This window comes from Schistocerca cancellata, chromosome 3, assembly GCF_023864275.1.
Source record: "Schistocerca cancellata isolate TAMUIC-IGC-003103 chromosome 3, iqSchCanc2.1, whole genome shotgun sequence".
Lineage (NCBI taxonomy): Eukaryota > Metazoa > Arthropoda > Insecta > Orthoptera > Acrididae > Schistocerca > Schistocerca cancellata.
This window is the reverse complement of record NC_064628.1, coordinates 515,266,874-515,338,962: the sequence shown is the minus strand read 5'-3', so window position 1 is coordinate 515,338,962 and position 72,089 is coordinate 515,266,874. Positions and strand designations below refer to the sequence as shown.

Genomic DNA, 72,089 nt, shown 5'->3' with positions numbered 1-72,089 from the left:
TGACCTACGTTCGAGCAACTATGGGGGGATCTCGTACACACTATAAGAAGCAGAATAGCTCAGGATTCGGGATTCTATCTGGAGCAACTGGGTGGCGTATCAGAGAGCCAGAGCGAAACAGTAGAAAACTTTGTCGATGTAAGTAGAGTAATTAATCCAGATACATACAAGTTGATGGAGAATGATGACACAAAGAGAATTATCCTCTCGGAGGTGAGACGTAGGGCATTAGATGCTTTCCTAAAGGGCTGCCAAGTGACCACCGTCATATATCTGGCATTGTGATCATAAGAAGAAGATAAGGGCACATACAAAGGCTTACAAAAATGGCTCTGAGCACTATGCGACTTAACTTCTGAGGTCGTCGCCTAGAACTTAGAACTAATCAAACCTAACTAACCTAAGGACATCACACACATCCATGCCCGAGGCAGGATTCGAACCTGCGACCGTAGCGGTCGCTCGGTACCAGACTGTAGCGCCTAGAACCGCACGGCCACTCCGGCCGGCAAAGGCTTACAGATAACCATTTTTTCCTCGATTAGTTCATGAGAGGGCAATCGGAAATAAAGTCGGTAATACTGTTATGACACACCCCGCACCATACGGTCCGCAGCACGTTGTCTAGTAGCTAGCGTTGCTGCCTTTGGATCACGGGGTCCCACGTTCAGTTCCCTGCTAGGTCGAGGATTTTCTCCGGGGGACTGAATGTTTGTGCTGCCCTCATCATTTCATCGCCATCATTAGAGAAAGTGGCAGGACTGGACAGTGAAAAAATGGGAAATTTTTAGGGGGGCTGATAACCACCAATTGAGCGTTCCACAAACCAAATAATATCATCTGCACCATACGCTGTACATCAGCTTGCAGCATACGTCTTTATATGTAGATGTATACTGTTTGCAGAGGTTGCAGTTGTCTTGGAGCAGGATACAGTCAGTAAACACACCCTGTATTAATGTCCACTAGTACATGCCCGTGTCCGTTGATCTGGTAATGTATGCACAATGTCGATCACACATTTCACTACTAGTAGCAATCGGGAAGCAAGTTGGCATATGTGCACTGAGGTTTACGGTGAAAACAACTGCCAAGAAGGAAGAATATAAACTGCTAGTGGAAAAAAAGTTATCCATTTGCAAATGTGCCCTTGGTTTCATGACGTTTCGTCAACACGAGTTGCTGGCATCGTCAAAACTTCACCCTCCATTGCTTTTGGTGGGCTAGAGTAGATTTCGCGACAGCAGAATGTATGTACCTGGAGCGCCAAACGTCCAAGAGACTTCCTGTGCACAGAAAAATCGGTAAACCAACGTCGGCCGAGAATTTTTTAAAAGTTATATACTTCGCTTTCTTCTGTTGTTAACCGATTACTGCTTACTTAAATATTAATATAAATACCTTGAACTTGTATGTACAAGAGTTAGGTGGGAAAGATCTTGATTTTCCGTAATTCGGAGCCTTCGGGGCCATGATGCACTGGTGCATCTCGGGGGCAGTAATGAACGAATTATTCTCGTCGATGACCACGAAAATGATGTATCATTTATTGAACTCCAAAGTTATCCAATCTTTATTAAGCATTACAAAAAAAAATTGCAATTTTGCAGAAAACAGCTGCGTTTATGAAACATAGACTCTCATCTCTCATTCAGAACCAAGATCCGAAAAGGAAAGTAGAAGAGGTGTACTATCAGTAAATAAAGTTATAGACCTACCTTCCTTGATGTGGAAGCCATAACTGTCACGGATTTCTCCAGCGAAGGTGTGACAGTAAACTCTGAGCAATATGTAGGAACTTCAGTACGCGAGAGCGTCTGAGACGATTTCTTCCATCTAAGCACCAGCCTACAGTTTTTCTCGTGCACAAAACGTGAAGCCCATTCATTTCGCCGAACACGAAAGAGAAAAATGTAAAATTTTGACAGGAGGTTTTGTCTAAGGCACAATATTGCCTAAACGTAGCACTAAATGCACTGCACCTCCTCAGACTACTTGACGTGAGTTTATAGGCGTACAGTTTTCAAAAGGAAGACACAGTAAGCGATGAAGGAACATGAATAACGGTTTTTACCGTGTGGGAATGGATAGCCTAGTTCAACAGTAGGAAAAATCTTTAAATAACGTTATCACAATATTTGGTGTGAAATAAAGTAAAACATAGTGCTTTACTTTCTGAGTGTGTCCAGCAGCAATGATTTTCATGAGATTTTTCTACGCTAGGTAGATGTATTTCCAAAGCACTCAATTGCAGGTCTTGTTAGTCCATCCATAGACCCTTCGTCATCCGTGTTGATTATAACACCCTCGGCCGGCCTGTGTGGCCGAGCGGTTCTAGGCGCTACAGTCTGGAACCGCGCGACCACTACGGTCGCAGGTTCGAATCCTGTCTCGGGCATGGATGTGTGTGATGTCCTTAGGTTAGTTAGGTTTCAGTAGTTCTAAGTTATAGGGGACTGATGACCTCAAATATTAACTCCCACAGTGCTCAGAGCCATTTGATTTTTATAACACCCTCACTGCTACAAAACGTGTTGTATGTGATGGTCAGATGAATCAGTGCCGTGAGCTGTCCAACGTGTTGACCGTCCTGCAGTTTTCACCAAAATCAGAATCTTTATCAAGGTCCATAATCAGCGTATATGGACGTCTTCGGTGCCTTCGGGGCATTTAACTGGCTCAGCCCTCTTGCTTGATTGCCTGTCCGTGTCGGATTGGTAGCGCGTCGATGTTATGCCTCTATTGAATTCCGCCGGTTTATGTTTCCACGCCGGCCGGAGTAGCCGAGCGGTTCTAGGTGCTACAGTCTGGAACCGCGCGGCCGCTACGGTCGCAGGTTCGAATCCTGCCTCGGGCATGGATGTGTGTCATGTCCTTAGGTTAGTTAGGTTTAAGTAGTTCTAAGTTTTAGGGGACTGATGACCTTAGCAGCTAAATCCCATAGTGCTCAGAGCCATTTTGTTTCCACCGCCGAAGTGAAATAACAGCAAAACCGCTAGCTTCACGACTATACAAGTAAATATAAATTTTCATAAAGAACATTGTGTTGCGGAGTTAACTGCATTACAGACCATTTGAGAGAGAGTTATCATCGAAATATTTCTCAAGCAGAATGTGAATTCAGTTGATGTTCTTTACCGAAATGAATCTTGCAATTCTGTAATTTTGACTTTTTAATCGCTGTATTTGAAACCTGATACTAACTATGTTACCGCTACTGTTTTCTAGTTGTTAGTGGCGCTATATTTGTTCTGGACTGGATTCACCGTGATCGTCTTGGATTTTCCGTGGGTAAAAACTCTGGAAAGATGTCGACTCAGTCATGCGTACATACGCTCTACGACTGTAGGACACACAAAAAACAACGCACCACGAAGGAATTAGCCTAATGGGAAAGAAATCGGTCGGTGGGATGTGCATGTGTCCTCTTCTATGCGGCTGGCATTTTAAATCGTCCAAATCCCGAGCTGGCTATAGAAGCCGGCCCATGATGCTCCAAACGTTCTCAATTGGGAAGAGAGACGGCAATCTTGCTGGCCAAGGTATGGCTTAGCAAGAAGGATGACAAGCGGTACAGACTCTCACTGTGTGCAGGCGGGAATTATATTGCTGGAAGCAAGCCCAGGATGGCTTGCAAAGAGTTTCGGCGAAAAGGGGCGCAGAATATCGTCAACGTACCACTGTGCGGCTAGCGTGCCGCGGATTACAACCAGAGGAATGCTGCCATGAAAAGAACTGGCACCTCAGACCTCTTTGGCCAGGAATCTCATTGACAGTATAGAATTGACTTCAGTGATGGATTCCTCTTCGAACTGAGCCCCAATGGCCAAGAGAGAAGAGTCTGGAGACGCCTCATACAAGGGTGGGATACAAACCTGACTGTCACCCGCCGTACTGCCAGACAAGCAGGACTGATGGTCTCGGATGCCACTTCTTTTCACATCAAGACCGCTTAGGTTATCAACTGCAACAACCTTACAGCACAAAGGTACGTCGACGATATTCTACAAAAATGGTTCAAATGGCTCTGAACACTATGGGACTTAACATCTGAGGTCATCAGTCCCTAGACTTTGAACTACTTAAACCTAATTAACCTAACGACATCACACACATACATGCCCGAGGCAGGATTCGAACCTGCGACCATAGCAGCAGCGCGGTTCCGGACTGAAGCGCCTAGAACCGCTCGGCCATAGCGGCCGGCCCGATATTCTGCAACCCTTTCTGTTTCCATTCATGACAAACCATCCTGGGCTTATATTACAACAATATAATGCACGCTCTCACATAGCGAGAGTTTCTATTGGCTGTCTTCACGCTTGCTAAGCCCTACCTTGGCCAGAAAGGTCTCTGGATCTCTCTCTAACTGAGAACGTTTGGAGCATTATGGACAGGACCCCCAACCAGCTCAGGATTCTGACGACGTCACGCGCCAGTTGAACAGAATTTGGCACGATATCCCTCAGAAGGATATTCGACCACTCTATCAATCACTGTCAAGTCGAATAACTGCTCACATAAGAGCCAGAGGTGGATCAACGCGCTATTGACTTGCTCAATAATTCTTTAGTGGTCCGTCATTTTTATTTGTTTGTCTTATAATGTATCTGAGAGCTCCTTTGAGTAAAGAAGCAACGAATTTTTTCACAGGCTGCGATGGTGTAAGTTGCTTTATCGTGCAAGATGGTAACTTTATTTTTTATTCATACTAAAAGCAGGGAAATCGCATATCATCCAAGTCACTCTCAGTAGCCATAGAGAGAGTTTTCAGGTCCTTAAACTGGGAACAAAGGAGAAATAAACTAATGAAATGAAACTGTATGACCATATGTTTGATACCGTTCCGGTCCGTTTTTGGAACTCGATACAGCAGCGATACGTATGACATAAAATCGACAGATCGTTAGAATGCTTCCAGCAGTATGTAGCAACAGAGGTCTATGCACAGGTCAAGCCATTCCCATAAATTACGGGCCAGTGGTTTGCGGTAGTAGAGCCGACACCCGATAGTGTCCCAGATGTTTTGCATTGGGTCCAAATCAGGAAGATTTGGTGGCCCAGACATCAACAAGAGGTCAGTAGTATGCTCCTCAAATGTTCGTAACTCGATTCTGGCGTTTTAACAAAGGCATTTACCTTGTTGGAAGACACCATCGCCATCTAGGAACCATGAAGGCACGCACGGGATCCCCAGTAACGTTGACGTAGTCGACAGCTGTCATGGTGCCTTCGGTTACCACCACAGCTCCCATGGAAGCCCAGGTGAATGTCCCCCATAGCATGGCACTGCCGTCGCCTGAACATCAATGTAGGAAACCAGATTTCAGTTCTATAGCTTCTTTTAAATCTTATAATAGCAGTACGATAGTTATTGTACCATTAATGCTCTGCTGCCACCATGAAGCGTAAGCACTATTTTAAGTTAAGTGAAATTTTAAAAATCTTATATTTAATTTACAAACTTATATCCACTATTAATATCGTTATAACTTCCGCCCACCCCACTCCACCAACTATTTCCGTTGCCCCCTTTTCTCCTCCCTCTTTTCATACTGACTGTAGAAATCATTTCTAAGAATGTAATACTGCACTTATCTATACCGAACATTATGATTCACATGGCTCTTTTTCTTTGTAATAGTAAAAAAAAATTTCACATGGAATGTTCTTTACATCAGCAATAATTTTGTCTTAGTTGTAATATCTCTCCTTCCACTTTCTTCCTTACTCGTCCCCCCTACCTCCCCACCCGCATGATTCCTTCCACCCCATCCTCCTCCCTCCCCCCCACCCGCCCTCTCATTTACGATAAACTTTTCCGTTTCTCACCACCTGCTCTTCCATTATGTAAATCTACACATGTATATTATACCGTGTATGAGAACATGTACGTTTATTCTTAGATATAGCCATTAATGCAAAATGTATACTTTAATGCACTGTAAATAATATCACGGTGATACATCGTCAATGGACTGTATTCTGTAGTAACTGTCACAACACAGTTAAGCCATAATTACTTTTTTGACAAACAATGCCACCTGTCTTTCTTAAAAGACAACGCAATTATCTCGATGGTTAGCATTACCCTTTGAGAGTTCCCATATGCGTGTGTAAATATATTTAAATGAATGTAAATGGAGGTTGAATCGACGAACAACAGTAAATATAACTCGTACGTATAGACTGAGATTGCTTATCGCAAGTAGTGTCATTTATCTTGCTGTTAAGTATGCACATACGTTTGCCCGCCCGGTTGGCCGTGCTGTCTAACGCACGCCTTTCCGGGCGGGAAGGAGCGCCGGTCCCCGGCATGAATCCGGCCGGCGGATTTGTGTCGAGGTCCGGTGAGCCGGCCAGTCTGTGGATGGTTTTTAGGCGGTTTTCCATCTGCCTCGGCAAATGCGGGCTGGTTCCCCTTGTTCCGCCTCCTGCGGTCGCAGGTTCGAATCCTGCCTCGGGCATAGATGTGTGTGAGGTTCCTAGGTTAGTTAGGTTTAAGTAGTTCTAAGTTCTAGGGGACTGATGACCACTGAAGTTAAGTCCTATAGTGCTCAGAGACATTTGAACCATTTGTTCCGCCTCAGCTAGACTATGTCGGCGATTGCTGTGCAAACTAGTACGCGTACACCACCATTACTCTACCACGCAAACTTAGGGGTAACACTCGTTTGGTGTGAGGCGTTCCCTAGGGGTTCCACCGGGAGCCGAACCGCACAATAACCCTGGGTTCGAAGTGGGGCGGCGGAGGAGTGAAGTGGACTGCGGTAGTCGTCGTGGGGTTGCGGACCACTGCGGCTGCGGCGGGGACGGAGCCTCTCCGTCGTTTCTAGGTCCCCGGTTAACATAACATAACATAACGTGCACATATGTTTCAACAGTGAAATTAATTTTTGAACAAATATAAGATGACAGTTAAGTAGTTTTCCTCATATTTCCTTTTTAATACACTCCTGGAAATGGAAAAAAGAACACATTGACACCGGTGTGTCAGACCCACCATACTTGCTCCGGACATTGCGAGAGGGCTGTACAAGCAATGATCACACGCACGGCACAGCGGACACACCAGGAACCGCGGTGTTGGCCGTCGAATGGCGCTAGCTGCGCAGCATTTGTGCACCGCCGCCGTCAGTGTCAGCCAGTTTGCCGTGGCATACGGAGCTCCATCGCAGTCTTTAACACTGGTAGCATGCCGCGACAGCGTGGACGTGAACCGTATGTGCAGTTGACGGACTTTGAGCGAGGGCGTATAGTGGGCATGCGGGAGGCCGGGTGGACGTACCGCCGAATTGCTCAACACGTGGGGCGTGAGGTCTCCACAGTACATCGGTGTTGTCGCCAGTGGTCGGCGGAAGGTGCACGTGCCCGTCGACCTGGGACCGGACCGCAGCGACGCACGGATGCACGCCAAGACCGTAGGATCCTACGCAGTGCCGTAGGGGACCGCACCGCCACTTCCCAGCAAATTAGGGACACTGTTGCTCCTGGGGTATCGGCGAGGACCATTCGCAACCGTCTCCATGAAGCTGGGCTACGGTCCCGCACACCGTTAGGCCGTCTTCCGCTCACGCCCCAACATCGTGCAGCCCGCCTCCAGTGGTGTCGCGACAGGCGTGAATGGAGGGACGAATGGAGACGTGTCGTCTTCAGCGATGAGAGTCGCTTCTGCCTTGGTGCCAATGATGGTCGTATGCGTGTTTGGCGCCGTGCAGGTGAGCGCCACAATCAGGACTGCATACGACCGAGGCACACAGGGCCAACACCCGGCATCATGGTGTGGGGAGCGATCTCCTACACTGGCCGTACACCACTGGTGATCGTCGAGGGGACACTGAATAGTGCACGGTACATCCAAACCGTCATCGAACCCATCGTTCTACCATTCCTAGACCGGCAAGGGAACTTGCTGTTCCAACAGGACAATGCACGTCCGCATGTATCCCGTGCCACCCAACGTGCTCTAGAAGGTGTAAGTCAACTACCCTGGCCAGCAAGATCTCCGGATCTGTCCCCCATTGAGCATGTTTGGGACTGGATGAAGCGTCGTCTTACGCGGTCTGCACGTCCAGCACGAACGCTGGTCCAACTGAGGCGCCAGGTGGAAATGGCATGGCAAGCTATTCCACAGGACTACATCCAGCATCTCTACGATCGTCTCCATGGGAGAATAGCAGCCTGCATTGCTGCGAAAGGTGGATATACACTGTACTAGTGCCGACATTGTGCATGCTCTGTTGCCTGTGTCTATGTGCCTGTGGTTCTGTCAGTGTGATCATGTGATGTATCTGACCCCAGGAATGTGTCAATAAAGTTTCCCGTTCCTGGGACAATGAATTCACGGTGTTCTTATTTCAATTTCCAGGAGTGTATTTATGTAGTTTATTATATATGCCTGTAAGATCGCAATATGTAAATTGTAGACGTATCGATATCCTAGCGCCTTAACTTAAGAACACACGCACTACCATGAATTAATTTGCGCTTGGTTGTTGCTCGCAACACATGTTCAGTACATGCAGTGTTTTTAATATGAAAGCTTTTATATGTGGTAGGATTTTTCCATAGATTTTCACTCTTTTTATAGATTCAATGTAACTGTTTGTGCACTTGTTACACTATATTTATATTTTCCATTTAGACTTTGAAAATTATGTATAACTGACACATGTAAGGCGCTTCCAATCAGCAAACAGTGTGGCTGCGAGAATTTGAAGTTTTGAGTGCAACATGGCCGCTACGTCTCGTATTGTGTTTTTGCAGATAATTAATAAATGCAGGAGCCTCGATCCTCCCGAACACACATTCAGTCAGTTTAAAACAGTGCTATCTCTTCTGGCTTATACACAGTGTACAACACTTTTTTTTCCGGGCGGGGTAGTCGCGCGGTCTCAGGTGTATTGTCACGGTCCGCGAGGCTGCCCCCGTCGGAGATTCGAGTCCTCCATCGGGCATGAGTGTGTGTGTCTTCCTTAGCGTAAGTTAGTTTAAGTTAGATTAAGTAGTGTGTAAGCTTAGCGACCGATGACTTCAGCAGTTTGGTCCCATATGACCTTACCACAAATTTCCAAAAAAATTTTAGAATAGTTTTCCAAAGGAATTATTTATTAATGTAATAGCCTTGTGCAACACTGTTCATTCATTTCTCGCTCATACTCACTGCACATACTACACACAATAGAAACATTATTTAATAATGTGAGACTATACACGCTATCAGCACACATCAGGATCATTGCGACAATGTTTGGTTTCCACTCTGTGTACTGCAACTTCCCATTTGCTAGCCTCAAAAACTGAGTCAGCAACCTTCCACAATGAGTGGTATGTTGATGTCAGATAGAAGATAATGTGTTAATCTCATACACTGCATAACTTTGTCAACAAAGAAAAACAAGGAAAGGAAAGAAAAATGAAGAAAAAATTGTGTGAGAGTGTTACGTGAAATGCTAAGTAATACTTCATTGTGGAGACTGTATTTTATAACACGAGGTTTGTAACTGCCTTATTAAATAAGTTTGTTTAAGTAATCTCTTTGACCTCCTTGAGCAATTTATTTTACAGTTTCATTCTTCGGTAGAATATGCTATTTTAAGTTTTATTTTATTATTTTTTGATAAATGCAAGTTCACTCTAGATCCTCTTCCTTCGTAGTGGAGAGAGCTGCTTGGGCATTAATTATGAGATTTCCTTTTGATGTGCATAACTGATTGGCAAATGTATTCAGATAGTTTGGCTAAAATCCCCATTGTTTTAACGAACCTTTGCACGAACTTTGCATACTGATGACAGTTCTCAATACTGTTGACATTACGTCTGAAATTATTTTTGTGTTTTCACACCAGTTCAACTGAGAATCTGTATTCATTCCTGGAAATTTCCTGTGCCACTGTAGTCTTTATGGACGATGTTGTTGAGTCGATATGGGAACCTGTAGTGGTTCTCTGCTGAGGAGCGATATGTGGAACAGTGTGCACTGGACAGCGGGCTTCCAAGCACTCGTGCCTGCTCTAGTATTGTACTCTGTTGTCAGATCTGCCACAGATCGCCACCGATCCTATTTTACGAAGCGTACAAGTCTCCGACCTCCAAGTTCGGTGATGAGGCGTGGACGTGCGACACCTTGTCGCCTGCTGCTGCTTTCACTGTCCTGTCAGTCACTCTTCATAGATGCTCACAACCGTAGTACGTGAAGAGCCTAACCGATCTCCTGTTTGCGAGATGCTCGTTTGCAGGCACTGGATCATAACAATCTATTGTTTGTTATGGAATTTATTAGCGGCCCGTATCGTCGCTAGAATGATCTTCCATTCGTCCATTGCGTCCACATATACACGTTCCTTGTAGCGTCACGTACCAACGGCCTTGTCGCTGTGGTAACGCCGATTTCCATCAGATCACCGAAGTTAAATGCCGATTTGCTGACCACATATGCGCATCCGGTGACGCCTGTCAGCTGAGGACGACACGGTGGTCGATCTCCACCGTTAGGACTTCAGACTCCTTTTCGGGCTGAGTTGCAGCGTCATGTACCCGCAAACCCTCGAGGCAGCATCCAGTTTTGCGTTGGACAGTGGCCAGAATGCTGTAGCTCTTTAGCGAACACTTTAGTTTAACTTTTTTGAAACACTCTGGTTTATTTGACCACCCTTTCCTGTTTCCCGCTAGTGCAGATAATCTAGAACGGCAAATGCGAAATGATATCAAAGTACGTTTGAAAGAATCACTGAAAATCATTCATAATGTGGCTAAAATAATATATAATCCCGGTCGGGGCACACATTTTCAACATGTCCCCAATGAAGTACATCAACGTCTGTTTGCAGCTAGGGTGTCCATTTAATTATCACTTCATTTCTAGCAAAGCTGCATGGTCATCCACGGTAACTGTTCTTTCGGGAACAGATACTACCGTCATATATAGTTAAAATATGGCTTCCCGGCCATTGACCTTCTTGTGCGAAAGCACACGCTTTGCCCGAACTCGTACGGGCTTGCTAGATTAATCTGCCACAAGTAATGAGTATGATGGGCAAACATCTATTAGGTGCACTACGAATATAGGGGTGTGGACATGTAGGGAATGCGGATCTCACGGGGAGCGTGCAAGGGATAAGTCCCTGCAGACGCACTATCGTCTGTGCCCGCGGTGGCTCAGATGTGCGCCGGCACGGTAGCTCAGCGTGTTCGGTCAGAGCTTTAAACTGCCCTCTGTAATAAAAAAAACTGAGTTAGTATATCAACGATGAACTTCAATAAGTGTCATAGGACGGCCGCCCCGAACAAATACGTAGAACGATCAATATCGCGCAAAATGAGATTAAAAAAAAAAAAAAGATGGATAGAGCGTCTGCCATGTAAGCAGGAGATCCAGGGTTCGAGTCCCGGTCGGGACACACTTTTTCAACATGTCCCCAATGAAGTACATCAACGCCTGTTTGCAGCTAGGATGTCCATTTAATTATCATTTCATTTCTAGCAAAGCTCCAGGGTCATCCACGGTAACTGTTCTTTCGGGAACAGATACTACCGTCATATATATATAATCAACAAGTTGTTAAGAAAATTTTTCAAATAAAAAATGAAATTATACAACCGCTTCAAGACTTTTTGTGTTTAGCGCAGCTGAAGGCAAACGTAAGAGTAAGCATCGCTGGAGTGCTTTTCGTAAACCAAATAGCGTCTTCAAACCTAACTTTCCACTGTGTATGAAACAGGGACTTTGCAATAATATATATTACCTTTTAATTTACCGTTCGAAAGCTGAAAGTCACTCAATCATTAATGGAGAGTCGCATTTTGGGAATCACTAGGAGAGACAGGATACGAACGAATGAATCACGGAGCATACTAGAGTGGAAGATGTAATTACGGCTCTAGTGAAAATTAAATGTGTCTAGGTGAATGAGCTGTCGATAGACCATAGACTAAACATCGTTCGGATTAATTTGCTACCGGCGTACCGAAAGAGCACGTATACACTGTCCAGTCACATTAATGTGGCCACCTCCCGTGTCCGACGTCAACGTGCAATAGCCACCCACATACAGTGGGTGGCTGAACTAGCGCATATAAAGCGATCGGGGGATCGTGGAAATCATACTGAACGAATTGCTTCGTCGGCACATGTCGGTCATAGTTCTGATATTGGAAAAGCACCTAACGGTGGTGGTTAGTTTATGCATGCATGATTATAGGACGACAGGATTGGACAAAGAGGCGGCGGAATTGCAGTGTTCCTCAAAAACACCGTACATCATCAGGCGGATCTACCGCCCCTGGAATCAGTAGAAGTCACTGCGGTTACAATCTTCACGGCAATATGAAACATAACTGTGGTGGCGTCGTATCTTAGCCCCAACAGACAGCTGATGGCCATAAATCTTCATGCTGTCTTCGAACAATTCAATAAGGACTTGCTGGGAGGCGACCTCAACTCCAAACATGGGGCTTGGAATTCAAGGAGAGCCAACGGAAACGGACAGCTGCTCTACGTTCTAGAGAGCGACCTCCAAGTCACCATCTATGGGCCATGGAAGCCGACACGCATCCCTGCGTTCGCCCCCCCCCCCCCCCCCCCCCAGGAAACTGACGTTCTCGGTATAGCGACTGTTAAAAATATCGCTGCAAATCTACAGCTCAAGACTATACAGGACCTGTCATCTGGTCATGTACCAGTTCTCGGACTTCTCGAGGGTGGCGCCCTCCCAATACAACCTCCAAGCTCCAGATCTGTTAATTGGGACCTCTTTCCGACATACCTTAACAATAACGTCCGACCGACCCAAACAGTGTCTACAGTTCTGGAAATTTACATAGCTGTGGTAACCTTGACAGCTAAAGTCCAACGGGCAACAAGACGTGCAGCAACTGAAATCTTTCGTCACGAGCATCAATTTGAAACATTCCCTACTCATCTCAACGAAATTAAGCATCGCCGTAATAATCACAGAAAACGGTGACAACGATACAGACATCCAGAGGATAGACAGCTGATGCATCGTCTGTCCCAGGAGCTACGCCACCAAGCTGAGGAGTGGCGGCGAGAGATCTGAGAAACAAAGATGAAAAATGTTCCTCCAGACTAGGGAAGAGTGGCAATTCATCAGGCCACTACGCCAACAGAGACCCCCAAAGAGAGCAATACGCGGCCCAGATGGCCTCTTATACGACTCGCTTGTCCAGGCTGAATACTATGCCGACGTATACGAACAGCACATGACAGCTCCGCCCTCACAGGATGCAGAGGACGCAAGGGAAGAGGACCGTATCGAGCAACGAATCGTTGACTTTAACCAACTCCCCACATAACAGAGGCCTGTTCTTAGCACTCCCGCTGAAGATAAAAAACTCATCAGGAAGACGAACATCTTGGCGCCTGCAAGGACTGTGACCAACGCCGATCTCAAGCATCTTCCGAGGAAGGGCATCGTTCTCTTAACTCGGCCGGCCGAAGTGGCCGTGCGGTTAAAGGCGCTGCAGTCTGGAACCGCAAGACCGCTACGGTCGCAGGTTCGAATCCTGCCTCGGGCATGGATGTTTGTGATGTCCTTAGGTTAGTTAGGTTTAACTAGTTCTAAGTTCTAGGGGACTAATGACCTCAGCAGTTGAGTCCCATAGTGCTCAGAGCCATTTGAACCATCTTAACTCGACTTATCAACAGCTGCTTACTCAACGGCTACTTCCCTGCAGACTGGAAGGCGGTGAAGACGATCCCTATTCCAAAAAGAGGAAAAAACTCAACGTTGCCAGACGGCTACCGCCCGATTAGTCTGTTACCCACACTCGGCAAAATATTGGAACGGGTGTCACTACAGCGTCTCAAAGACATCTGAAAGCAAATAACATCATCCGCCACGAACAGTTTGGCTTCCAGCCACGGTTATCGGCGGATGGATCTGCTTCGGATCACAGCATCCAACTCAACCTGAATAGACGAAACTCCACAGTTGGAGATTTCCTAGACATCGGAGAGGCATACTGTCGGGTGTGGCGTGACAAGCTTATATTCAAATTAGTCGATCAGACCCGTCTTTCCGACTGTTACATCAGGCTGATTGATAGCTTTTTGCAGGACAGGTGACTGTTTGTAAAAGCAGATCGGAAGACGTCATCACTGAAATCTGTCTCAGCTGGCACCCTACAGGAAGCGATGATTTCGCTACACCTGTTTAATTTGTATATTAACGACGATCCCACTATTCAACACGTCGCCGCCAGTCTGTGCGCCGATGACACGACCTGCCTAATCTCTGGAAGGAACATCGAACAACTTGTCAAGAGGATGCAGCGACTACCTGACGTCACCGAACAGCAGGCGAAGAGCAATAAAATCACAATAAACCTTATGAAAACTACAGAAATACTGTTTACGAAGAAACGGCCGGAAGTGAGGATGTGACTTGCCATCAATGGACAGACGAAATACCAGGGAGTCGTACTAGATAAAGGGATGACTTTTATACCACATGAACAAGATAGAAAATTGAATACTATGAAGATGATCCGGGCACTCACGCTTTCTTTTCACGAGCTGGCATTTACACCCATCAACGACATCAAAACTTTATAGAGCAACGGTACAGCTCCCCGTTCTGCACGGCTCGACGTCTTGGAGAACAACATGAGACTCTAATATACACAGTTTGCAAGCACTACAAAACAGGTGTTTGAAGTTGAACCTAGGCGCCACAAGGTAGGCCAGGACAAGAGAAATACACAAACTGACTAGAGAAAATACGTCTCTGAGAAGATAAAATACCAAGCAATTCGTCTTTTTCAAAAAGTAGACGACTATCGGGGAAATGTCCGCCAACTTGCGAATGTAGGCCAGGCCCTAGCACGACATTGGCACAAAGGCAAGGTGCCTCGAGGCATTACTGCATCCCCACTGAACCATCAAACATGATACAAAGTTCAGTTATTCGGTATCTTACATCTAAATAGTTACTGTCAATCACTCATACGACTACCTAACCAACACCCTCAAAGGACTCAAGGATCCACAGAGAACCCAAGTTCATTTACAAGCGTATACACAATAAAGTCAAATTATTTCCCATACCTTGAAAGTGTAACTATTTCCTACACCTTGTCACATCACAAGAAACAATCGCCAAAGGCGATTACTCTTTGTACACAAGATTCCAACCAACCAAACAAACAAAACAACAGAAAAAGCGGAAATCAGTATCAGTAATTCAAGTGTGGGATGTCGCAGAGTGTTTACGACGAGCACGGCCGAGGCAGCCAGCCTCGACCGCACTGGAGTCGGCCGGTCGCCGGCCGGTGGGGCCTGCCCCACAGCCGGCCTCGTCGGCATCTCCAACGATGACAACACACGCTACACAAATGGATTACGATGGGTGGGTTGTTTGGGGGGACGAGGCCAAACAGCGAGGTCATCGGTCTCATCGGATTAGGGAAGGAAGTCGGCCTTGTCCTTTCGAAGGAACCATCCCGGCATTTGCCTGAAGCGATTTAGGGAAATCACGGAAAACCTAAATCAGGATGGCTGGACGCGGAATTGAACCGTCGTCCTTCCAAATGCGAGTCCAGTGTGCTAACCGCTGCGCCACCTCGCCCGTGCTGGACTACGAGGGGACACCAGTTTCGGACGGTTCTGCAGATGAATTAATGGACGAAGACCCTGCAGCGCCAGCTTCAAGTTTACGATAAAAGCGTGACTTCTGCACTTCTAGTGACCAGCAGCAGTCAACGGCTCCGAAGATGGCGGTTTTAAAAAGCTACCTAAGAAGAGGCAGGTTTCAGTACAGAACGCTGTTGGCGTAGACAGAGATTCGTACGAAGAACTCGTTCAGCGCCATTGAAACGGAAGAGCCGGCAGCCGCCATGAATCCACTGCTCCTCAGGAACGGCCACAAGAATAACATCAGCAGATACAACATAAGGTGCTGCCTATAATTGTGCAGTCTCTTGAAAGTTATTTAAAGCTGTTCAGCGCTAGCTGCACCACGTCTTTCAAAGCGAAACAAGCAGGAGGGACAATATCAAACTGATGATGACGTCCAACTACTACAGTGTCACGGAATGTGAAATCGAAGTACATCAAGGCCATTACTCGACACTTATCGATGAAGGTGGTGAAGGTGGACAATGTTGCTATCAATGAAGAACTCGAGGAGAAGGGATTCGTTGCTACTGTGGTGGTCCACTATAAGATACCAAAAGCACAGTACAAAAGGCCGCTCAGAATTGTCGTTCTTGGTGACAGGCCAGAATACCTACGGATTTTCGGTCTCACTCGCTTCTATTCTCATGTTGTTAGTTTCGAGAAGCTCCGTGGTCCACCCCAGGTGCCAGGACCTTTTTTCACGTCGTATGATGCCACTTAAGTGTGCGAAGTGCGGACAAGAGCATTACAGTCATAGTCGCCATTGCCCCCTATAAAAAGAACAAGCCGCCACTTTTGCACTGTTCACATGGGCGCATCCAGGAAGTAATAGAGGCTGCGCGGTGCAGAAAGCCGCCAGCAGACGTATGAGGTGACTTGATCAGCGGGCGCGCCACTCCTCCGCATCGCCCAGGAGGCCGGACGCACCACCTCAAACCCTACATGCGACGAGACAGCCATCGGTCATTGAACGCCGAGTAGCAATCTGTACCTCCCCAGTCTGGCTCCGAGTTACGAGAACTGATAGTAATGAAGACAGAAATCGCCAAGACGATCACGGAAGTCAACAACGTCCTCAGTAATCTTCAGAATGCCATCATTGCTGTGGTGCAAGCAGCCCTCTGAGGTTTCCAGCACAGACCCAGCGAACCCATGCTTGCTTCAGATGACCAGGCAAAGACGACTAAAAGACATGACCATCACGACGTGGAACGCCGACGGGATTTATCCACACATCTTGGAATTTGGCCATAATACCGACCTCTGTACGGTCACCGAGAAGCACATAGAACCTGGGTTCTGTGCGAATGTTGCGAACTATATCTGTACAGAGAGGAACGACTGACTCCCGGTGGCGGGGCCGTGATGTATGTGCGAAACTCTCTGCGACACCATAGGCCTACAGTAAACTCTCGTTCTACCTATACTTGAGTATTGCTCATCAGTGTGGGATCCGTACCAGGTCTGGTTGACAGAGGAGATAGAGAAGATCCATAGAAGTGCGGCGCGTTTCGTCACAGGGCTATTTGGTAAGCGTGATATCGTTACGGAGATGTTTAGCAAACTCAAGTGGCAGACTCTGCAAGAAAAGCGCTCTGCATCGCGTTGTAGCTTGCTGTCCAGGATTCGAGAAGGTGCGTTTCTGGATGAGGTATCGAATATATTGCTTCCCTCTACTTATACCTCCCGAGGAGAGCACGAATGTAAATTTAGAGAGATTCGAGCGCGCACGGAGGCTTTCCGGCAGTCGTTCTTCCCGCGAACCATACGCGACTGGAACAGGAAAGGGAGGTAATGACAGCGGCACGTAAAGTGCCCTCCGCCACATACCGTTGGGTGGCTTTCGGAGTATATATGTAGATCTAGATGTAGTTGTAGAACATACCGTCCTTAAGATCTACGGAAGCCACTGCTGTTGCATTCGATACGACAGGGGGCAGTCAACTTCATCGCCACACATCGTCCACCACGGGGACATATGGCATTTAGTGACGCTCAGGCGCTTCTATAACTAACGATGGGCTTGAACGCTAAGCACACGAGTTGGAACTCGCGCATAATGAAAGTAAGTCAGTGTCGCTTTTTCCGTCGTTCATAGCCCTCATGCCTACGTGTGTGGACCAGTGGAACATACAATTTACCCTTAAAACCGAAGACTATCAGACATCCTTTACATCGCTATATATATAGGCATCAGGGACTTCATGTCAAACGACGTGGTTCACTCTCTTACATCGGAACATCTGCAACTGATTTTTTGTGTCGCTGAACAGCCATTGTCCGTCTCACAACAACTTAACGCCAGACGCGGTGACTGGCAGGGGCTTTCCAACATCCTCACTCACGGATTGAAGGACTTCCACCGCGATGAACGAGAGAATGTCGACGTCACTGCTTTCTTCGACTCCCCCAACAGAGGAAAGAGTCGTAATGCATCGAATATCCCTCCGGATATCCAAGCTATGATCAGAGACTTAATAAAGACGGGAGAGTGACGCATTTGCCTGATACTAAACGCCATGTCAATCTCCTTCGAAGGCAAATAAAGGCGACCCTTATGGAACTGCGGAATAGACGCTGAGAACATAAACTCGCTGACGTGCAGCCAGACTCGTCGGCGTGGGATGTGGTCCGTTACTTTACCTGCTCACTTTAAACACCTGCTGGTAAGGTGTACACACTCTGGGACATAGCAAATACACTTGCCGATGTATATGAAGACAACTTCTGGTCACACTACGACCCACAGTATCAGCAACACACGCAGATGGCTGAGGACCGGCCGGACCTCTACCTCGGTGTGGATGACGGTGACCATGAATGTGTTCCCTCAGTGACGTCACGCCATGTTCGTGCCGCTAGCACTAGTCTCTCCAGCAACAAAGCCTCCGATCATGACAACATTACAGGAAAGACTCTGAAAGAACTTCCGCAGGAGGCTGACGAAGTCATAGCGTTAGTTTTTAACCAGATTCTCTGGACGAAGCAATTTCCGCGAACGTCGAAGCATGCCGTCGTCACTACTGTGCCAAAACCCGGCAAGAACCGAGCTGACGCAAGAGTTACAGGCCGATCAGCCTTCTCCCGGTTCTGAGCAACGTATTCGAGCGTTTTCTACTACAAAGGCTTAGTCTGAAGATCTCTGATGGTAACTTGTTGCCGCCAGACCAGTTTGGCTTAGGCCAGGGGCACTCTACGACACACCAACTTCTTCGTGTCGTGGAAGAGGCGACCAAAGCGTTCAACAACCAGGAGTTTTGCGGTGCAGTCTTTTTAGACGTCGCTCGTTCGTTCAACAGCGTCTGGCATAAGAGGCTGTTGTTTAGGCTCTTTCAACTAGACTTCTCGCCCTCCTGTGTCATGCTGCTGTTCACGTGTCTTCAGGGTCGCACATTCGTTGTCCGCATCGGTGGCGCGACATTCACAGTGCATGATGTGCATGCTGGCGTTCCATAGGGATCACTGCTGAGTCCAATACTTTATTCCCTGTATACCTCCGACCTGCCGACCTGAGGATCATTGGAGCCATCTATGCGGACGATAAGGTGCTGCTAATAAGAAGTGGGTAGCCCGCTACACTACATCATCATCTCCAAAAATCCTGTGTGACGAAATGGCGCTTTGGGCTTAACGCTCCCAAAAGTCAGAGGCTGATATTATCCAAGAAACATTGACCATACATCCAAAAAGTGGAACTTTTCGGCGAACCTGTTCAATGAGCCACCTCGATCGAATACCTGTGCGTGATTTTCGACGCCTGACTCACCTGGCAGAGTCAATTACAGCAAGTTCGTTGGAAGGTGTCCCAGCGTCTAGGGGCACTATACCCTTCATTTAACGGAAGGCCTGTGCGCTCCATTCCTTGTGGTCTCACTATCTACAGGCTCTTTCTACGACCAATGATGGATTATATTTGTGTTGTCTGAGGTAATGCAGCGAAATACCACATTCACTGACAGAAAACGCTCTAGAATAAGGCATTATGGAGTATTTTTGATGTGTGTTGCAACTTTCCATCGCGCTCCTTCACGATACTGCCGAAGAACTGGAGTTCATTGACCGATTTAAGAGACTGCCTAATCTTTCTACAGACAGACATGTGGATTCGCCGCTTAGGTAGGCCCAACGATCCTCGAGATCAGTACAAACGCTCAGTTCCCTCAGTCAGTAGGGTGCAAGGCCCCATATATGGTGACTCTGGCCCAGCACCTCCTACACACAACCGATGGCACACAAAATAATCAGATGTCTTTACACGTTTAACTACTTCCCACAAATATAGCAGTAAATGCAGTCAAGATAAACACTGCACCCCAACACACACTCAAGAGAAGATGTGATGCTGCTGTGGAATTCAGCACATTCCTTGACGTAATGCGGAAACCGACGTCCAAAAGGACTTGATGATTAGCTTTCGGGCCAAGGGTGGAAGCATTTCCAAAACGGCTGAATTTGTAAGCTGCTCGTATGCCGCCTTGGTTAGCGTATACCATGCATGACAAAACAGTGCTATCCAAAACTAGCGTTGAGGCGACTGTGGTGCACCAAATGACTCTGAGCACTATGCGACTTAACTTCTGAGGTCATCAGTCGCCTAGAACTTAGAACTAATTAAACCTAACTAACCTAAGGACATCACACACATCCATGCCCGAGGCAGGATTCGAACCTGCCACCGTAGCGGTCACTCGGTTCCAGACTGTAGCGCCTAGAACCGCACGACCATTCCGGCCGGCCGTGGTGCACCATGGACCTTAGATGACAGGGGTGGAAGACAGGGGCACAGGCGAATAGACGTCCAAATGTAGAGGAACTGACCAGCCAGATGAGCCAAGGGGCTACCATTAATGTCTCCTCAACGTTGCTGCATATGGGTCTGTGGGCCCCCTCTACAGATACCTGGTTCATGCGCCCATGTGACTGCTCGTCATCTGCGACGAAGACTGGAACTGGCGCGCAGTTACCGCAACTGAGCGTGCACCGAGTGACGCAGGTAGCCTTTTTAGATGAGTTATGTTTTATGCTCCATCAGACAGATGGCCATTGGCGTGTAGGGCGTGAAATGTCTCAAAGCAAACACAGTGTAACATTCGTCGGAAAGGTCCAGTTCGAAGGAGGGAGCAGCACGACCTGCGGAATGTTTTCGTGGCATTTCCTGGGCGATCTTGTCATTCTGGAAAGGACAGTGGATCAACACAAGCGTGAATTTATCCTTGGAGACCATGTCCACCACTGTATGCAGTATGTTTTGCCTCGCCAATGACGTCTACCAGCAGACGAACGCAACGTGTCACACTACGTAGTGTACACTCGCGGTTAGAAGAGCACAAGGATGAGATTTCCGTATTCCCCTGTCCAACAAGAACCCGGATTTAAACCCAAGCAAGAATCCGTGCGACTATCTCGATCGGTCTACACGCGTCAGAAACCTAGCTGGCCACGGCACTAGCGTTGTCATGGTTCCACATCCCACCTTCCAGAACCTCATTGACTCATTGACTCTCTTCCTCCCCGTCTCGCAGCGGTCCGCGCTGCAAAACATGATTGTTCAGGCCTTTGATAGGTGATCATAACAATGTGACTGGACAGTGTAAATATGTAGTGAGAATGAAATGTAGTCATGTAAACGAACTGTAGAGGGAGCATAGACCAGACCTTTCTCAAACTAATTTACGACCGGTCTGTCGAAGCGGCAAATGTTATATTATTTTAAAAGTTACTTTTTTTTTATAACAAAAAAAAATTATACGTGGTGTCGCATGAAACATATAATGAGCAGGATTTGTTTGGCTGCTGAACCTACCTAAAGTAAAAAAAAAAAAAATACTGATACCTGAGACAATTAGAAATATCTGAGAAAAATTTTCTGAGGTCTCTCCGAAGAAACTGACGTTATATGTAAACAAAAATGTGGAAGTTGCTCAACTTTAGAAGAAAGAGTAAACGCTGCATTGTAACGTTGTTGACTGCAGTTTCTATAGAAAGGTGAATGAAACACCGGAAATTACTGAATATAAAAATTGTTTAAATGCTGAGTGAAACGTATTAAGAAGGCTAAAAGTAATTTCGTTGCCTTTATTCCTATGGAGCGCTGCTCTAGAATCATATTACCTCTTTTATTTTTTGAGAAAAGTCTGTCTCCTGTAGAAAAAATACGCTATGTGATCAAAAGTATCCGGACACCTGGCTGAAAATGACTTACAATTTCGTGGCGTCCTCCATCGGTAATACTGGAATTCAATATGGTGTTGGTCCACCCTTAGCATTGATGATAGCTCCCACTCTCGCGAGCATACGTTCAGTCAGGTGCTGGAAGGTTTCTTGGTGAATGGCAGCCCATCTTGACGGAGTGCTGCACTGAGGAGATGTATCGATGTCGGTCGGTGAGGCGTGGCACGAAGTCGACGTTCCAAAACATCCCAAAGGTGTTCTGTAGGATTCATGTCAGGATTCTGTGCAGGCCAGTCCATTACAGGGACGTTATTGTCGCGTAAACACTCCGCTACAAGCCGTGCATTATAAACGGGTGCTCGATCATGTTGAAAGATGCAACCGCCATCCCCGAGTTGTTCTTCAACAGTGGGAAGCAAGAACGTGCTTAAAACATCAGTGTAGGTCTGTGGTGTGATAGTGCCACGCAAAACAACAAGGGGTGCACGCCCCCACCATGGAAAACACGACCGCACCATAACACCACCGGTTCTGAGTTTTACTGTTGGCACTACACACGCTGGCAGATGACGGTCACTGGGCACTCGCCATACCCACACCCGGCCATCGAATCCCCACATTGTGTACCGTGATTCGTCACTCCACACAACGTTCTTCCAATGTTCAATTGTCCAATGATTACGCTCCTTACACCAAACGAGGCGTAGTTTGGCATTTGCTGGCGTGATGTGTGGCTTATGAGCAGCCGCTCGACCATGCAATCCAAGTGTTCTCACCTCCCACCTAACTCTTATAGTACTTGCAGTCGATCCTGATGCAGTCTGGAATTCCTGTGTGGTGGTCTTTATAGATGTCTGCCTTATTACACATTACGACCCTCTTCAACTGCCGGCGGTCTCTGTCAGTCAACAGACGAGGTCGGCCTTTACGCTTTTGTGCTGTACGTAACCCTTCACGTTTCCACTTGATTACCACATCGGAAACAGAGGATCTAGGGATGTTTAGGAGTGTGGAAATCTCGCGTACAGACATATGACACAAGTGACACCCAATCGCCTGACAACGTTCGAATTCCGTGAGTTCCGCGCAGCGCCCCATTCTGCTCTATCACGATGTCTAGTGACTACTGAGGTCGCAGATACGGAGTACCTGGCAGTAGGTGGCAGCACAATGGACCTAATATGAAAAACGTATGTTTTTGCGGATGTCCGGATACTTTTGATTACATAGTGTAGCTGCCACCACCTGTTATGAAAATTACTAGTATTTCTGTTTATTTGGGTTCTATCCTAAAGCGCGTTAACATGGTTGTCTAAACTGTAACTATTTTCTATAAACCTATAAAGGTCACTCCAAAGAGTATCATGTTACCAAATTCAGAAGCCAAAAAAAAATTTTTTTTTGCGATTTGGTATAATTTATCATTATTTCCTGTTAATTCTTCAGCTAAAAAGGAAGTTTCAGTTTTATAGCTCTTTTACCAAGTGCTTTCCATACATACAAGAATGTTCATATTCTCACGAAAATGTTTAGTATATTCTAATAATAGCCAGCGTTTTGTCGTTAAATATTTCTGAGAATAGCTTTGGACTATTCTGTGATAAGGTAATCATAATTTTTGGTGCTCACTTTATAATTCTACAACGTTGTACCTATTGGCTGGCTAGATGGGAAAACATAAGCATTGGTCAGAAATTAACTCTTGTGCTTCACCTCAAAGTATGTATTATGCTTCGATAAATCTCAAAATTAGTCCCATAGTGCTTAGAGACATTTAATAGCTGCAGGAAAATGAGTGATGGTACTCGCGATTTTAAAGTTCCCATAGGGAACTTCTTCTGATTTGGATCTTATGAGTAAACTTGTATTTAGGTTGTAACAACCCCGCAGAGAAAAATGTCAATGAAAATGAACCGTGTGTAACCTCCCCACATAGAAATATAATTTATAATTAAATGAATTTTTAATTATTGTGAGCTCTGAACAAAACTGATTTTAAATGTAACCTCTGAACAAAATTGATTTTAATTTATAGTCTCTGTGGAAAGAATGCATTCACACTTAATATTCCCACAAAATTCTTTTTCTCATTTAATTTCAAGTTCGAAATAGAAAAATTCCTAAACACCAAAATAATAAAAAAAGTTCTGTAACCTGATAAACTTTATGAGGACAGCAGCGCTGACCTTCGGCCCTGTATTCTGAATAAAAAAGCAAAAATTCTTACCTCAATAAAACTGCAATTATATCTGCTCTTAAATTAGTAATTTTTCGACACAGCTGCGTGCAATGCTGGCGTATATTTGTTTTGATTATTGGAAGGAATGATCATGCATTTGAAATATTCTTTAAATTGAAATGAATGCTTTTCTTTAAAAGAGTTGCTTTATATTACAAAAATTATTATTTGGGCATTTTTTTGGAACAAATTAAATTACAATTAACATACATTATTAAATATGTGCAAGGCTGCTTCTTTACCTTCTACAACAATACTCATCCTCCAGAGTCCTGACAAGAGTCGCGAGCAGAGCACACAGCCGACGCATGGCGACTCCCGCCGACTACTACGGACTAGCACGGACTAGCGACTACTGTCGACTGACAACTACAACTGTCGACTCGCGCGGTCAAGCGCAGACTAACAACAGCTAACGATAAACTACTCTCTGGTCAGAGATTCTGTCATGCCTCGCCCATCGCCGGCAATGTATACATCTTTCATAACCCTCCACTGGGGGGGGAGGGGCAAAAATTTGGCAGTGATGGTGAGTCAATTGGACTTGCCATGAGCAACAAATTTTTCTTAACTAAGTTTACAATCACAGAATATATACATATATCTAAGTGCAGAACATGAAATAAAATATAGTGCACATGCACTGAGTACAGAACATATCAGGCAATGACAAAATGTATACACAATGAATACAAAACATATTAACAAATGGCAAAAATGCATACGCACTGAAAAACTCTTTAGCATTTTTTACAACAAATAAACATATCAAGGAGTGAAATAAAGTGCACACGCACTGTAGTTCAGAACATATCAGCAAATCACAAAGATGCATACGTAATGAATACAAATCATATTAACAAAATGACGAAAGTGCACACGCACTGTAGTTCAGAACATATCAGCAAATCACAAAAATCTATATGAAATGAATAGAAATCATGTTAATAAAATGACGAAAGTGCACACGCACTGTAGTTCAGAACATATCAGCAAATCACAAAATGTATACGTAATGAATACAAATCATGTTAACAAAATGACGAAAGTGCACACGCACTGTAAAACTCTTTAGCATTTTTACATCAAATAAACATATCAAGGAGCGAAATAAAGTGCACACGCACTGTAGAAGTCTTTAGCATTTTTACATAACATATCATGGAATGAAATAAAGTGCACATGCACTGTATAAGTCTTTATCATGTTACAAGAATTTAAACGCATTGTATAAGTTTTTACCATTTTACAAGAACTAGGAAAGGAATGGGAAGGATTGCGTCATGGTTGTAGCACTTTAGGTTGCACGCAGCTGCACTGAAAGTCCATATCTTTCTACAAAAGCACAACACCAAGTGAGACAATCTGAAGTTCTTTTCCCTGAAGTATTAATCAGTGTAGCCAAGACACTGAACTGTCGTAGTAATATTCATGTTATCATTTTGGTAGTACATTAGGTACACCAATAAGTGGGACTATTATAACATCTCCATCGCTCAAGATGGTGGACAGCATGTCGTGTCAACACCACGTTCTTGTAAGGTACACCAACGTAGAATTATTGCAAAAACCAAATATAGTGCTCCATGATCATGAGGATACACAGGACAAACGGATATTGCAGTAATTCCTGGTAATTAGGTCAGAAGGTGAAAGACATTAAGTCACATACTAGTCTTCATTGAGAATTACACTAGTCTAACAACTGATTTGAGTAATTGGTGGCAGTCATCGCACAGTTACTGAATATTTCTGTACCATGTATGTAGTATTACAGAATAATGTTCATAAATCGTTTGTTTACAGAGAACATTGGCACTCATTGCCCAGCTACAAACTATCAGAAGTCAACATTCAAAACAGGAGCTAATAAATGGCATAGTATTACAAAATAATGTTCATAAATCATTTGTTTACAGAGAACATTGGCACTCATTGCCCAGCTACAAACCATTAGAAGTCATCATTCAAAACAGGAGCTAATAAATGGCATAGTATTACAGAATAATGTTCATAAATCGTTTGTTTACAGAGAACATTGGCACTCATTGCCCGGCTACAAACCATCAGAATTCATCATTCATAATGAGTTAATTATTGGCATAGCATTTATACATAATTAATCTAATTATAGTAATCATTGGCATCATAGGTCATCTTATTACAATAATCAGTGGCATTCATTGGCCAGTTATAAAGCATTTTTTTTGTGCATTATTCAGAAGTGATCATTCAAAATGAGTTAATTATTGGCATAGCATAATTAATCTAATTATAGTAATCATTGGCATCATAGGTCATCTTATTACAGTAATCAGTGGCATTCATTGGCCAGTTTCGAAATGAGTTAATTATTGGCATAGCATTTGTACATAATTAATCTAATTATAGTAATCATTGGCATCATAGGTCATCTTATTACAGTAATCAGTGGCATTCATTGGCCAGTTACAAAGCTTTTTGTTTTTGCTAGCAATGCATTGCGTTGAGATCGATAATTAATAACAAAATTTGCTTTTGAGTTATTGCTGCAAATGAAGATGTGTAACGTCATTCGTCATGAGTCAGCAGTAGCAAGGTTATGAAACAAGTAGAGTATATGTGATCACATTCATAAATGAGATAGGTTTAATGAACAACTGCTTATAGCACATTAATTTCATGAATAATTTCTCCTGCAAAATATACAAAAAATGGATTATTAAACTGAAAGAAGAAACGCATATTATGCTGAAAAGTAGTGAACTTCGAATTGACAGGTAGTGAAATGTGTATAAAAAATATATGTGTTCTCTAGCTGTCCTTTCCAAAACCTTCAGTCATCATACTATGCGATATAAGACAGACTGTCAAAATGAACTGCAACAAATACTTAAATAACTACATAGCATAAATACATAAACTTCAACATTATCCTCATCTGTAAAGAAAAAACTTCATTATCCATATTATCATAACTCCATTATTATCATCACCTGTAAAGAAAAACTTCATTATCCATAGTAGCATATTCTTCATCATTATTCATCACCATTCATTATCATCTGCAAAAAAATCACTTTATTATTCATTATACAACTACTCCTTTTTTCTAGCATATTTCATCACTAAAACTAAGATGTGTAGTTCTGTCTGACAGCCTGCATCAATCGCCTCGTATTCTGAAAGAAAAAAATAGTTAAGACTGCTATTCTACGATGTGTATAGTATATTCTTGTTAATGCTTGTTAATTCTGATCCATTTACTCTTCCTCACGAGGTATTGCATCTTCTTTCGTTCATTCCGAAGGTGAAATTCCCATGTCTGTTTAATTATATTTTTTTACACGTTATTGCTTTCCGAAAATCATGAACAAAGATTAATGTCTTGCATTTAAATCATGTATCCACTAAATAAAAACTGGTTTATAGTAACATAATTGTGCATACAGCATAGCATGACAGAAAACGTAATATGTCAAAAACATAGACAGTGTTCAGAGGCAAAAATGTACACAGTGTATCACAATGTAGCAGCAAAAAAAGTAAAGTAGTCACGATGTTGAGATATCATAGGGCAAAAATGTGAAAGTCAACTGGTGTTTGTTATATCTTAAATATTTCATAGTGCATACAAACAAAACAGGAAAACAATCATACATACATGAAAAAAATGGAAAATGTGCACAGTCTGATGTGTAACGACAAGAAGAGCGACCTGCTAACCTTACCTTGCCGGGCACTTGCCAAGAAAAAATACGATAATCATCAGTAAGTGTTCATGTGAATATAATTGCATAAGTGGTCATAAAAAAATTAGCAAATAGCATTACAGTGTGATAAAGTATCTTCATTCAATAAAAGGTTTGATGTTGGAGACGTGGTGGTTCCCTTTGGTTTTTCTGGTTCTCAAAGTGTCGACGTGTACTACATTGGGGTGAGGAATGCTGCGAATCCGATATGGACCTGCGTATAGAACTCAAACTTACTACACCTACCTTTTCCTCTATTGGATAAATAGTGTGTACGTACTAATATCTTCTGTCCAATGTGAAAGTCACGACATGTACAAACCTGTTTTTGCTGTCTTCTCCGGCGCTCTGCGGCACGTTTGATGTTGTTCAGCGCAATGTCAATTATTTCATGGTGTCGTAGTCGACGCGATGTAGGAAAGGTTACTAATTCTTTTATTTTGTTAGGTGGTTCAACATTTTTCAGTATAACAGACGGAGATAGCATAGTAGATTCATTTGGTATGGAATTAATTACATCCTGGAATGAGAGTATGTGTGTGTCCCAATCAATATGTTTTTTATGGCAATATATTCTACACAGTTTACCAATTTCTTTCATTAATCGTTCACAAGGGTTCGAAGCAGCATGGTGCCTGGATATATAGATCGGAGAAATGTTTTTAGCTCGTAACATACGTGTCCATATAGCAAATCGAAACTGTGAACCATTGTCGGAAATTACTTTCAACACATGCCCTACATGAAATAGAAAATGCTTTACAAATGCTTTCGAAACAGTTTTAGCAGTAGCTTTGCGTAACGGAGTGAAGGTAATAAATTTTGAAGTGAGTTCAACAGCGACAAAGATGTAGCAAAAACCTCTATTAGTTCTGGGAATCGGACCAAATATGTCTACAGCGGTCACATGTCTCAATTTAACAGGTACAATGGGATGTAATGGAGGAACATGTGAAGTCGTGTCTGACTTAGCATTCTGGCAGATTTTGCATGACGCTAAAACTCGTCGAATACGTTTCTCCATGTTGGTAAAATAACAGTTCTGTCTCAGTATAAGAAAACATTTTCTGGCTCCGTAATGTGCGTAACTTAAATGAGTATACCAGATTAATTTGTTAACAAGTTCGTCAGGAATGCATAATAACCAATTGTTGCTGTCAGGATGAGAGCGGCGAAACAGAATGTCATTGCGTAAAGTGTAATGGTTTCTAATGGTAACATTATTCTTATCTTGCCAAAGGTGTTTAATTTATTTCCATACGTTGTCTTTACTCTGCTCTTGAGCTATGTCTTGTAATGACGACGAAATGAAATTTTCAAATGCAACTTGTTGAATGTACATAACGCTGAAATTTGCTTTGCAGAAGTTGGTTGCGATGTCTTGCTGATTGTTGCTGAGAGAACGAGATAGTGCGTCTGCTACAATATTTTGTGTGCCGGGAATGTGAACAATTGTGAAATTAAATTCCTGCAAGTAAAGTTTCCATCTACTTAATCTGTCGTGTGTAAATTTAGCCGAAAGTAAAAATTATATCGCTCTATGATCTGTGTAAACGGTAGTGTGTCTTCCATAAAGAAAATGTCTAAATCTGGTAAAAGCCCATGCAACACATAATGTTTCAAGTTCTGTAACAGAATAATTTCGTTCAGCAGGTGACAGAATGCGACTTGCAAAAGCGATGTTTTTTAATTACTGTACAACCATCTTCTTCAATTTCCTGAAAAATATGTACGCCTAAAGCGGTGTTAGAACTGTCGGTGGCAATGGAAAAATTTCTAGTAAGATCTGGGTGCGATAAAAGTGGTGCATTCAACAAAGCATGTTTCAAATAACATTCTCGTGAACAAGATTCTGTGTGTCAAAAGCATTACTTGCGTTACTGGAAAATGCAACCTGTACTGTATCTAGTCAAATTCTATCAGACGTGTTATTATTTTCAGGAGGATGCTGTGGCATTTCAACTATTTGAACTGAATGTACGCTGAAAATTGTGCTCATATTTTTACGTCTGTCATTACAGTCATTTCTATACGGTGCATTGCGATAGGAATTGAAATGGTGTGTTTTCTGTACGTACTGGTTTCCTTGTTGCTGTGCGTTACTATTTGTTGGAGCTGATGCTATACGCGTACGCGGCAAAACATTAAAGCTTGGTTGACCTTGTGCATTACATTGTTGGTTAGGTAAGCTAACCGTATGGTTTTGTTGCTATTGCGGTGAAAAACGTCTATTGTTACCAAAATGCGTTTGCTGTTACTGATAATTTTACACATACTGATGATTACAATTTTATCTGTTATTAAAATTACGGCGATAATTGTCATTTCGGGAGTGTCTAAAGAGAATTGTCACTTTCGGTAAAAATTTGTCTTATCGGGTTTTCTTTACACGTTTCTTAATCCTAGGTAGAGCAATAGTTGAAGAGCTGTTTTGATAGATATAAAGGATAGTAGAAGAGAAGGCAGCAGTGCAGAAAACTAAAGATGAAACAGCACTACTACGGCTCGGGGCCCTGTGCACGCTACGGCACATATTCATTAAAGCGTAGTGAATCCCATGAGGTTAATTACGCGCTGCAAATAAATTTTAGCTTTTGCGTTACAGGCAATGCCGGTGAAAATTCAAAAACAAATTGCTGTATCCATGCTAATTCTAGTTTCTGCATTACGGCCCAAGCTGGTGAAAATACAAAAACACATTGTCGTATCCAGTTCAATGCGTGTACCTGTGCTCTGTCATTTTCAAATACCTTAGATTTTTTTACACATACAAATTGCTTATAATCAACGTTCTCGTCTCTTAATGTGTGAACAGGTTCAGAATTGCATAAGAATCTGTTTGTCTGTGTCTTTTCGAATTTTAAGTCACGTAGTTTCTGTAAATTACTTAAGTTATACTGGCTGTACGAGTGTGAGAAATGTTCGGAATGTGGCGTATGCTGTGACGTGTTAGTGACTGAAACAATTTTCCTTTCTGTCACTTTAATACGTTCGTCAATTTGGCTGATCTGTTGTTCAAATTTCTTATCGACTTCCGTAGCCAGAGTGTGCGAAAGTTCGGGTGGCTTTAAATTAAACTCGTCGCGTATCTGTGTTGCGTTTTCTGAACATTGTTCAGTGACTGCATTAATTTCGTCTCTATGTAATTCTGTTGTGGCTGCATGTTTATTACTTAACTCTTGTGCAACAGATCTAGTTTCTTCACTATTGTTCGTAGCACAAGTCTTAATATCATCACGTAATTGTTCTTTAGTATCATAACGTTGCACGGTAACGGCTGTAACCTGTTCACTAACTTGTTTGTTCTGTTCGTTAAGGTTGTGTTGTTTTTCGTTCGTCATTTTGAAACTTTCATTAAGTTGTTTAATCGACCTGTCATATTTTTCATTGAGTTGTTTGAACGATTCATTAAGTTGTTTGTAATGGTTATCTAGCATTTCCTTCCGCTGTTTGAAACTTTCGTTAATTTCTTGTCTGAAATTCTCGTTAAGTTGTATCATTAATGCTATGACTCGATCCATGTCAAAATTAGCTGCTGTATTCTTTGTACTGTTTAATGGCGTACCTGCAATTGTCACGTTTTGTGTATCCATTTGGACATTCTGTGATTTGTGAAAAGGTTTGCCAATCGAATGTGCACTGTTGGTCACTACACCGAAATTAAATAAATCTGTCGTACTTTGAGTACACTGTTCATTTTCGTTAGAAAAATGTATCTGTTCATTACACAAATTTTGCAGACAGGGTGTATCAAGCTGGGCAGCGTTCATTGTAACAGAACGTCCCGCGTCATCAATTGTCGTCAAATTAACAAAGGACACAATTGAATTTATTTGTTCATCATTAGGATCAAAATCATTACTGGTGATCAGTACACACCGATTGTCTGTAAATGGAGGATTGTCAACATTACACTGAGTATCGCAAGTACTATCGTTCAAATTATTAGAATTGGCTATTTCACTCATTACATCGCGATGTACTGTTAACAGTCTTTCGCGGCATTTTTCACAAAACAAAATTAAGCACAAATGAAACAAAGCCAATGCAAAATCCAGCAAACAATATTACAACAAAGAGCAACAAATTGCCGATGATCTATGAAAGAAAAAAGTGACAAATTAGTAAATGCGCTGCGCCAGTTGCAAACTACATTTAACTAAATAAGAGCAGATATATGACTACTTCTCAGAAGATTCACAAAGAAATACGATCCTGGCCGGATGTCGCCAAGTGTAACCTCCCCACAAAGAATGATAATGGTAAATATGAGCCAAGTGTAACCTCCCAATACAATTATTAAATTAAATGAATTTTTTAAATATTATAACCTCTGAACAAAATTGATCTTAATGTAACCTCTAAACAAAATTGGCTCCCATTTATAGTCTCTGTGGAAAGAATGCATTCACACTTAATATTCCCTCAAAATTCTTTTCTCATTTAATATCAAGTTCGAAACAGAAAAATTCCTAAACACCAAAATAATAAAAAAGTTTAGTAACCTGATAAATTTTATGAGGACAGCAGCGCTGACCTTCGGCCCTGTATTCTGAATAAAAAAAAGCAAAAATTCTTACCTCAATAAAAACCGCAATTATATCTGCTCTTAAGTTGGAATTTTTGACACAGCTTCGTGCAATGCTGGCGTATAATTTTTTCTGATTTTTGGAAGGAATGGTCATGCAATGGAAATTTTCTTTAAATTGAAATGAATGCTTTTCTTTAAAAGAGTTACTTCATATTAAAAAATTATTATTGGGGCATTTTTTGGAACAAATTAAGTTACAATTAACATACATTATTAAATATGCGCAAGACTGCTTGTTTACCTTCTACAACAATACTCATCCTCCAGAGTCCTGACCAGAGTCGCGGGCAGCGCACACAGCCGACGCATGCCGACTCCCGCCGACTAGCACGGACTAGCACGGACTGACGACTACTGTCGTCTGCTGTCGACTCGCGCGGTCAAGCGCAGACTAGCAACAGCTAACGATAAACTACTCTCTGGTCAGAGATTCTGTCATGCCTCGCCCATCGCCGGCAATGTATACGTCTTTCAAGGTGCTGAGAAAAACAGTAGTGACTACCATTGAGAAATGAACGCTGTCACTCTCAAGAAGTGGTTCACAGCACAATTCTTACCATACTTCGCTTCCAAGTCGGTCATTGTAATAACTATGCCAGTTATCGTTCAGCTGTTGCAGAGAAAAGACTAAGTTGTCGTGCTCTGGCTGAAAAATAAAAATATTCAGGGCAATATAAGCCAGACGCATCCTGAACTTCTTCTGCTCGTTAATTTATAAAAGTCACGAGACAGAATGTATGAATTTAACTTTGTCGCATGTGGATGTGGTCTCACAGCTTTGCGTTTACCCACTTATCACTGTCAGTATTGAGCCGTGGCCGGATAGCATCAGGCCTTGTGTTTTTATCATTGGTTGCAGTCCAGTGGTGTCTTATTTCTTCTTCGGTTACCGCCATAACGTTGCTGTCTTCTCTCCGTGAGTGACAGCAGCAGCGTGTTTCGATACTAGTACTGCTGTACTATCTTTGGTGTGGCGGATATATTTTCCGGGTGTGCGGTGTGTGGCAGTCGATCGGTTGAGGTAGAGCAGCGAGGAAATCTCCATGCTGCATAGTCAGGCCGGAGCCGCTGGCGGCGTGCACGCGGGGATGGAGTTGTGAGGCGCTTCTTGCGAGGGTTACGAAGTTCGTCGTCCACCGATCCTGGACACTAAAGTTGAGTGCTCACTTAACCTACTATCAAGCCTCAACTGCTATCACATCTCTCTGTTTGATCCTGGTTGTCGCTTTCTGGGAGATTCCCGCGAGCAACAACGTGTGTGCATTGAAGTCGGCTAGAATTGCAGCCATCTTTCTGTGTGGTGTTAAACTTAATTTAATTCATTCCTTCATTAGTGAGGTGTACCAGGGGTATCTTCTGCCTTGTGGCCATTGACGTCCAGTGACCTGCCCTGGTCGTTGACGTAGTTTTTGGCAGTGTATTTTTCCTCGTCGTGTTGATGCTGTTCAGCATGGCGTGTAGTTCGACAGCTGAGGTGTTGTTGGTATTCTTGGGCGTTTATTCAGACTTGGCTGAATTGGCCAACAGTATCCAGAACGTTGTGCTATTGACATATTGTTGTCGTTTTGCTGGTCAGGTGGAGCCGAACTGATCTTCCCAGAATGAGATTTTCACTCTGCAGCGGAGTATGCGCTCATATGAAACTTCCTGGCAGATTAAAACTGTGTGCCGGACCGAGACTCTGTAAAGTTTGGAAGGTAGGAGACGAAATACTGGCAGAATTAAAGCTGTGAGGACGGGGTGTGAGTCGTGTTTGGGTAGCTCAGTTGGTAGAGCACTTGCCCGCGGGCAAAGATCCCGAGTTCGAGTCTCGGTTCGCCAGACAGTTTCAATCTGTCAGCTGAATTTGCGATGTGGCCTTCATCCGATCTAAATTGAATCAAATGAGGTCTGTCGTTAAATCCTTGAGAGTTTTGATTCTTGCTTGTGTGAGTATGTGTTTTAAGAAATAAAGTTTATATGTTGAGTGCAACTGACAGTAACTTATTTTGGCCCTTTTCTACAAATATAATCGCATCCGCTCTGTCCTGCTAGTCCAGGGATTTTTAAGTATATTCCGATAGGATTAATTTTCGAACAGGTTACAAGATATGTGGGTAAAGGATCAAAACATTCAAGGCTTGTGGCTGAAGCCATAGACAGCACCTCCCTTCCGCGTGGGCACAACGCTTGGACAGGAAGGTGAAAATGGATAAAAGCCTTGAACTTATCATCCTAAATTTATAATCAGATGGTTCATAGATTCAGATAGCAGATGTTACTGCGATATAGACTTTGAAACAAAGTAAAGTAATAATCTTTCTTGGTTTTAATGACTCATGGTTTAAAAATGTTATACTCACATTCCAGTTGCATGCATAGTACATGAGAACTTCCTAGATTTTATTGATTCGGGTATGTGTCACCTGTGAAGGATTCAAACTATAATGTTCAACACATTGTTCAAGGAGTAGTTAAGCTTTTCCCAACGTGTTGTATTCTCTCGTTACTTGCGAGAATGCGACAAGATAACTTCTTCAAAACTCCACTATTTAGACAGGTAGGACCCTGACATTTTCAAGGCACTAATTGGTAAATGCCTTGAAATGAAAGGGAGAGTTACCTGTCGAGATGTCGGTGGTTTTGGATGTTATTGGTCAGCATTCCGCCGAGTTATTCACAGAAGATGGTTAATTATTAGCTTGTTCAATGGATCATAAATCCGTTCTCTCACTGTAATGTAGAACAAATTAGTATAATTGTTCATTCAAATTAGTTTAAACTCATAACGCCTCTTGACCGAAAAATATGAAAACGTACTGACAACTTTTACGATGGTCTATTGCTCTAGTCTTTGCTATCAGTAATTCATTTTTACGCGTAGTGATTTACATCAATTTGCAGGAAAATACACACACACACATACGCGCATTACACGTATTTTTAAAAAGAAATAGAAGCAGTTACAAAGATAATGATTTAGGTTTGAATTTGAAGTTTATTTTATTTTGTATTACATGTTAACTTATAATATAGTCCAAATCGCAATAAATGGCATTTATTGGAAGAAGCAGTGGACACAGCCTCAAGATGTGAAGTAAGATTTCTCTCATTCAGACGACTGATCGAAATCGGTTTTAAAATGTATTATTCCCTCATAGATTTGAACATATAATACGATGTACCGAAGGCAAGTGAACCTGATTTTTGTCCACAGCAACACAGTTTGAGAACACGAACTTTGATCGCTCTCTGCCTCCACGCATGAACAGACTTCATCCCCTCCACACTTCCCTATCGCTTCGCTTCTATGCATGGAAGCGTCGTCCTACGTGACGCGGGCTATAGTCCCATTTGGCGGTATAGTCACGCAGACTTCAGGCCATGTGACGTGCAACTTTCTCTCCACGACTGCTAGATGCCTGGCAACATGCTAACACACCTCCATTCATTTCCACCAAGTAGTTCATATGTTACATTTCTTTATCTCTAAAGTCCGTAAATCTTGCAGAGCAGTGTAGTAACAATAATTACATATTATGCTATCAGCCGCTATCATCGTTGATTAACCGATCAAAGATTAACATAAACAAAGCTGTACATTTCGAATTAAGTGAACGATGGATGGGGACGAGTAAAAAGTGTTTTTCTACACCTCTTCTTAGACTCTTCATGATACACCTCCAACACTACGTTGACGTCTGATTAACGTACTGGAAGTGATGAATCGTCCTGACAGATTAAAACTGTGGGTCAGACTGTGACCCAAGATTCGTATGGAACGTGAGCAGCTGTATCTGTTAATACGAGAGATGCCTGCTGCTCGTCGGGCAGTTTTCACAATCTTCACAACGAAACAATAGCACCATGTTTAGGCGAGCTCTTGGTGACATTGCAATAAAAACGGTACACTCGTATTGACTTATAGCATCCCATGATTTTCTAAATAGCATCGTGTCTTGTTTCCAAGGTCCTCTAACAGTTGGATCTACATTGGGTCGACGATTCTGTACCACAATATCATTTCTGAAGTCATAAGAAGGCAGTTTTATAGTGAACAACTGAAGTGTATTAAATTACTGTATATGGAAAGTCTACTAAATCATTACCGTACCGTTTGTGTTCGTATTGCCTTAATTTGTGTTTCGTTTATTAATAGTTTGTCCATCTTAACCACAACACCTTTCATTGGAGAAGTTTTTGTTTTCTTTTGGACACTTCATATAAATTATTAGCAGCTGTGTTTTGTTTTGATGTTGTTCTGTCTAAGACACTGTGACGGTTTTGTACTTTCACGTTTCGCCAATTTATGAACAGATTCTGTTGCATTTGAAGCATTTTGCCCTAAACACATTCCATCAAACGTGAAATTAATATCTGTGTGTTTTAAACATGAGAAACATCAGAAACAAAGATCGAAACAAAGGAAAGAAGAAGCAAACGTTAGCGGATCGGTGTTCAGTTTCGTATTATACCCCTCCACCAAAAGGTTCACAGCTATGGTGTTCAGTTCATAGTCTTGATTTTTCCGATACCTGATAAACGTAGCCGCACTGTTGCTGTGAACTGACTGTCGCAGCCAGTGTACTGAGGCTTATTCTCGCCTACTGTAACCTGACTTAAGTAATTCTTAGGTTATTCTCTAGAAAGTATCCTTTAATAAACATGGCAGAATCGAACTGATAATCCATCATCACGTTCTGATGGCCTGTTTCTGCAATGTTCTACAGTTCTTTGTGTTACCTTACTTTGCTGTTCAGTACTATGTCGTGGAGTTAATTACAGCCTGCTTTACCCCTTGGGATAACGACCTTACGCTGTGTCTAGTTCGCCACCCTGTTAGCTGTTTAACTCAAGAGGTGTCAGGTTGTCTATCTAAGACGCCCTTTAATTTGTTATTTGATAGTTTTGCTCGTATTCACATTTCCTACAGAGCTTTCCGTATCTTGTTCTTCTTTTCATTAGACAGAAGCCCGACTTCCTGTGTTTGTCAGAATACTGGGTGTCTTAAAAGTTGTCCCAGAAGTCTTTCCCTGATACCAAACGTTCATAAGGCATAAAATGCGACACATAGATAAATATTTCTTATCTTGAATTGCATGTGATATATTCAAGTTTTTTACTTCAGTTGTTACAGGGCTCAGTGACTTAACAACGGCGTAATCGGACACCATTTGCAAACAACATTTGCTCAAACCAGTAGAAAGCCAACGCGTTCACTGGTATCACGAGACACAGTAACCAAAAACATTCCAGGGAAAATTCCAGACGGATTACGGTAGACCACCACTGTATGTTAAAAGCATCCAGATGTCGAATGCGAAAGTAAGGAAACAGTGAATATCTGTGATATCTCTAGAACAGGCAGATCTGCACCTAGTGCGCAGACAATTCAGACAGTGAATGAAGCAGTCTTGAGAAGTCCCAACAGTGCACCACATCCTGCATAAACAACTTCTTCCCCGTGCATACAAGAGAACACATTAGGCTTTCTCCAGGCTGTTTGCAAATGGTGTCCGACTGCGCTGTTGTTACGTCTCTGGGCCCTGTACCAGACAAAGTAACTGTATGCACACAAAAGTTTGAATATGCCGCTTGCAATTCAAGATAAAAATTATTTTTATATGTGTCATATTTTATGACTGAAGACTTCTGGGACCCTCAGTACATTCTTGAAAAGTTTATTACAAAACTGTCGCAATTGCAGTACATATATTTTGTCGAACGGACAGGTTCATTCTCAAGCCAGACTTACTGAGATTGAGTTTGATTCTGACTGGTATAGTGATCGTACTTCTATTGTGACATCTGTCTGCCATACCCGTGTATGTATTACGAATTTTAGATGGTTGTTATTAAGGTCAGGCACTTTGAGCTCCTCGGAGTATGGGACCTCATCATCATCATCATCACTCTGAGTGCGGTCTCAGTGGACCAGGCCTGACATAGAGCCAGTCGGTTCTAAACAGTCGCCAAAATATATGTACTGCAACTGTGACAGATCTGTAATAAACTCTTCGTGAAATAAAATGGTTCCTGGTCCTATATCAACAAAATGTTGAAACTGCCTAAGAATACGTTCTGTTCATAGGCCACATATCCAGTCATATTTCACATTTCTAAATATTTTTCAAATTATTAACTACATTTCTGATAAAGAAGTTGACTGGTATATCTCGTATCCTTTCTACTTTTACTCATTATCCATGGCTCTTTTGCGACTATTACTGATTACATAGCGTGATAAAACAGTGCCAGCCATTACGGATTTCTCTCTTGCTATTCGTCTTATTTGAACTATGGCTTTATTGAGTCCCTTGTACTTACTACCAGCCGCAGCTAACTATTCGTCTGATAACATATTTAATGTCGCCTAAAGCTCTTGAAAGGGAGGACTGAACTCTGATTGAAATTAACAGCTTCTACCCCATATTCATTTAAATGCAAAACTGTCTACAGATTACTTTTGGCCGTTGAAGATCTATTCTGTAACATCCAGCACACGTCATTTATCTGTTATCCATCTCAATTGGTCTCTAGTGATTTGATGACTTGGCTAGCTTAGCCATTTTCCTACCATCTGTTGAGACTTATCTTACGATATATTTTTTGTAAGATTTTGACATGGAAAACTTGTACACAGTTTCCGATTTAATTTCTCCGAATCACGTCAATGGATAATACTAGGTCGTTGACTGTTCTGTTAATTTTTCTTAGTCACGTGCTACTGTGCAGTTAAATACACGAAGTTCTTCGACAAATATGATGTTACCTTAAAGTCTTCAGCTTTCCACTTCTTCTTGTCGTCGTTTATCTCTAATCATTTCTTTTTAACTGACGCTCCTGTTGTTAAGAAATAAAGCAGAAAGAATCCATCCCGATTAACAACCTGAGTGACCTCCTTAATCTCAGATTTTTTGGGATCAATGAAACTATAAGGTGCGATTAAAAAATTTTCGGCTTGAGGGCGTTGCTACAACGCATACACAACGTAGCGCTACTCTGATGTGGGCATAAAAGCAGCGACATACAGGCAAGGGATCAGTGTAGTATTTGTGTCCTTCCTACGTGCGTGCAGTAAATGCGGAAACGTCAAGAATGACGACGGTATTACTAAATGCGGCCAAAGGGGACCAACATGCTGTTATTCTTTTGTTGAGTGTCGAAGAACAAACACAAATAGATTTCCATCGGACAATGAAGAATGTGTATGGGGCAGCATACGTGTCAAAAATCACCGATGTGGAATGATGCGCCAACGGGTTCTGCTGTTTCATGATAACCCGAGTCCCCATACCGCAAATGTCGAAACGGAGAAGTTACCCAACTCGAGTGGGTGACACTCGAAAACCCCCTCTATATTCCTAATCCCCATGCGATTATCAGGCCTTCGATCCCTTAAAGAAGGCCCTGAAAGATCGGCGATTTCTGTCGGACGAGGACGTGCAGCAGGCAGTTAAGGACTTCTTCACGCAGCGGGACATGGTGTTTTACCAAATGAGTATCTTCACCCTGGTCCATTGGTAGGATGATTACCTCAGTACTCATGGAGTTGTGTCTGACTGGCATCATTCCGGACTCACGCCCTTCCAACGGAAACCTTTTTATCGTCCCTGATAAAAGGGAATAGGCAATTTTGTTGCTGCATGTTCAACACTTGTAATTGATTTCACCGAGCGAAGACTATCTATTGAAGCAAATGTATTTTTATTTTTAGTGGAATTATATGCCATCGTGCTGTTATTTGTCAACGCTGTTATTCTAAACCGCACTGTATTCCTCTCTGAATATATTCTCGTATAATGTGATTTCATATACCGTTAAGAAATAATAACTGATGTGCTCACTAAAATGTATTTGCTCCGTGTCTCTATAGATAACATTACAGCCTTCAGCTACACTGAAAGATGTTCATCGTTTTACACTGGAATTGATGCAGTTGATAAGGTAATCGATTCGCTTTCTCGAGGAAAGGGATTTCAATCCCTGTCTGTTCCTCAATTTTTTTCTATAGTTTCTCTTCTTCGTTAAATGCTAGAACGACCAGTTTCCACCTCGGTTCCTGTCCAGTATGAGTCTGTGCTGCATCTCCAATGACGTTATTGTTCAAGGCACGTTAAACCCTAATCTTTCCTCCTTCCCTTCTATATCCCTATGGTTACTATCACTGTCGCTAGTATTGTTTCGGTATTTTTAATTGTAACAGCTCAAGTACTCTCTCTCTCTTAATTCAGAAACTCATTTGTCAAAATATTTCTGTTCTCAATGAACCTCACAACTGTCCTAGAATGCTAATCTCCATTTACTTTTAAATGAATGGTAAACACACATATGAATACTTCGTAGAGTTCAACCCATAACAACATTTATAGTGGAACGAAGTCGTGCGTCATCTATGACAGCAAAGACAGTTGTCATTGATATGTGCTCCGTAATATTTTAATTGTTTGCCTAACGTGAAAACGATCTGAATGGGAAGCCAACTGACTATATTATCACATATTTCGTTAAGAGGTCATTCCTTATCCTGAATGCACCATTGCATCATAATGGCTCTGAGCACTATGGGACTTAACATCTATGGTCATCAGTCCCCTAGAACTTAGAACTACTTAAACCTAACTAACCTAAGGACAGCACACAACACCCAGCCATCACGAGGCAGAGAAAATCCCTGACCCCGCCGGGAATCGAACCCGGGAACCCGGGCGTGGGAAGCGACATTGCATCATAATCTAGGACGCACATGCTAGCCCACATGACGTTAGATACACAATATACGAATCTCCTTTGTGATTAATGCTATTCTGCTCGAAATATTCAATACTTCGAAGTAAGCCGTATACCTCATAAGATTGTTTGAATCGGACTGTTATCTTTGTTGTTTATGTTGTAAATGAATATTACTATTAAATGTCTTTCACAACTGAACTAGCCGGCCGGTGTGGCCGTGCGGTTCTAGGCGCTTCAGTCTGGAACCGCGTGACACCTACGGTCGCAGGTTCGAATCCTGCCTCGAGCATGGATGTGTGTGATGTCCTTAGGTTACTTAGGTTTAAGTAGTTCTAAGTTCTAGGGGACTGATGGCCACAGATGTTAAGTCCCATAGTGCTCAGAGCCATTTGAACCATTTTTGAACAACTGAACTGTATTTTTGTTTCTACCTAAACACTTTTCCCCTGCTTATTTGAGTCATCTTCGGTAGACTGCAAATGAAATATTTATTAGAATAGTTCTTTGCTTGGTTATGATTTTTTTTGCGTCATTTGGATTTAGATATCTAATGTTTCTGGCGGCTCTTTTACATTGAAAGGCTGCAAGTATAAGCTATTTAAGACCACTATTATTGATTTGTTTATATTAGCGTTTTACCTTAGATACGGTTTGAATATGAGACTGATGTCGACTTAAATCATTGTTTGAATTTGCTGACAAACTACTAGGTTCCTCCTATTTGGAGAGACAATTTATGTGACGTACAAAGATAAGTGCAAACCACGTGAAGTTGAACCACGCCTAGCAATTAGACTACTATTCAAAAGCACTTGCGGTTTGGTATTATTGACTTTCTCAAGTTTTTGTTCATGATACAGTGCAGCCTAATGCTAGCAGAGATTAATAGACGGCTCGATGATGTAATGAGGAACAGTTCTAGGAAAGTAGGATAAATACAGCCCAAGGGGAAAAAAAAGAAGACGGGCCATGAAGCAATTATCCTAGTGGGACGGAAATCAGGTGACGTGATGTTCATGTACAGGCAAACAAATGATTGCAATTTCTTAAAAAATATTATGTATAAGAGAAAGCACTTCACACTCTGAGCAAGTCAGCCGGCCGCGGTGGTCTAGCGGTTCTGGCGCTGCAGTCCGGAACCGCGGGACTGCTACGGTCGCAGGTTCGAATCCTGCCTCGGGCATGGGTGTGTGTGATGTCCTTAGGTTAGTTAGGTTTAAGTAGTTCTAAGTTCTAGGGGACTTATGACCTAAGATGTTGAGTCCCATAGTGCTCAGAGCCATTTGAACCATTCTGAGCAAGTCAATGAAGCTTTGGTCAACCTCTGACCTTTATGCAAGCAGTTATTCGTCTTGGCCCTCATTGATAGAGTAGCTGGATGGTCTAAATCCCAAGCTGGATGTAGGGCGTCGCTCTTCATGCTCCGTCGACCATGTTGTGCAAGGCAGTGTTTGGCAAGCACGAAGACAAACAGTAGAAATTCTCGATACTTTCTGGCGGGTATTATCTTGCTGAAAAGTAAGCGCAAGATGGCTTGCATGAAGGATAGCAAAATGGAGCGTAGAACACCATCTATGTGCCACTGATGTGTAATGGTGCCGCGGATCGCAACCAAATGGGTTCTGCTATGACAAGAAATGGCATCCTAGACCGTCATTCATGGTTGTGACGCCGCATGGCAGGTAAAAGTCACGCTGGTATCCCGCCGCTCTCCGCAGCAAAAAGTGGTTCAAATGGCTCTGAGCACTATGGGACTTAAAATCTGAGGTCATCAGTCCTCTAGAACTTAGAACTACTTAAACCTAACTAACCTAAGGACATCACAAATATCCATGCCCGAGGCAGGATTCGAACCTGTGACCGTAGCGGTCGCGCGGTTCCAGACTGAAGCACCTAGAACCGCTCGTCCACACCGGCCGGCCTCTCCGCAGCATCTGCAGATAGATCCTTGCTGGTCGTCGGAGCAATATTCGAAGCGGGACTCCTCACTAAAACAGTTCTACTCCAGTGAGTGACACTGCAGGCTGAAGACGAGTCTGGAGACGCACCACAGGAGGACATCCAACAATTCTGTCAATCAACGTTGAGCGAAATATGTGGACTCCACTGACAGAGTTATTGTTAATACAAGTCATACCACATTTTATGTGTGGATAGTTCTTCAGCGAACTTGGAGGTCTCCTTTGTCTTATTTATTTTGGAGGTTTCCGACTGGAGGGTCCTGACGCTAAACTACCTAACATTTCGTATGACTGAAAGTACATAACAATAATGGGGCAAAACATTTATCATGGAGGCAATAACAAACGCACAACTTGATAATTATGGAATATTGATTCAAATTTTGTGTCACAAGGACTGCGACATAAGTAAACTGTAAGTAGTGGTAGATTTACAACGATCCTTGTACATAAGTATTCGACATCGTTAAATAAAAATGATCAAAACCTTATTACAATTAAAATATTACAATTTACAATATAATAAAACATTAGTTAGATTGACGTGTGACCGATAACGTAAATGGATGTGGGAATATGACGGTTAGCACATTGTATACCACACGTCAGCCTCATTTTGTATAAAGTATGCCCAACTGAAATGGGGACCTCCACTGGAGAGGATTTGTACGTAAACGTAGTTGGTGAACGTGTATGCCGAGAGATATTGTGGTGGTATTCCCAGTGGCACAAATGGAGTTAACAGCTTCACAGCAGTTTCCTAGTTTCTTGGAGAGTTTACGTTTGTTGAATGATGATTTCCTCCCTGTTATCACCAACAGCCTTAACCGAATTCCTTGCGCAGGAGGGGAACATGCTTCACACACTTTTAGCTGGGTGAAAAAGGTGTACTGCCAGCAGTATATCGCACGGTGACAATATTCCGGTGGTTTCAACATATAAATCAAGGACATGCTACGACCCGGGCAGGCGGTCGTTGTCACCAACAGTGTCACAATTTTCGCTGTGGAGCAGCTGCGGAGTCGGATCGTCGGATCACCACACGTCAGATTACTATTGAACTGGACAGTAAGCAAAGGAGCTGTATATCGCATAATCCACAAGAAGCTTCGTTATGGCAAAGTTTGTGCACAGTGAGTGCCCAATCATCTTGCAGAAAATCAGAAGTCGACGAGAAGGATGTTTGCCTGACCTATCTGTTGAGGTACATGGAGTAAGGAACGGACTTCTTTGATCAGGTTGTAGCATGTGATGAAACGTGATGTCATAACTTTCACTCTACTCCTCTCCTTCCGGCAGCCTAGTTCAAATAAAGCCCTCTGCCCCAAAAGCTGGAAAAGTAATGCTCAGTTTCTTCTATAAATCGAATGGTTACCATTGGGTGCAAGAATTAACGCGGAGCGGTATTGCAGCACGTTGCTGAGGCTCAAATAGGCCATTAACAATAACCGCAGAGACAAATATCGAACTGGATAGTGAATTTCCAAGACAACGTTAGGTCACCTATGGCCTGGAAGACTCTCGAACTCCTTCAGAAATTTTGATGGACCGTCCTGGAACTTCCTCCCCAATATTCCCATGTGGCTCGCGTATCTTCGGCCCCTTAAGACGGCCTCTGAAAGGTTAGAGGTTCACCTGTGACAAGGAGGTGCAGTACACCGTGAAAAACTGCCTCTGTCAGCAACCAAGGTGTTTCTACGTTGAAACCATCCATCCCTTCCAACGCCTTTAAGATCAGTGTATAAATGTCAATGGCAGTTATATACACTTGTAATGTTCCACATAAACTATAATTACAATATTGTTGTTATAATTTCTTTACACATCACTGTAGTCTCCCTTCAGTTTGGGCACACATTATATTACCGACGTCGTAACGGTACCGATCTACGACGCTTATGTTTGTGCAGATCATTGAGGTAATTGACGAATGAGTGTGTTTGTCGCGGGAGTAGGTTTTGCATAAAAGTTTTCAGATAGGGAGCGGATCGCCTCTGGAACAGTTTTTATGTGTAATTCTTTGTGGAACTTTGTCTTCCTAATAAACTATGGATCATTTAGTATGATTCACAATGACTCGTTTTAAATAACTGAAGTTCGTTGGCTTGCGTTGAGGCTGCAAGTCCCGATCTGGGACAGACATGTAACATAGTTGGAGGTCTCTTCCTGATTTGTAGGTAGCTGCTTACTCAGATATCATCAACAAACTGTGTTAGAAACCCACGGTGGGCACAACAAGATCCTGAAGATGATCCCATGAGAGGGGTGGAAACTTCGACTGAAGAAATATAACACGGCCAAACCACCCAGAAAATTATAACTTCTGAGTTACAAATACCAGTCTTCGTCTTCCTTCATAATTAATATTCTCCACTAGTATCTTCCTTGTTGTATTAACTGCACTCCACCTTTTCTCATACTAAAAGTTTCACTTACTAGTGATCATGGAGTCAACAGAAACGACGAATCTTAAAACGGGCGCTTTATTCAACAACATTATTTGAAATATATGTAGCGCAAAGACGTTTGTAAGGCACTAAATACAATCATTACAGTGTTTTATCCAATCGATACATTCTATGAAATCCATGTACATGTAGGGAAAATGATCCAGTTTCACATATCATCGGAGTGGATGTACTAACCCATATAGACCAAAGTGAGAAAGTAAAACTGTTAAGGGAATATTATTGCCATCGCCTAAAATAATTAGGATAAACCACGCGTCCAATGTTATATATACAGGTGCAAAATGTAACAACGAGTTACATCAGTCTTTTGTCGAACTCAGCTGGGAAGGAAGGAAGTAATTTCGGCGCACCATCAGGGAAATTTGAAAGGAGTTACACCTGTTCAGGTACACTAGAGAAAGTGAACTGGAAAAGATTAAATCAAATCATCATTCAGGTAGCTTACACGAACTGCTGTAAAGTGCAATATACAAATCAAACAGATCGAAACTCTAGTCATCTGTTACGGGGTATTGTAATTGACGGTGACATAAAATCCTTACGTTAGGTAATAAGGCTGTGTCTTCTTTGTCATGTTCGTTAATAGAGGACACCGGTCACGAAAATGAAAGCCTCGAACCGCACAGAATATTAGAAGTTTGAACTAATGTCGGCATGGCACCAGTGGAAGTTTTGTGGCGCCGTCCACCGCAGCACACGATACACCACTCAGATGAGCGTCGTCGATCTGACGGATGCTTGGTGAAAGCTAGTTGCTTGAAGGTCTTTTAGCTCCTATGACATTCGATGGATGCGCTGTTACCGTCAGATATAGTTTCTTCTTTCTGATAAATGGTATAATGAATATTTCTTGGAATGTCAAACTTAATGTATTGGTTAGGTGACATTCAACACTAGTTAAGTAAAGGGAAAAACAAAATTTCAGCATCAGCTGTTATTATCTGAACCTTTACATCTAATGATTTCGGTCGTGGATCATCTTCACAGGATATAACGCACAAAAAATCACGTGAAAACGTAAATCGTTTTTATTTCTGGCCGATGGAAAATTCAAACTATCGTAATAGGTACAAGAAACGAACACATGTTCCAGAAAAGTCCATGAGAGATGTGCTCAACTTAAATCAGTTAACTTAATAATGCTCAAAGAGATCTACAGGTACATTATTACATTTGCACTTTTTTACGTTAACTGTTGAGTTAATATTGGAGTTTTCTGGAACATGATGTGTTCTTTCCTTATGTTATCTATTAGGACGTTTTCGATTTCGAAGCCAGAAAAGTAAATTATTGTTTATTCACCTGATCTGTTTCTGCGTTATACCCTTTGAAGACGGTCCATGGCCGAAACCAGTAGATATTAAGGATCAAATAAAAACAGCTGATGGTGAAAACGTATTTTTCCAAAACACCGTTTCTTAATCTGTAGCAACAGTCTGAAATCTAACATTTTCTGTATGAATACGATAAATCTTTCTTGGAATGAAGTAATTTGTCATGCTGTACAGTTATGATTATTATTGTTATTATTCATAATTGTTTATATTATTACTTTCGTTCGTAAATTTCATAATTTAAAGTCTTATTATTTTGATTTTTCTTAATGATTTCTCTGTTTCTTGACGTGTTAGACGAACAAAAACAAAATGGCTCTCTACCCAGCAAAGAACATTACAGTGAGATCCGAAAACAGTCATGTGGATCTGATGAACTCTTCACTTACGGTCGTGAGTTGAACATAAGCGACCGTATTCAGAATAAAGTAACATGTTACCTACATGCTGGATTGATTTGGCAATTCAGGAAGAATGTAGATTAATTCTGTCTCCATCGCGTTCATAGTTAGAAACAATACACATCCATGCGGGAAAATAAATCCACGTGCACCATTAGGCGGATGCACAGAATCTTCAGAAAGGACTTGCGGAATATCCCTGTTATACAGAGTTCGTGTTGTGAACACCATAATAACCAAATTCCGGAGCACTCTAATTGGCCATCAGAAACATAGCTGTGTAATTTGGCTAAAGTATAGCAAAAATAGGAAGCCTTCACGAAAGAATCGAATCTGAAAGAGTAGGAACAGACGTGGCCATAAGGACAAACAAAGGAAGATGAGAACTTGACGTCCCATCGACTATGAGGTGCACTGAGGTGACAAAAGTCATGGGATACCTTCTACTATTGTGTCGGACCTCCTTTTGCTCGGTGTAGTGCAGCAATTCGACGTGGTATGGAATCAAAAAATCGTTGGAAGTCCGCTGCAGAAATACTGCGCCATTCTCTCTGTATAGTCATCCGTAAATGTAGAAGCGTTACCGGTGCAGGATTTTGTGCACCAACTGACCTCTCGATTATCTGGTCGTTGACATGACGCATTGTCATCCATCAAAACTCCATAGTGGTTTGGGAACATGAAGTCCATGAATGGCTGCTAATTGTCTCCAAGTAGCCGAATATACTGATTCCCAGTCAATAATCATTTCACTCAGACCAGATGACGCAGTCCATTCCTTGTACGTGAACACAGCCGACACCAGTATGGAGCCAACATGAGCCCTTATTAACAACTTAGGACCATGGCTTGGTAGGGTCTGTGCCACATTCAAACCCTACCATCCGCTCTTTCGAATTCAAAGCGGGACTCATCTGACCAAGCCACGGATTTTCAGTCGTCCATGGTCCAACCGATATGGTGACGAGCCCGATGGAGGCGCTGCAGGTGATGTCTTTCTGTTAGCTAAGGCACTCGAGACGACCGTCTTCTGCCATAGTACACTGACGTCAAATTTCGCCTCGTTTTCGTAACGGACACTTTCTTCGTACGTCGCACATTGATTTCCGTTTTTTTAAATTTTTTTTAAGCCTTGTTGCTTGTCTGTTAGCACCGACAACTCTGCGTAAACACCACTGCTCTCGGTCGTTAAGTGAAGGCCGTTGGCCACTGCGTTGTCAGTGATGAGAGTTAATGCCTGAAATTTTGTATTCTCGGCACACTCTTGACTCTGTCGATCTCGGAATCTCTAATTCATAATGATTTGCGAAATGGAATATCCTATATGTCCAGCTCCACTACCATTCCGCATGCGACCATCATCAGCTTGGAAGCCTTTTCAGTGGTGTACTGTGTGTGAAATCTTATGGAACTTAACTGCGAAGCTCATCACTCCCTAAGCTAACACACTACTTAACCTAAATTATCCTAAGGACAAACACACACACCCATGGCCGAGGGAGGACTCGAACCTCCGCCAAGCCTTTTCACATGAGTCATCGGAGTACAAGTGACAGCTCCGCCCTTCTATACCCCATATACGCAATACTATCGCCATCTGTATATGAGCATATTGCTATCCCATGACACTGGTCACGTCAGTGTAAATTAATGACGGAGCGCGAGCTCGAAACGGGGAAGGAAGGAGTAGTTACTAACCTGAGTGTTTCTTTAAGAAGCCATCCAGGTATTCAGCTTCTTAGGGAAACTGTGGAAGACCTAAATCTGCATGGCCAAACGGTGACACGAGCCACCGTCCTTCCAATGCAGATCCAGTGATATTCCCGCGGCGGCACATCATTCGGTAAGGTTCCGGAATTATGCTCTCGATGCTTATTTTTTTTATAATTACGATGACTCGATCGCCGAATTCCTCGTCCACCACAGGTAAGGAGACAGAAACCTGCGGCGCGCAGCAGCGGAGGGGCCAAGTGAAACCCGCGCCTGCTTGAGATGCGTGCCGCGGCGCCGGGCACCCTCGGCCACCTATAAATGCGACCACGGCAGGCAGGCAGTCAGTATCGCAGCAGCGACAGCAGCAGCAGCAGCCGCAGCCCAGCACCCACCAAGCAACATGTTCGCAGTCAGGATGGTGAGTGCCACGCCGGCGCGTCGAGGTCAGATCGTCTTTTCGAACAGAGCCTGACGCTTTTGGGCGTCGAAAAATTTCGATGTCGACAGCACAGTAACAATGTCCAGGTTTGACCTAGAACAGGCATATATCTACGCTAAATATTGCCATCGCTCTAAACAAGCGTGATATCAACCGAGTTACCTCGTAGATCTGTAGTGATGTTTCGGCGAGTGTCTTATTTCCCGTCTTCCGGCAGAACTTGTGAAGAATCCGATTAAGACATTTGCCGATACGTCACGACACATCAATCAGCTTAGTTGGCTGTTATCCCGAGAACACATCAGTAAGATTCTCTGACAGAACCTACATTCACATCTAGAATGAAACAGTTTCATTTTTTAAGCAGCAAGGTCAGACATGCTACAAAAAATGGTTATTAGAACCAGGCACTTCCTATCGAACCGCACCAGGCGATAAACTGATCGTCCGCTAACTCACTGACCACTTAAACATAGTGCATACTTCACAATCTCTTCGAATAGTGTTTCCTATATTGGAAGAAACAATTACTGATGCCTAACGGCTGCATTAATGTAATGATAATGCACTTTGGGAGATCTTCGTGGAGCAACGTAAAACTCTAAACACTTTTTTAGGCAAAGAAGCCGTGAGTTTTATGTTTGAATTACTTTACTACAAGTACTGCATTGGATCATAAAATATCACCCAACATGGAACTCTGCTGCAGTGATATTCGCTGTTACGCAGACGCCTAGAAATGTAATGGTACTTGTACAGAAAGAGAGATAGATGAACAGTTAGAAAGAGACAGAGAAATGGAGGTAGAGGAGAGGGTGGGGAGAAACTAAACTTGATTTTGATTCAACACTTTATTGACTCAAAAGCGTGTTGATAGTTGTTTATGGATCATGTTACTCGATCTGTAACCACTCGCTTGACAAGGTAATTTGTATTGCGTCGTTAAGTGTGTCCGTACTGACATACGGCCAGCTCTTTATCTGCCCATGTATCTCTGAGCACGTAATAGCTGCAACAACATGAGCAGTTTGTATGGATAGGTGGAGTAATTCATATGACGTTAATTGTGGTTTTTATCACGTGCCTAATGGGTCTATCTGATTCAATAAGAATGTTTCCCACCCATTTCATACACTGCGTCCGTAAAGTAAGATTTCCTGCTCTGTAATCACCCGTTGAGTTCAACTAGGAGAAAAAGGGAAATAGGCTGAGTTGCACAGATCTGCGAAGAACGTTTTCTTTGTTCCACGATCCTTACAGGCGTAGTACACTTTCGCATAAATGTGAAAGTTTATACTAGTACAGATAGTGAGAGCAACTGTTCTATGACTATGTATGTCTCAGCTAATGATGTAGTAACTTGCGAAATGTGGAGGCGAATCAAATCCGAACCCAACCCTTGTGCCAAAAGAAAGACCGTTTGTCTGGTACAGTGGTCAACATTGGTGAGATTTCTGGACAATTTCCCGCGAATTTCTGGGCTGGTATCCGATCTGTATCACATCCATTTAGTTCCTAACACGAAAAGCCACAGTATGTGTGCTGGCATATGGAGGGAATGCATTTCTTTCCATCCTACATTACGATAAATAAAGATTCTGTGTTACGTATCCGCGCGAAAATATAAAGTGAGCTGTTAACTGAACATCAGTGGCTCGTCATGTAATGCCTAAACCGCCAATGTAAATAACTCAAAGAAACAGACAGACATGTAAGTAGGTAGGCAGATAGTGGAACAAAGACAGAGGAAAGAGTTTGGCGAAGGGGGGCTGGGGATCCGGGTACTGGTAGCCGCTATTCATATCACGGCGGTAAATCTAAAATACCCTGCTGAAACAGTGACTCGCGACACGGATGTCTGCAGGAGCAATTAAGCTATCCTACCAACTACCACTTTCCTCACGGCTCATATCATCGAGTACGACAAGATAAGAATGAAAAAACTTAAGGATTCGTTTTGAAACTGGAACATAACTGACCAGTTCAAAGGTAATCATTCGTTACTGCAGAACTATGCTGGCAAAACTCTGTCCACATTAAAAATTTATTCTCCCTCTACAGACAGCATAACAGTTCGCGAAGTGATTATACCCTAAGAGAATAGAAAATCAAGAAACTAATAAGTCATAGGTAGATCACGCAAAGAGTGTTCTGACTAGAGGAAACTACTTTCACTCGCCAAACTGTTAATTCTTTGATTGCTCTAGAAGAAGGCTCATCAAACTAGAACACATGAAATATTAGTTCACTGTATTACACAAATGAATGAAAGATTTGTTGATCTTTGACGAAGTTCTTTGCCACAGGAGTACTGGATAATGTATAACTGTCATTGACTAAGAAAACATCAGTAGATGCACTAAGTAATAAACTGTTTTCTTGAGGTACAATGCTCGACATTTACAACAGTACAAGTTCACCTCAAGCCTTAAAACACGTTGGTCCTACAATGTGCTACTGACTTCTTTAGATGAGGTCACGAACTGGGCTGAGCTCTTGCATGCTCGACACCATATTGACCTCAGTATGAGGGCGCTGCTATTCTGAGAGGGAGATGTGGTCTTCAGGAGTACATCAAACTGGTTGTTGCGGATTGTAGCGAGCCCTCGCTAATTTCTGTGCTATCGATATGGGTTGCCGAATCTGGTGTCGCACCACGATCTTTGCACAATACGACACAGAGGGCTGCATGAAAGTAAAGTAACAGTGATCAGGAAAATTATGCAGATGACTAAAACAATTGATGTTAAAAATTATAAAATGTAAAAGTGTCTTTAATACCAAAGTTGGTTTGAACACTGCAGTGCTTTCCTAGGCATGGTCCTGTGGGAGGTAGTATGCGGTTGCCTTTCTCCGACCTTTAGGGGGAGATACAATTCAACATGGACGCGGTGCATCCTGGCATTCCTCGTATTAGCAAACGTTGCCAGAGGTGAATCAAGTGATATAAGACAACAGTCATAGGAGAGACTGGGGATCTAACTCACGACCTATGGAACTTCAGTCAAGTAACTTACTATTCGCTTTAGAGCTACTCGGTGAGGCAAAGTTGCAAAAATTGGATTGGTTGTACATGGTATATAAACGAATAAATAACATGAATAAAATAGGTCGTCGGAATGTGGAAAGAGGACATACTCCACACTATCGGTGGATAGTGGCATGATACAGCACTGCAGCATAGTAAATTCACTGCGTACTAGTACTGCATACATGTTCCTGTAAACAAACAAAAAGTTAGTTATAAATCTTTATTTTTTCTTGATGATAACTACCTTTTGTAGCCTTAATGAATGAGGTACGGCCGCTGCCGCCCTCCGGAGTTCCGGGTGTGTAGCCGTGTCTTCGTGGTGTTGCAGGTAGTGGTTCTGGCGGCGTGCGCCGTGGCCCGCGCCGGCGTGGTCCCCGCCGCCCCCGTGGTGGCTGCCGCCCCCGCGGCGGCGCTGGCCTACTCGCGCGCCGTGCCCTACAACGTGCCGCCGTACGCAGCCGCAGTCAACGTGCAGACGCGCGCCCTGGCCGCGCCTCTCGTCGCCGCTGCCGCCCCCCTGGCCGCTGCCCCCGTCGCCGCCCCCCTGGCTGCCGCCCCGGTGGCTGCACCCCTGGCAGCGGCACCCTTCGCCTACGCCGCCCCCGCCGCGCTGTCGGTGCACCCGCCGGCATTCGCGCGCTACGCCGCCCCCTTCCTGATCTAGACCATTCCTGACTGACGACGTATACGCTGCTTGTTTTCTTTTGTACATCGCTACCGTTACTCAATAAAAACCTCTGCAACTAATGCCTTATCTTATTTCATTCACTACTGTTTTGGACCTACCCACAGTTAATTTGTAGTTGCATAATATTAGTCCCTATTAATAATGCAGGGTGTACTATTAATGTTGGATCTCAAAACCACAAACCCCATGGATACGTTTACATTGTGGTCGTCGGCCGTCAAAGTAGTCCACAGATCCGTTTTGTGTCTGATGTGAGCTTAACTTTACAAGTAACAAAAAATCTTTGTTAATAACTGTTTACTATAAAAACAATAACACAAATGAGATGCACATGATACCTTCCAAAAAATGGTTAAAATTGCTCAAAGCACTATGGGACTTAACATCCGAGGTCATCAGTGCCCTAGACTTAGAATTACTTTAACCCAACTAAACTAAGGACATCACATATATCCATGCCCGAGGCAGGATTCGAATCCACGACCGTAGCAGCAGTGCGGTTCCGGACTGAAGCGCCTAGAAACGCTCGCCCACAGAGGCCGGCTGATACGCCCCACGACATGAGTGTTGCTACATTCACACTGGGCAGAAACAGTACAGCGCCATCTTGAAAATTCTCTCGTTCGAAACCATCAAAGCGTGTGCTTACTATAATGTTGGCAACCTCTACAACCCCCAATACGGGACATCAATGAGAACCCCAAACATTACATCAGTAAGCTGTTATTTTATTAACTGGAATGCATGCACAATGCAGTAACCGGAAAGGTTGCGTTAAACACCTTAGTGCAAAATATCGGTACTGCATCGATAACTTTGAATATAACGCTACAGTGTTTGTTTAAAAACAAAACATTCAAAATGTTGTACATAGAAGATTAACATATATAATTCCATCACGAAGCTAATCTCTGACCAAATCGTATTTTCCCACATATTTTTCTTTAGTTAACACTCTCTTCTCATTCACAACAATTACAAAATAATTTCTGTCAGTCGTAATTATAAGTTACAACTTACACATTTTGCCTTCAACAAATCGTTATTGACACACTGTATGCAGAGAGATTCCTTTTCTCGTCTTTCTGGATAAACACAGAGATTTTTAACTCGCTTGGGAGTTTAATTAGAGATTATTGCTTCAATGTTAATCGTATTTATTCAACAACAGCTGACGTTGAGTGTCGACCATTGACGACTGACATCTGCTGTGTACACGTAATGTTCTATTTTCCGATATTAAAAATATGGTTCTGAAGGTTGTCATTCTTAATGATTATAACATTAAAATAGCAATTTTGTGAAAAATTCTCAAAAAATATGTTATCTCTTCGTAATTGAAGTTTAGAAGTAACTAATTTTCAGAACTTTGTCACGTGATCGAAAACGCAGTTATTGGCTGAAGCACAGGTGACGTCACAGGTTAAGGGCGTGCATAAGTTATAAGAGTGTTAGCCGAAGTTACTAATGTTTTCCCATATTTTTTTTGCAAGCTGTTTCGGTATTTAGTGATGGAAAACTCATTTACAACTTTTGAGTAACGGTAAGGGAGAAGGGCTACAGAGGGGTGCAGCAGCTGTAGCCTTAGGAAAGATGGGCAGGGGCAGAAACGATTGTCGAACGAGTAAATACAGTAAACAGAAGCTCTATTTAACTTTCAGCTTTCTTCAAACGTGCAAAAACTCTTTGGAAATCAACATACAGCAATGGAGTCCAGCTAATATAATAGCAACAAGATCCTCTTAGCGTGAGGCTCTCTTACCTAATGCAGAAGCGATAGTGAGAGGTCAGAGATTGGAATGCGCCTCCGTTACGACTGGGGCGCGCCTCGTTGCGTATGGACTGTATGGCTGCCACCGACCATCCTATATCGTGGCGGCAGTGCGCGCTCGTTGTACGGGACTGCTGGAGGTGTGGCTCACCAGGCATACTCCATTGGGTCTTTCGGATCCTGGACTTACACTGACGGTATCTGAAGGAAACGTGCGTTGCTGTTACCAGTTGTGCGATGCTGGTGCTGTGGTATCGTTCTATGATACTAAAGAAAGGAATTTTGTGAAGGTTGATGTTGGAAATCTCCTGGAAGTTGATGTGTTTATCGTCTCTTCGTTCTTCGAAAACATCCCTAGATACTTATGTTCCAGAAATGAGAAACATGAAAACTGCAGTGCATAGAGTGGGATAGAAATAACTCCACAAAGCAGTAAGTCACAAAATTGTCTCTGAGGGAATCTGGAACGAGATTTTTGTCTCAGACCACGCTGAAAAGATTTTCAGGGCAACTTGTGAAAGCCTGTACAGTGAAACACAGTGGAAACTATATCATTTAGAAGATAATTCTGATTGTTAATTGCTGTGGTTCTAGTCAGAGCTAGTACTGTCTTCCAGATGCCTCCGTTCTCAGTTTTCAGATTTTAGGACAGCATAATAACACTCTTGGCGAACAGCAGAACATTATCGTATTTGCCTTCAACAACTTAACACATTGCAGTTTTTCTGTTCCTCCTGGTCAATAATTTAAACAATCGGAGAATTATGTCTAAAAGCATGCAGTTGATGCAGCAGAACCTTAAAATATCCGTTGTTCTAGTGCAAGCTCAATTGCTGCTCAAATACTATAATTTAAAACTGCTTGAACAGGTCCAATTTTCATTTTATGGTAATGACATGGTCTTATTACATTTCCTGGTAGGTTACAAACAGTTCTGAATTTTGCTCTTTGTCAAAATCATTAATCTTTACAATAGCTTCAATGAAGACAGTTCGAAGAGGCAAACTATTGTCTTCACCGTCTTGTTTGGGAAGAACAATGTGTCGGTAATTGTTAAATGGTGTCTCAGATTATTCGGAATGTAGGGTCTTATACTCAAAATGCATGAAATGCAGTTTCTTAACACCACCCTTAGGATTCATCTGAAATTGATCAGGTGGAAAATGAAGCTAATGAAATGTAGATATTAAAATGTAATATGGCATAACATTTAAAGCTCTTGCGTGACTATATTACGAATAAAGTAAACTTAAAAAGACATTAAGCGAAAAGAAATGGAAGGAAATCTTGCTCCTAATTAGGATCGAAGTGCGAACAACGGATTAGAGGTCCAGCAAGCTAAGTACTATGCTACAAGCGACATATTCATATGAATTGTTTACTTACCTTAAAATAATCCTCAGACAAATAAAGAAAAGTAGTGAAAATAATCCATTTGTGTCTCTATGAGCCAGTTGCAAACACATTTTACATACCTTGTCATTCACTGGAAAACTCAAGAACAATCTTTAATGATGTAAATGTATTATACATGTACATGTGGTAGTACCCAAGATTTGTAAGCTATTTTCCGAAACATAAATTCCACAACAAGATATCATTGTGAATGACCCTTACGGCAGTATGAGCAGTGTGCTGGCCAGTGACGTCACAAGCATCGCATCACTCAAATGGAGCGTTTTAGCGCTCTTTCAAATTATTTGAATGTCATAAAAAAAAGAAGACTGAAATTCGAGTGGGGAAAAATTATCTCATGAGCGTAAAATGACATAATTAACCAATAAAAACGGTATCCAGAAAACAGTGGAATATTCTATTGCCCTTTGTTCGGAGCTGTTTTAGTAGTGGCTCGTTTAAATAACGCCATTTTCACTGGTGTCGCAACATTTAAAACTTCAAAGTATTGTTCAGTAATACCTAGATCGTATTATTTAAGTTTCTCAGTGCTTAGACAATCTGCTTAGAATATTTACTAAGGCAAATTTAAGCTTAAATATAGTATATCAAGTAAACCCCGGCCGAACAGCCCATGAACGCCCAACAGTACCGAAAGGCCGCCGTGTCACCCTCAGCGGCACAAGCATCACAGGATGTGGATATGGAGGGGCACATAGTACTTAAACACATTGTCTAATGATAAATAAGTCACGGGATACCGTACCATGCCCCAGACAAACCTGTTGTAAGGCATATTCATACATGAGTATATTGATCAGCGGTTACAGGCCAACAGAAATTTCGACAAAGGGGTCACAAGAACAAGAAAAATTAGTGGATCAGAGATTTTCGCGCCCCACAAGAGGTCCACACGCGATAATTTCTTTAACCCTCAAATACGGAAAATCCGCTTACTATACGGGACAGCTGGCATACGTAGCTTGCTACACCCATCGATATCGCGCTCTTCCAAATTATTTGAATGCCAAATCAGAAAAAAGACTGAAATTCGTGAGGGGAAAAATTATCTTGTGAGCGCGAAGTTTACATAATTAACCACTGAAGATAGTATCCAGAAAACAGTGGAATTCCCTGTTGCCGTTGGTTCGGAGCTGTGTTAGTAGTGGCTCGTTCAAATAACGCCACTTTCACTGTTGCCGCAACTACAGCCCGCCTTCTGCTGACGCCACATTTTGTATCTTGGTGGATTCTGACGTCATTCTTACGGGAGCAAATAAGCTCTATGTCAGATGCCACGTACTGATAAATCAAATTATGCTTCATGTAATTTTAATCTATGCTCAATGCCGGAGACTGCGGAAACCTTACAAACGGCAGTTCTGATTGCATGCAGATAGTACGTATAATGTATTGACCGAAACGAATTGAATGCGTGTGCAATGACTGAAAACATACTAAAAGAAAAATCTCCAGAAAAATACAAAAGAAAAATGAAAGAAAATGTTATCGTGATGTACACGGTTCAGGAACATTAATGTGGCCACCGCTTATGTTCGGCAACAACGTACAATAACCACTCTCCGACGGCAGGTGGCTGCACTAGCCGTGGAGGGTATACAAAGCATGCTCGGAGGATGCGGACAACAGTGCAGTCGTTATCGCAATGCAAAAACGGAGTAATTTATCTGAGGTCCAAAAATTATGATCATTGGATTTTGGGCCAAAGGTGAAATCACTTTCTAAACCGGCTAACTTTGAAACCTCTTCGTTTGCCGCTGCGGTTGAAGTATACCGTGCATGACGCAATGGCAATATCCAAAGCTGGCACCAACACAACTGGTACACCAAGTCATGGGCAGAAAGATGCAATAACAGGTTTCTTTGGTAGGATTAATTGGCATACAATGGATCTGTGTTGTGTGCAGGGTGAGGGTGTGTTGATGCTATTCACCCACCGTTGAGCAATTCTTTCACAGGGAGAAATTAAGTCTGGTCTATAATCCAACGTAGTGATACTGTGATACTATGAATTAGCTTATGGATTGTCTCTGGAAATTCTGTGACTGTCGGCCCATTAGCTCCATCGCATACAACAACATAATTGCCATATTAATATTATGGTAGCCTAGAGGCACCGTTCATATGAAAACTTCAGGAGCTAAATTAACAACACACTGTGCAGGCGCTCCAAGAACCTCAGTGCCATGCCCAGCTTGGTGAGCCTCTTATTATTTCATATTCTCTCTGTGTTTGGCTTGACTCTCATTAAAAGCCTCTTCAACATAGGCGCATTTCACTTTTATTGACGAAGCATCAGCCGTTCATAGATTATAATCATAAGAAGAAGATTATACTTGTCCTGAAGGAAATACTCAATATTGGGCGAATAGCAGCAATACTCCTGCACCCCACACACACCACGGACCCATTATATGCCATGTAAATGGAGCAATGCCCCTCATGTTTACATAATTCTGCCACTCACTTAATTTCTTTCCCAGCACACTGTCATTCAACTGTGGAGGTGATAAACTAGTGTTACAGTCCACTACCTCCCACCACCCCCACACCCACTGTGGATGTCTCATAAGTTATGGTACTGAATACAGGTTTATACATACATTAAATGGCTCCTTTTTGTCAGGTTTTGTGGTTGGGCATTCTGCCGTTGCTCTCAAGATGACGTAACACTCGCATAGTAGGGGGCTTATTCGATTGTCTAGAAGAGATGAATTTGCTTGTGCAGCTGATTGATACCTGAAGGATTGAGGGTGCGTCTCAGCCACTCCAGCAAAGGGACCAGTACTGACCTGCCCTCCCAGGTACCAAAGCATACAACACTTGGCCGGAAACTGGTAAAACCCAGTGCAGGAAATTTGGACGATGGTTGCTCGCGTAGCAGAAGAACAGCCGATTCACCAGTAATGGCAGAGTATAAGACAGTCTGAAGTATGACCACTTAATGATCTTCGAAATTCTGTAATAAATTATAGTTAAATTATAGATAAAATCTGAAAACGTCTAAAATATTATAAAAAAGAGGCAAATCCAATGAAACAATAATAATCTCAGTTACTTAAAAACTACAGGGATTAATGTTTTACAGCATCAGTAACTAAATATTTTCACAATGAACCTTAGCTTTTAAATACTTCATGTGGTTTCAACAAACATTGTCTCAGGTGATAGCGTTGCACCATAGTTACTATATCTGAAAGTTATTTATCTGTATCCATGTTATTTATTGATTTATTACCTTCTACATCTTTCTCATTAGGGCAAACGTTTGTAAGAATTCCGTACCCTCCACAATAACACAGCAATCATACCTTGCCAGTATTGTGTTGTTATTCAAGCAGTACTTTATTATTTTTGCAAATAAAATATTTAAATATGATTGCAATCAATATTAATAAACCAATATAATGTAATAAGTGGTTACCTGCATGTGTTAGCAGACACCATTAAAGAAAAGAGTGCCAAAAGACATTTCCGTCAAGAATACATAAATAATATAAACTATAATTAAAAAATTTTGTTGTCGTTTTACGTGAGTACCCTTGCGCAAACATGCTAGTTTATATATTTATGAACAAACCGTTATTTATATTCATTGTGAATGGCCTGAGTTTGACTGAATATTTATAACATTTCTTTATATAAGTGTTATTGTAATACATTAGTTTAGTGTGGAAAGTGGTCAAGCTGAGTCAAAAGTATCTGTGTAGAACATAAGAGCGATTTAATTTTGTTGAGGCCAGTGAGGGAGATACAGTGGCGGAACATTGCTGGTGTCAAATGGAGACAGACAGCTGTAGAGTGATGCGCTGAAGAGAGCTATTCTGGACACTTTTCCATTAGTTCTGGAGGAAGGCAGGCCAACCTCAGGGAAGTGTAAGATTTGATCAGGTGTGCGATTTATTCTTGCCTGTGAACAGCTGCTACAGCACTTCAACTTTTGGAGGGACTCTAACTTCCAAAAGTTAGTTCAACGCACGTAATTCACATAATTTTTCACGTAACGTAGTGTGTTGACACACTGATTTGCATGGAAAATCCTAATTTTACTACTTCATTATTCTGCAGACATTAAAAAACTGAAGTGTATGAATGGTATCTACAAAGTTATTGCAGGTAAAATTATTGGTATTAATTGATGCTTTGCAACACCGCCTACCTATATCTCCAGGGACATTTATCATCATCATCATCATCATCATTTAAGACTGATTATGCCTTTCAGCGTTCAGTCTGGAGCATAGCCCCCCCTTACACAGTTCCTCCATGATCCCCTATTCAGTGCTAACATTGGTGCCTCTTCTGATGTTAAAACTATTACTCCAAAATCATTCTTAACCGAATCCTGGTACCTTCTCCTCGGTCTGCCCCGACTCCTCCTACCCTCTAATGCTGAATCCATGAGTCTCTTGGGTAACCTTGCTTCTCCCATGCGTGTAACATGACCCCACCATCTAAGCCTGTTCGCCCTGACTGCTACATCTATAGAGTTCATTCCCAGTTTTTCTTTGATTTCCTCATTGTGGACACCCTCCTGCCATTGTTCCCATCTACTAGTACCTGCAATCATCCTAGCTACTTTCATATCCGTAACCTCATCCTTGTTGATATGGTAACCTGAATCCACCCAGCTTTCGCTCCCATACAACAAAGTTGGTCGAAAGATTGAACGGTGCACAGATAACTTAGTCTTGGTACTGACTTCCTTCTTGCAGAAGAGAGTAGATCGTAGCTGAGCGCTCACTGCATTAGCTTTGCTACACCTCGCTTCCAGTTCTTTCATTTATTATGACATCAATATTTACTCTCAAATATTAGTATCCAATTTGTTTACTTGTGTGAATAACTCGTATATATTCATTATACATTCATTTTGTGCGTGCTATTTGCGTTTTGTGTTCTCAACCTCAGTCATATGAATTGGCTATGTGCAGAAAAATGTTTATTTACTTGTAAGACCCTGTAGAATAGGGTGCATAGCTGGGTTTTAGCAATATTAATTTTTCGGATAACAATTTTAACGGAATAGTGACAGCAACAGGAACCAGTTAAAGGAAACTAGATGCAGTTGCGACCATTATAGTGGGACTTTTTTTTTGTATAGCTGAGATATATTTTTTTGTATAAACATTATTCACCATAGTTTGCTGGTGTCGTATACCTCAATTACAGACATTAAAGCAGAACCATTTCTATTAATTATTCGTTTATTTTTACTTAAACTTTTTTTAGTATGTCTGTATATTTTATTAGCTCGCAATTCTAGTCAGTGCATAAACTATTCGACTGCAGGATCACTGCTACAAGTTATTGTTTGCAGAGTGTTAGGTGCTGCGCGTAAAAGTAGACGTGCGCGACTCGATCCTACGAAATTATCGAGCTACTTTTTGGTAAACAGATCCGGGCACAGTCTGATTACCTGCGAGCAACATTAAGTAAAATTGCTGTTGGTCTGCTCGTATGGAATGCTCGTTAGAAAAATTATTTTTCTGCAAAACATACATTTAGGTAACACCACAATGAATTTTTAAGGTAAATTTGAATATTCCATATGGAAAATTCTGATGTTTCCATTTTTCCAGGTCCACCATTCAAAAAATAGTGAATACAAGCCACAGAAAAGCGATTATAAACCAATAAATAATAATATATTAGGCTGATGCATACGATCGTAGAATTTTTACGTTAGTTTAATAAACACAACTGATACACATGACAGAGATTTTAGCCTTCAATAATATATTCTCCTTCACAGTCTGCCAATGCTGGGGTAACTTTTAGATACCGCGACTGTAGAAATCATGTGGTTTTGAGGTGAAGAAGTCGTCAAACCATGTTTGGAGCGCATTTTCATAAGGAAAGTAAGTTCCTTCAAAAAATGGCTCTGAGCACTATGGGACTTAACACCTGAGGTCATCAGTCCCCTAGAACTTAGAACTACTTAAACCTAACTAACCTGAGGACATCCCACACATCCATGCCCGAGGCAGGATTCGAACCTGCGACCGGAGCAGTTGCGCGGTTCCAGACTGAAGCGGGAAGTTTCTTTAAGGTTGCTCGGCTGACACCAGAAAAGATGAGAACGCGTGGAAGCAACATCAGGTGAAAAAAGTGAGTGCGGAATGAGTTCCCAGCTTAACTCCTATACAGTGTTTTTTGGCAGTACGACAACGCAGGTGGGCGTTATCGTGGAGTAGCATCACTTCACGCAATCTTCCTGGTCGTTGTTCTTGGACTGTGTCTGCAAGACGTCTCAGTTGTTGACAATCAATGATAGCAGTGATGGTTACACCTCGGCGAAGCAATTCATAGTACACCGCACCGATGCTCCTCTACCAGATGCAAACATTATCTTTTGTGGATGTGCGCAGGTCTTTATACGGGGAGCTGCCGTTTTGATTGGGCTTCACCATTTTTTTTCCTTATTTCAGCATAAAGACACCATTTCTCGTCACCAATAACGATACAGGTTAGGAATGGTCGGATTTGCTCACGAACCGATTGATGACGAACAAGCAGAGATGCACATATGGCCATCCACTGAGTTTTGTGATTTTTGCTCAGAGAATGTGGTACCCAGACAACCTATTTTTGAACCTTCCCCTTTGCATGTAAATGTCGCACGATGGTGGAATTATCGCATTCATCACATTTGCCAGTTATCGAGTACACTGATGTGGATTATTGTGGATTAACGCGTTCAAACGATCTTCCTCAAATCCCCAAGGTCGATCGGAACATGGAGAGTCACAAATGTCAAAATGATCTTTCTTAAAACGAAAAACCGGTTTCTTACCATGCTCTGCCCAGTGGCATTAGCCCCATACATAGCGCAAATGCTTGTGACTTCTTCCGCTGCTGTCACCCCTCTATTGAACTCAAACAGAAGAATACGTCATAAACGTTCAGATTTCTCAACTTGCCACTCCATTTTCTAGAGTCCACAGGACCACTCGCGATCTGAATGGCGGAATAACAATATGTAAACTCAAATGACAACAAAGAACTTACAACAGTTAACCACAAATAAAAAACGATAATCGATAAATTAGCCCATAGGAAATGAATTAACAACCTACATAGCACTGGAATATGATCTCAAAGATTGATAGGATTCTTTTGCTTAATTTCGTTGTGGTCGTTTTCATCTACACTAGATGCGGAGGAAAAAAATCTGACCGTAAATATACTTTTCCACTGGGATTTGAACCTGTGGCTATAGTTCTGTTACACAAAGATAGCGAGATACCAGGAATCTGAACTTTCTACTATTGATGTACCAGAGGCTAATCCAGAAAAAACAGGTTTTCCACAAGGTAAATGACTAGAGAAATTGTAATGTGCTCATAAGAAACCTTCTTGCAATTGAAAACTTAAATTTTCAAACTCAGTGGCACTTATTACGCACTAATTCTTCAGAAGATTTCGTCAAAATTGCAGGTAAATATCTACCGACCTTAGTAGTATACAGTGGCGTAGCGTGGTTGGAAAGGTTAGAGAGACTCTGCAGTTATTATAGGGAGGCAAAATAGTACAATAAACGATAATTTAAACAAATTAAACCAAACGCATCAAATAAAACAACAACAATTACTACTACTACTACTACTACTACTACTACCACTACCACCGCCACGAATAATAATAATAATAACAATAATAACAAGTAACTTGTTCAAGAAACAATGACATATTTGTAGAACTCCAGCAGCAAGAGAAGAAGCGCTTACATTTTCTTGTACACAAGTGCAATGCGGCTGTCTTTTCTTTCCGCGAATAAGTCTATAACTCGGTCTACAAAGATCTGATCACTTGATAGCTCTCCAAGTAATGACTTTTCTACTGCTAACGTGCTCAAACACGACAGCGGGATGTTGGACATTGAATTCCTTAAATAATTCTTCACTCGTTTAAGAGTACTCATGCTTCGTTCACTGCTTGCTGTAGTTGCGGGAAGGGTCAAAACCAAACGCAGGAAATTCGTTGTTTCTTCATAAACGGAATCTAAATAATTGTTGACAATGTACTTTAAGAGGATTCCTGGAGATAAGTGTTTTTTCTCGTCAGCGTATATGTTACAGAGTTCATTTTCAGCTTGTTATTGTTTGAAAAAAGGGTACTGTTCTAATAATTGAAGCAGTTTCAACTTTGAGAATTCTTTTTGATAGTTCGGGAAACACTTTTCGTTCAAAAGTTCAACAAACTGAATTGGGGGAAAGTCTTGAAACCTTCTTTCCATCTCAAAAATTTGCAAATCCAGTATCTCGTAAGTTAGTGACCTGAGAGATGTCTCTTGACTGTCACAGAATGATAAGTTATCATTCAAACACAAGTTGCATTTCATGCATTCATCAACGAATGTTTTCTCAAAACAGTTCTTATTTCGTCGTGGCAAGCAGTTATATTGGCAGATTTTGACTGAATAACATTAAAGAGATGATCAACATAAATAAAGCACCCTCTGTAGAAGCAAAGCAAGTAGACAAACGTAGGACCATCCATCTGTCGTTTCATTCCCAAAGCACAGCTCAAATATTCTGGGTCCCACTGAGAGTCATATCATCAAATATATAATTAAAAACACTATATAGTCCTGAGAAATTTCTAGATGTTGAAACTGCCCTGGAACGATAGATCCAGCGAGTGTTGCTTGCATGTGGCAGTTTAAATCCTCTCTCAGTTAGCAATACAGTTCGTTTTGAGGATTTGAAAACGAATGGAATGCAGTGAGATCATTTACAAACATGCGTACTTGTCGTATGATTATAGAGGCATGTAACAGTACCACATTGAGTTGGTGTGCGTAACAATGACGAAACAGCGCTTAGGGACAGAACTGCTTCATTAATTGTTGTAGTCCTCTTTCTCTGCCCGCCATTACTGAAGCGCCATCATATGTCTGACTAACCACTTTTCCTTCCACATTCCATTCTTTCAATGCTGCATGAACAATGTTTGATGAACCTTCAGCAGTTTTACCCCCAGAAACATCGTAAAATCTAACGAATCTTTCCTCAATTTTGTCTGCAAAACAGTACCTGAATATTATACTCATTTTACTCTTACATGATACGTCTACTGTTTCATCAGCCTGAATCAAAATGAAATTGCAGTTCTGAATTTCAGATTTTATTTTCTCACTAACTGCCATAGTTATCATTTCTACTACATCATTCTGTATATCTGGAGACGTTCCTTTAAAGGTTGAGGATGATTACAGATGGTCTCGTATTAACTGGTCTCCATGAGCTAGTAACTCCAACAATTCGGATAGTTACCTTTGTTGCTGGAGGATTCGTCTTCTCGATGGCCGCGAAAGGCTAGTTCTTGTTTACAAAGAAATACAGTTGCCTGAATAAGACAAGCTAATACTCTCCTGCTGGATGCAACTTGTTCGTTGTATTTTACTGCTGTCAGACGAGCGGCTTCAGAAAGGGCGTGCTCAATTCTACTTTTGCCTAATAACTGAAATAATTCTTTACTCTGCAGGTGACGTTTTGATGTCTGATGTTTTTGAGCTTTCCTGTCAAAGTTCTTTATTGTACAAATGCCCTCATTGCATCATTCATTTTCACCACCAAACAGAAGACATATATAAGAATATAATTTGTCATTAACTGCGTTCGCAGTCAGCCAAGTATACTTTTCGTACCAGGCTGCCTGAAAAGTGCGTTTTTGTTTGGCTTCACTTAAAACTACACTGCGTATAGGAGTAGGACGTTTGTCTTTGAATTCGCACTTTTTTTCGTACGTTAATGTAGAAAAAGGCGTTTTTAATAAAAATTCTATAAGGTGTACAGTTGCTGGCTCACTCATGTTGGCGCCACAACGAAAATATGCACTAAAATCACCCTAGAACGTCTATGAACACAAACCGCGCGACTGTTACACTTCCGTGTTAAAAGCCTGCATGTAAGCGGCAGAGACTAGTCTCGATAACTGCTAGCAAGTGCAGCGCACCGGCCTTCGTGGAGGAGGGGAAGTGGAGGGGAGCCGAGAACGCTCAGGCGCACAGCCAGGTAAGGGAAGGGAGGCAGAGACTGAGAGCAGTCGAGTCTCAAGCAGGCAGATACACCAATACTCAGGTGCGGCGGCGCGGGCTACAAAACTGATGTCTTCGCACATTTAGTGGTCTTAGTAGAAAGTTGTTTATTTTTTTGTTATGAATTACTGTTGACTCTTTTTCAAGCACGAATACAGGGGAGACTAAGTCTGAAAGTCTCCCCTCACGCTACGCCACTGGTAGAATAATTCAAATCTAGTCCTGGTAGTCCATCGACTTTCAGCCAAACATTTTCCGGCTGGCGCTTTATATGTAGTTGTTTTTTGAGACAATACAAGTAATTTTAGAACGTTTGTCTCGCTGCCGGTGGAATGACACTTTAACGACATTGTTTCCTCAGTCATTGTTTGTGATGGCGATAACCCATGTCACACACACGTGAATCGAGTGTAACTCCTATTTATTCAAAATGGTCAGTGTATTTCAAAACAGTGGAAGCAGAACTGAAGCAAGTTGATTAATTAAATAGCTCTAACATCTAAAACGTATGTTGTGACTGTCATTTCAGTTACACAGTAGGAGACATATTTTTCGTATTTATAGAATGAATGACAGATTCGCTTAAGGATGAAAAATTCTAGACATTACTATCAGCGTTTTGTGCTCCTTACTCCACCTTCTGATAACAACTGCTTCTTCTCTCATACAAGCAGAACCTGGAATCGTACTTATACTATATACTTTCGTTGGTTTCATTATCAGCAGGTTATAGATTTCCGCATATTGTCATTCTGTATGATCTCCTGCACAGTAGCCTTTCTTAAATTGGAACTTTATGTTATTCGTACCTTGCGAAGTCTCTCTGTGCACGCTGCATTTTGAAGTTAGTACTGTGTGGTTCTCTTTTTGGGATAGTGCCAATGACAATGATCTTGAGAACAACTTTTTCTAAGTACGCTGATATAACAAAGATGTGTCGCGTACTGGTAGTATTGACAGCACCACCACTGGGGATACTTCAAAAATGTGAATCTTGTCTGTCTAATAAGCTTTTTAGTTTTCATTATGTTTAAGATAGAAAAGCACAAATAGTTGTGACAATTGTTGATTTATGATGCTTAGTTTGCAACCAGTGCATATGAGTATTTGTAACTATTCACTAGTCCATAAACATAGCTGCAGAAATGAAAATAAGACACATTGACCGGCACTTTAGATATTCCTGCCGTCGGTAGCTGTGCCTCTTTGATGCAAGTTACAATCACATCCTAGTGTGCTCATGGAATACATCAGCTAGTATTACTCCTACTCGTAGCGTAACTGAATCTTGACAACAACGCGGAATATGTTTCCCAATTTTGTGGCCGACTAGGTACTTCCTGGATGGCACAGTATTTTACGTTAAATTAAGTTTATATATTCGGCTCATTTCCATTGAATAACCCGAGTAATTTTTAATTAAGGTGAGACATAATTTATGGTTCTGAAACAGAAAATTGCAACTAATCTCGTCTTTTACACTGTTATTTATCAGTCCTGGCCACCACTGGAGCAATAAGGGAGAGGCAAATACTTTATCTATTCACTACCTCTGAGGCAATGTGATTTGTCTGTAAATTGAAGGCAGCATTGGTACATGATTCCAGTCTCATTGATGGTCAGATCATTAGCTGTTTTGCGGTAGAGCTACAGAGAGTCAGATCGAAAGTCGATCAGCGAGTCTTAAGAAAACCTATCCATCAAAAGTCGTCTTGGTACTTCCAGAACCCCATAGTGTAAGGGCGAAAAACTTACTTTACCACACAACTGATAACACCTCTTTCTGCTGACATATTTTTTTATGTTTGCAAATAAATATGTTTATTTATTTAAAGACACTTTTCCATGATACTTGCGTATGACACAGGACAACAAGGAAACAGACCGTTTCTAAGCTAAAGTGAGTAATACAACCTAAGATTATAAAAAAGATACACCAAGAAGGTAGTATCCGAACAGACGGAAATCAGTAGATGTGATGGACATGTACTGTCAAACTAATGATTGTATTTTCAGAACTACTGCATGATTTATTCAAAGGAAACAGCATCACAAAACTGAGCAAGTCAACAATGCGTTGGTCCATCTCTGGTTCTAATGCAAACAGTTGCTCGGCTTGGCATTGTTTCATAGGATTGTTAGATGACCTTGTGAGGGATATCACGCCAATAGACAAGTCAGATCATCAGAATCACGAGAAAGTTGGAGGATCCTGTCCATCATAATCCAGACGTTCTTAAGTGGAGAGAGATTCAGTGACCTGTTGGCCAAGGTAGAGTTAGCCAAGCATGAAGACTTACTTTACTTTACTTTACATGTGGCAAGGGCCTTATCGAACATACGCCTGCTCTATATCTGTTCTGTTGTTACTATTAAAAATACTTCCAAGGTACTTGAAGTTGTCAACAGTCTTGAAATTGAATCCATCTGTAGTCAGAGGTGCATCTTTTCTGGTTTTCTTACTTGTGAGCAGGTACTCTGTCTTTTCTTCATTAACATGTAATCCTGTTTTCTCAGCAATTTTGTAGTAATTTTGCATCATTCTGATTAATCCTCTTTTGAAACTTCTTATCAGTGCTACATCATTTGCATAGGCAAGTCTAGTAATGTTCACATCCTGTAGCTGGAACCCTTGTGGACTGGTTTTAGAAAATTCTTTATCAATCTTCTCTAGGACAAGGTTAAATAAACCAGGTGAAATGGCATCCCCTTGTCTCAGTCCAGTGTACACCTTAAAATCTTCAGTTTCTCCTACCGGTGTGTTTATGCGACATAAAGTTTCATCGATACACATTTTAACTAATCTGATTAATTTTGATGGTATTTTAAATTCTTTCATTACATTTAGGAGTGTCTGTGGTTGTATGCTATCATAGGCCTTTTTAAAATCTACGAATAATATGTGGACATCTACATTGAATTCCCACGCCTTCTCAGTTACTTGTCTCAGGGTGAATAAATGATCTAATGTGAATCTGTTTCTGCGGAAACCGCATTGGTAGTCCCCAATCAGTTCTTCTGTTATTGCTATCAGCCTGTTTAATAGGCAGCTTGATAAGATTTTGTAGTTGACATCCAGTAAGGCAATTCCTCTGTAGTTATCAAAAACTAGTGGATCATTCTTCTTAAATATAGGGCACACAAATGCAGTTTTCCTATCTGCAAGAATGGTTTCCGTCTCTCAAATTGTTTCAATTAAAGCCTGTATTTCCAGTTGTGGGCCTTCATTCTTTAATAACTCAGCGTATATCTTGTCCTCGCCACAAGCCTTGTTATTCTTTCATTTCTTTATTGCTTGCTGTATTTCATTTACTGATGGGGTAGTAACTGTATCAGCTGTATCAATTGTATCAGGTTCTTCCCTATTTAAAGCAAGAGTGGGGCTCATTGCAGCTGAGAAGTTGTGAAAAGTATGTCTTCCATCTGTTTTGTATGTCACTTTTGTTGGTTAATATTTTCCCATACTGATCCTTTATAAACTGTTCCCCTATATTGAATTTACCAAAGGAATTTTTTATATTTTGATACATCTGCCTTGCATGAAGACAGGCAGCAGAAATTCTCGCCGTGTGCGAGGAGGCATTATCTTGCTAAAATTTAAGGCCAGGGTGGCTTGCAATAAAGGGTAACAAAACGGGAAGTAGAATATCGTCGACGCACAGCTGTGCTGTAAGGCTGCCGCAGGTGACAACCAAAGGGGTCCTGCTAGAGCAGAAATGACGCCAGATTATCATTCCTGTTTGTCAGACATTATGGAGGGCGACAGTCAGGTTGGTATCCCACCGCTGTCTCGAACGTCACGAGACATATGTTCTGCCTGGAGTAGAGTAGCCTTCAGTGATGAATCCTACTTCGAACAGCCCCAACGATCAGCGAAGTTGTGCCTGGAAATGCCCCAGACAGTGGTGGGATATCAACATGACTGTCGCCTGTCGTACAACCCGACAACGAGGAGTGATGATCTGGGATACCACTTCTTATCCTAGCAGAACCCCTTTGGCAGAATCTACCGTTGAGCGGTATAACGGACAAATGCCAAGGGTAATGGTTTAAGGCGTCATTGCCTATAAAACGGGATCTCACGTCATACGTCTTGAGGGTAATCTTAACAGCTACCACTAAATCAGGGAGGTGTAACAGCCGGAGGCAGTGTCCCTCCTGCAGACCGTTCTACATGCCATGAAATGAAATGAGCGTGTGGCATTGTTGGCCGTGAGGCCCCATCCGGGGAAGTTCGGCCGCCGAGTGCAAGTCTTATTTCAGTCGACGCTACATTGCGTGGCTAGAGTGCCGGTGATAAGGATGAAATGATGATGAGGACAACACAATACCCAGTCCACAAGCGAAGAAAATCTCCACCCCGGCCGGGAATCGAACCCAGGTCCGCTGCGTGGGAGGCAAGCACGTTACCACTTAGCTATGCAGGCGGACTCCACATGCCATATTTCAGCAGCACAAAGCCTGGCCACATGTGGCAAGGAATTTGCAAGCCTTCTTGGAAGAATAAAAAGGCACCATTATTTCCATGGCATGCACGTTCGCCTGACATGTCGCCCACCGTATACTTCTGAGATAAGGGGGGTCATCAACTTGTTCGTTATTATTTTTATTAAAAATGAAATTCCCCTAGCTGTACTTAAGATTTTATATTTACTTAGCTACTAGTTTCGACGTTGCGTCAACACCATCTTCAGACCCGTAAACTTTGATGAAATCAGTTGTGTGTGGTCATCTGTTCCCGTATTCTACTATCTGGGACACAATGTTATAGCATCCTTTATCATTAAGTCACTGTAAAAGTTGCTGCAACAGCATTTGAATTTACACTGCCTAGTCATGCCTTTTAATTCTGTGTACCACTGACGGTACGCCTGTTCTGGCTTTTTCTGCGAGCGGAAGAACTGATATCTGCCTGCAGCTACTTGAACTTGCTGGTCACAGTACTGTGTTAATGCAGCGATTACTTCGCTATAACTGTGTTCGTCGGGAGACGCAGTTGAGAATGTTGTTGTTGTTGTTGTTGTTGTTGTTGTGGTCTTCAGTCCTGAGACTGGTTTGATGCAGCTCTCCATGCTACTCTAACCTGTGCATGCATCTTCATCTCCCAGTACCTACTGCAACCTACATCCTTCTGAATCTGCTTAGTGTATTCATCTCTTGGTCTACGATTTTTACCCTCCACGCTGCCCTCCAATACTAAATTGGTGATCCCTTGATGCCTCAGAACATGTCCTACCAACCGATCCCTTCTTCTGGTCAAGTTGTGCCACAAACTTCTCTTCTCCCCAATCCTATTCAATACTTCCTCATTACTTATGTGATCTACCCATCTAATCTTCAGCATTCTTCTGTAGCACCTCATTTCGAAAGCTTCTATTCTCTTCTTGTCCAAACTATTTACCGTCCATGTTTCACTTCCATACATGGCTACACTCCATACAAATACTTTCAGAAATGACTTCCTGACACTTAAATCTATACTCGATGTTAACAAATTTCTCTTCTTCAGAAACGCTTTCCTTGCCATTGCCAGTCTACATATTATATCCTCTCTACTTCGACCATCATCAGTTATTTTGCTCCCCAAATAGCAAAACTCCTTCACTACTTTAAGTGTCTCATTTCCTAATCTAATACCCTCAACATCACCCGACTTAATTCGACTACATTCCATTATCCTCGTTTTGCTTTTGTTGATGTTCATCTTATATCCTCCCTTCAAGACAACTTCAGTTGAGAAT

At 42.2% G+C, this 72,089-nt stretch overlaps 1 protein-coding gene across 1 annotated transcript; it reads left to right on the top strand.

The window, feature by feature from the left end:
* The first annotated feature begins 49,313 nt into the window (after positions 1-49,313).
* On the top strand, positions 49,314-53,169 carry LOC126176764 (testis-specific gene A8 protein-like). Its single transcript, XM_049923933.1, has 2 exons — positions 49,314-49,379; positions 52,760-53,169. The coding sequence occupies exons 1-2, from the start codon at positions 49,362-49,364 to the stop codon at positions 53,093-53,095; spliced, it is 354 nt and encodes a 117-aa protein (XP_049779890.1). The 5' UTR covers positions 49,314-49,361; the 3' UTR covers positions 53,096-53,169.
* Positions 53,170-72,089: the final 18,920 nt, after the last annotated feature.